The 72,089-nt window shown below is 39.3% G+C and overlaps 4 protein-coding genes and 1 long non-coding RNA gene across 5 annotated transcripts; 2 read left to right on the plus strand and 3 right to left on the minus strand.

Annotated features, from left to right (window-relative positions):
* Window positions 1-9,229: 9,229 nt before the first annotated feature.
* LOC107813537 (non-specific lipid-transfer protein 1-like) lies at window positions 9,230-10,007 on the minus strand. Its single transcript, XM_016638819.2, has 2 exons — window positions 9,568-10,007; window positions 9,230-9,459 (listed from the first exon to the last, which is right to left on the minus strand). Exons 1-2 carry the CDS (start codon window positions 9,900-9,902, stop codon window positions 9,450-9,452), a joined length of 345 nt encoding a protein of 114 aa, XP_016494305.1. The 5' UTR covers window positions 9,903-10,007; the 3' UTR covers window positions 9,230-9,449.
* Window positions 9,584-13,806, plus strand: LOC142173320 (uncharacterized). Its single transcript, XR_012703044.1, has 3 exons — window positions 9,584-10,050; window positions 10,171-10,343; window positions 12,750-13,806. It is a non-coding gene; the product is annotated as an uncharacterized LOC142173320 (long non-coding RNA).
* Window positions 12,818-13,561, minus strand: LOC107813535 (non-specific lipid-transfer protein 1-like). The gene is made up of 2 exons (XM_075238795.1): window positions 13,137-13,561; window positions 12,818-13,028 (listed from the first exon to the last, which is right to left on the minus strand). Exons 1-2 carry the CDS (start codon window positions 13,559-13,561, stop codon window positions 13,019-13,021), a joined length of 435 nt encoding a protein of 144 aa, XP_075094896.1. The 3' UTR covers window positions 12,818-13,018.
* Window positions 13,807-16,086: 2,280 nt separating the features above from the next.
* On the minus strand, window positions 16,087-16,728 carry LOC107813534 (non-specific lipid-transfer protein 1-like). Its single transcript, XM_075238796.1, has 2 exons — window positions 16,309-16,728; window positions 16,087-16,236 (listed from the first exon to the last, which is right to left on the minus strand). The coding sequence occupies exons 1-2, from the start codon at window positions 16,644-16,646 to the stop codon at window positions 16,227-16,229; spliced, it is 348 nt and encodes a 115-aa protein (XP_075094897.1). The 5' UTR covers window positions 16,647-16,728; the 3' UTR covers window positions 16,087-16,226.
* Window positions 16,729-18,418: 1,690 nt separating this feature from the next.
* On the plus strand, window positions 18,419-19,175 carry LOC107813536 (non-specific lipid-transfer protein 1-like). The gene is made up of 2 exons (XM_016638818.2): window positions 18,419-18,840; window positions 18,949-19,175. Exons 1-2 carry the CDS (start codon window positions 18,503-18,505, stop codon window positions 18,956-18,958), a joined length of 348 nt encoding a protein of 115 aa, XP_016494304.1. The 5' UTR covers window positions 18,419-18,502; the 3' UTR covers window positions 18,959-19,175.
* The last annotated feature ends 52,914 nt before the right edge of the window (window positions 19,176-72,089 follow it).

A 72,089-nucleotide genomic window follows, 5' to 3' on the forward strand; every position in this document is an offset into this window, starting at 1 on the left:
AGCGATATTAATGGTATTCTTGTTGTCTGTTGTGCATATCACTGGTTGTTTTATGTTGCCCCATTGTTATTTGTTTCCTATTATTTTGTATATTATATTGCACAGGTTATTAGACTAGTGAGTGTCTTGACTGTACCTCGTCTCTACTCCATTGATGTTAGTCTTGATACTTAATGGGTACCGACCGTTGCGTACTCATACTACACTTCTGCACATTTTTGTGCAGAGCCAGGTATTGAAGATAACAGACTTGAGCAGAGTTAAAGCGGGATCGTAAGGATTCAAGGTAGAGCTGCTTGGTCGTCGCAGTCCCTTGGAGTCCTTTCATTTCATTGTACTGTTAACTTGTAATCAAACAGTATTGTATATTCGATCCTCGTGATCATTCTATGTATTCAGGTAGAGTTTGTGACTCAATACTACCAGTCTTGGGAGGTTGTATATTGTAACTATTTCCGTTGTTAGTTTAAAAAAATCGCTTAAAAAATGTAATGGAAATTGGCTTTTCCTAGTCTTAGAGACTAGGTGTCATCACGACTCCTATGGTGCGATTTTGGGTCGTGACAAATATAATCACTTTTGGTTATAGAACACTTACCCACTTCAAAGTCGTGAAAATCCCCTTTGAAATCGCCCAAATCCGAGACTTAAAACTCAAAATGAGTAAAAATGGTGACATCCGAATTTATGGGCTCTGCCCAGTCATTTTTGCATCTGCGGATAAAAGTTCAGCATTTGCTAACTCGCATTTGTGAGACAAGGCTCGCATTTGCGATGCCAGGCTTCCAGGTGAAGTTCCGCATCTACGGACATTCCTGTCGCACCTACGACATCCGCTGCTGCACAAAATGGCCGCACCTGCGAAGCCCCCGGCCCTGTCTCGCATCTGCATGATTTCGCCGCACCTGCGGCCAAGACCCTCGCAGGTGCGATTACATCAGAGGCAGAAATTTCCAGAATTGTCTTAAGTTCACAATTCGATCCGATTTCGATCCGAATCACACTCGGGGTACTCGGGACCCCATCCGAATACACCAACAAGTCCCATAACATAATACACACTTACTCGGGGTCTCATATCATGTCAAACAACGCTGAAATTACAATTCACACCTCGATCCGAACTTTTGAGTTTTAAACTTTTCAATTTGCAAATCTCGTGCCAAAGGATGTTAAATAAATCCGGAATGACTTCAAAGTTGGCACACAAGTCATACATGACATTATGGAGCTATTCACATTTCCAGAATCGGAATCCGGCCCCGATATCAAAAAGTCAACTCCATGGTCAAACTTGGAAATCTTTAGCCTTTAAATTCCTAGTTTCCGTTAAATGGTCATAACTTGAGCTAGGGACCTCCAAATTAAATTACGGGCATACGCCCAAGTCCCAAATTATGATACGAACCTACCGGAACTGTCAAAACACTGATCCAGATCCGTTTGCTTAAAATGTTGACCAAATTCAACTCAGTTAAGTTTTAAGGCTCTATTTCACATTTTAATCAATTTTTCACATAAAAACTTTCCAAAAAATTATACGGACTGTGCACGCAAGTCGAGAAATGATAAATAGTGCTTTTCGAGATTTTAGAACACAGAATTAATTATTAAATTTAAAGATGACACTTTGGGTCATCATATTTTTCAACTTTGGATAGTTTTTCTTCTAGTTCCCCTTTTCTCGGCAAAAGGCACATTCATATTTGCTGGGTCTGGATCTTGACTTCGATCTTCCTTTCTTTGTTTTCATTTGGTCTTGAGAATGACCTCTCATGACCAGTGCTTCTCGTTCTCCACTCTTTTGCTTTTCTCTTTTTCTTTCTTCATAGCTGTATAAGGCAGAACAAACTTCGTTAAAAGATTCTTGATCATTCCAATGAAGTAGAGTAGTTTCGAGGTGCTCGTACTCATCGGGAAATAAACTTAATAACATTAAGGCCATATCTCCATCACTAAAATCACATCCATATTCTGTAATTTTGTCGTCAACTTATTAAAACTGGTGATATGATCATTCATTGTATTACCATGAACATATGTGAAACGTAACAATCTTTTTTTTTATGTAAATAATTGGTGTAAATAAATGATATAACAGACCTATTAAAATTTTCAGAATCGGATTTCGACCCCGATATCAAAAAGTCAACCCCCCGGTCAAACTTTCTAAAAATTCAACTTTCGGCATTTCAAGCCTAATTCCTCTACGGACCTCCAAATATTTTTCCGGATAAGCTCCTAAGTCCAAAATCACCATACGGAACTATTGGAATCATCAAAATTCAAATCCGAGGTCATTTACATATAGGTCCATATCCGGTCCACGTTTCTAACTTAATATTTTTCAATTATGAGAGTAAGTGTCTCATTTCATTCCGAATTCCTTCCGGACCCGAACCAACTAACTCGATACGTCATAAATCAATTGCAAGGCATAAATTGAGCAATAAATAGGGGAACGGGGTTATAATATTCAAAATAACCGGCCGGGTAGTTACACTTTGTTTCAAATATTTGGGTCTCCGCATTCCAATCTTGTATACCATATTCTCAAAAGTTGAAGTTGGCAAAGTGAACAAATCTACTGGATTATCACTTGAACGGATTTGTTGCACATCGATATCACTATTTTTCTGAGGATTATGTGTGTAAAATAATTTTGGTGAAATGTGCTTCGTTCTATCTCCTTTTATAAATCATCCCTTTAATTGGGCTATGCATGTAGCATTGTATTCGTATAATATTGTGAATTTTTTAGCACATTCCAACCCACATTTTTCTCGAATAAAATGAATCATTGATCTCAACCATACGCATTCCCTACTTGCTTCATGAAAAAACTATTATCTCAGCATGATTTGAAGAAGTAGCAATAACATATTGCTTTGTGAAGCACCATAATATGACAGTACCTCTACATGTAAATACATACCCGATTTGAGATCGAACTTTATGGGGATCGGATAAATAACCTGCATCTGCACAACCAATATGATATGCACCACCTTTGTTAGCATTAGCAAGATACATAAGTGCACCAATTGCACTGAGATAGAGTATTTCAGAACCAATGAATTCCTCATCCTTTTCTGGAGGTCGGAACGGATCCTTATTCACTTCATGTGATCGAATACCCATTTGGTATACTTAATGGGTGTGCTTTGTCCATGTAAAAGCGTTTTAATACCTTTTCTGTATAGACAGGTTGATGGATAAAGATCTGGTCTGCTAAATATTCAATTTGCAAACTAAGACAAAGTTTTTCCCTTTGGAGCTCTTCTAGAGTTCCTATGAGATTTATGTCATTAACATAAACAACAAGTATAATAAACTATGATGTTGTTTTCTTTGTAAAAACGCATGGACAAATGCCATCATTTATATAACCTTCATCCATCAATTCAGTGAGGCGATTATACCACATGCGCCCTGATTGTTTTAAATCATACAAAAAAAATTGTAATCTGATTGAGTACATTTCTCGAGATTTTGAATTATATGCTTTAAGCATTTTAAATCCTTCAGGGATCTTTATACAAATTTGATCAAATGAGTCATATAGGTTATGACTTTCATCTAAATGACATGACATCTTCAGGTGTCTGGACTACATGTCTGATCCTCACAATCTTTTATAATATTGTGCATCATATTATATCAAATATATCATCGACGATCATTTTGTATCGGTTCGCAAGTGCACATAATTTGTTGATATCTCATCACTTTCTTTATTTTCAGGTACCTGAACTTCTTATGGAGTTTCATGAAATGTTATGTAGTGGGCTCTTCTAGACCTCATTTCCTCCTTATTATGATCATTTTGATCATTTGCTCCTATCCTTTTTAAGGATTGTTACCTTTGGAACTGATCGGTTTACTACGCTTCATGCGTGCAGTAAACTTTATCTTTCAGGGACTTTAATTTTAATAGGAGCATTTGCAGCTGAATATGATATTTAATTTTGGATCAGCAAATGCTTCTGGCATTTGACTTGAATTATGTTCTAAGTAAGGATCATATTAATGATAATTCGATTCATATAACATATTTTTCAGTTGTTTATTCCATTCCCCAAATGTTAGAAAAACTAACTCATATCCTCAATCTTCTTTGGGAAACCTATCTTTGTGCATTGTGATAGAGAAATTAATCATATACCACACATCAAAAGTTATTAGACAGTAAAAATATTTGATTTCTGATCCTAAACCAATTTGAGGGGAGGACTTATCATATTTTGTTGGTCTGATGCATACAAGTGCTGCTGTATGCAATTTAGAAAATCTTAGACCAACACATGAGGCTTTGTTCTCATCAGCAATAATTTAGCTATTAATAGGAGGTATTCAATGCTAAACTAGCTTGGATATAAACCAACATCATTAAGATGAACTATCTTGATTTCATAATCTGAAAATTATGCTCTTAATTGAGAAATACAATTTCAAATGCCAAACTGCAAGTTGACAATAAATACACATGTAACCATCTTATATATGCATCTATAAGTGGTTCACATGCTAGGTGAATGGGCCCATATTCACCTTTTATATATTCCAGAATTCAGGGGTTTTAGTCCCAACTTTAGCTGGTATAATCAATTTATTATGAGAACAAGCAACACAAGAGTATTCTTGAAGAATCTTCTAGTTCTTCAGTATATGCTTATCTGAATTCTCAGATAGCTCATTTAAAAATGACAAATGAAAACTTCAAGTTTATCATGGCATGTGCTATCTCTAAGTAGACTTCTGGTTTACTATGGCATAAACTTTTGCATCAGTAAACTTTTGATTTACTATGGCTACTTTTGTATCAGTAAATTTCTGGTTTACAGTAGCTACTTTTGCCTTAGTAAAACTTCTGGTTTACTGTGACTGTTTTTGCATTAGTAAACTTATGGTTTATTGTGATACATGATATAGTACAAATTGAAGAATAAGGCGGGTAACTTCTTACATACATATTATTTTACTCCCTATGATTGTGGAAACATGAAGATTATCAATCTTCCAATCATTTGTGGTCTCAATATGATAGCCATTTGTATTAGTAAACTTCAGCTTTACTACAACATATGTTTTGACCATAATCATATAATATGAATGGCATATTTGTATATAAGCTCTTTGAGAGCCTTCATTTATTATCCACAATCTAATATTTATCAGACACTACTGGTGTCATATGTCTTTTAGACAAACAGTTAGCTCTTCAGGAGTTGTTGATACATTTTGTACTATCAAATATTGCTCAGACACTTCTGGTATCATGAGAGAAATTCATAATCAAATAAACAATATAAAATAATTATTTAAGCACAAGAAAACACCTCTTCATAATATTTTCCTACTTCAAGAGGAAATTTCAATTGTGTTACTTCTTTTGGAGCAAATTTAAAATACGAAATATCGAGTATATATTCTGTCAATCATATTAACTCTTCTGGAGGTAAATTGTAATATATTTACATCAAGAGCGCGTTCATATTTACGAGCTTTATTAATATTGTTACATTCACTTCAGGAAATGGATTAATATTTATCAAAAATTCTCATCCTTCAGGAAATCGAACATAATTATCTGAACGCGCATTAATCACATCAAATTATGATGCTTCAACCTCTTTTAAAATATTTACTACTTCAGGAGCAAATCGAGGCATGCATGTAATATAGAGAATATTTCTCTAGCTTATCTTCAATTGTAACCATAGAAAGCCAAAATTATCACTTTTGGTGGTCATAGGCATATACCACTTCTGGTGGTTAACAAAATTTAGTTACAATGAGATATACGAAACATAACCACTTCTAGTGGTTGTATATTTCTTGCAAACTCTGCTGGAGTTTAAGTGGATCTAACAATGTTATCCACTTTGTATTTCTTTATTAAGATAGTTAGGATGAAAATAAATACCAAAATAGGTAATGTATACGTAACATATAACCAAACAAACGATGATAAAGATATTAAAATATAAGTAAAAGGCTCAAATTAAATTACGCAAATTTGGCCACTCCAGATGTAAGTGATATCTGCATCACTACTGCCAAGAAGAAACACTCACCACCTCAAGGATATAATTTGTCTTATGATGCTCGGAATGAACAAGATCTAACCACGGACATAAGAGTGTCGCCTTACATTGGAGATGAACACGCCTCAAGGATATAATTTGCCTTATGATGCTCGGAAAGAACAAGATCTAACCACGGACATAAGAGTGTCGCCTTACATCGGAGATGAACACTAAAATAGAAATTAAATTCGAAGTAAGTGCTCAAAACGACAGAGTCTCGTACTGATAACGTGTTATAAAATAAAGACTATACAGTAAATAAATCGAAGACAAGTATAGAGAGAGATTGATATTTTTATTCAACTTCAAACTGATGTACATAATGAACTGAAAACTCCTTTATTTATAGATGAAAGGAAGCAGCTACGAGACTTTTCAGGAAGCAACTGCGAGGCTTTTCTTGAGCTGCTTGTAAGTTGTGTGCATGAGTTGCTTGCAACCTGCCTGTTTAATAAGAAACTGCTGCAAATCATTTCATTGAGTTGCTTGCAACCTGCCTGCATCAGCTGCTTGTAGATAAACTTCAATAGAGTGCCAAACGGATAATTTTCTTCAAGAAGATTATCTATAGCGGAGTAATAAATAGACATCCACATTATAATTATTTTCATAACACAAACAATATTTTCCGATAATTATTTTCCCACCCAAAAGATTTTCAAATCATTTTGAATAGTTGACAGAGGCGATAAATTTAGTAACGGCATATCTTGGATAATTCTTTATAGGCAGTTGGCATGGCCATATAGAGTGAAGGGTGTTCATTTCAAGTCCCTGATTGAAAAATAATATTGAGTATATAGAAAATCATATTATGCATATAAGTCAAAAGTTATTTTTTATAAATTTCTGTCTCCGTCACTATTTATATAAATTTATGAATTGTGTTCTTACATAATTACTTGATACTTATCAATACGTGATATATCATATTTTTCAAATGTGATTTACATGTTAGTAATAATTAAGACACTTCTTGGAATATGACGGAATAGGAAAAGAGAAATAATATTTACAACTAAAAGATAAAGTTAAAATTACAAATTTTCATAAAAATCTTTCATTTGATGTACCATATGAATAAGTTAATAGCAATTTGTAATTTTAAAATATAGGTGTGATCATACAATTATTATTTTATGGGACAATTTTGCTTAGAATGACGGTGAAATAAACAAATCCTTGGTTTTGTGATGTTAGAGTCCCAATTTACAAAATATTACGCCAACAAATTTATGTGCTTATATCATATTTTATGGCTAATTAGCATGACACAATTTTCTGTACATTTATGTTTTGTAATGACTAAATGTACAGGATTAATTAATATTTAATATTAGATTATGTCTACCGTAATGTGTCTTCTCATATGGCCAACTTTAAGTTGTACTTTTAAGTATATTAATTTCAACAACTAGACTTTTGGTCACAAGAAAGCAACCTAAACAGATGAAATAAAAACATCATTATTATCGTCTATAAAAAAAATATTATGTGACATACGTTTCATTACATATTTGTACTTTATAAAATCAAGATAAGTAAGATTATATGTATCTAATCAAATTATAATTATTCATTGCGTATGTTCAAACGATATCCAATCATGTTTACTTCGATAAATAAGTCACCGATGCACATTCACAGAATCTTGTATTTTTTTCTTTCAAGTATAATTAATTATTCTAAATTTTATTTTAACAATATATTGAGATTATTTTATACATCAAAGTTAGTATGACTTGTCATACACGTGCAGCGCACATGCTGAGAAACTAGTGCAATATAAATACATAAAAAATGAATCTATCAATTTCTTCCTTAAAGGAAGCTCACACTAGTTCACATGAATCTTGTCAAATTTAACAGTTACTAAATACTATAGGGTCGTTTGGTATGCAGGATAAGGTGAGATAATGTGGGATAAAGTGTGGTACTAAATTTATACTATGTTTGGTTGGTGGTATAAATTTATACCACCAACCAAACATAGTACTGTAAACTTTGTCCCAAACTTAATCCTGGATATCCCATTTTATCCCACCTTATCCCATCAAACCTGGTATTATTTTATCTCACCTTTTAGGTGGGATAAATTATTTCAGAAATTATAATCCGAGGATTATAATCAAGGAATACTTTAATTCGCGTACCAAACGACCCTGTATGTACAAGATTTATTAGAAGCAAAGTTATGTAGATTCATTCCAAAAAACAATATTCGACTATTTCCCTTTTAGCCAAAAAATAAATAAATAAAAGTAATACTCCTTCCGTTTTAAATTAGTTGATATTATTCTGTTTCAAAATAAATGACACACTTTTAAATTTAAAAATAATTCAATTATTTTTTATTAATTTTAGCCAAAAAAAATTTTATCCGTTAAACTACCACAAGTTTCTTAAACTCCGTCTCGAAACCAAAGTACTTAATTCACCACATTCTTAAAGTGACTAATACTCGAGTGCTATTCCCTGCATCTCGCCCTTGAAAATTTCTACGGATTTGCTAGAAAAACCGGCCGTTGCCCACCCAATTTGAGGGAATTCAGTAATTAATTAAGTACAACTTCCAGTTTTATTTTATTTTGATGTTTAGAGGACGCATAGTTTACCAAGGTCGCGAAGTAACCTCAGCAATGGCGACAAGTGCTTCTGTGCTTGGTAATCTTTCTCGCTTATTTATCGACTTGCAGTTGGTTATTTCAAACATATTAAATTTGCCAAATATAAAAATATCTGATATTCGACTCACAAAAAGTAGGGGCTTTCTGATAATTGAAGTTATTGATCATCAAGTTGTGATTTTTTCTACACCAGTTCTTTTTCAATTTGTTCATTGTGCTCCTTTGGGGATATGTTATCTGCTACAGAATAAAGGTTAAGATTATCTCTTACCTCTTGAGGTTCGACTAATGATTTCATCAGTTGGCCATGAGGAAATAGTTAGCGGTTGTTCATCACAAGTTGGACTCTGGTCTCTGTTTGTTTGTTGGGGATTTCTTTTAATTATATTTTCTTCTTCTTTTTGGTATATATCAAGATGTGCATTCTTAACGTTTTATATAAAAGGGTCATTAGTTTTCCATTTTTCCTCCTTTAAGTAATGAATTGGTCGGAAGGGAATCATAACAAGCATGTAAATGAAATTGCTTTCACTATACTTAGTGTTGGCATCAGAAAGCTTGATAAAGCTTGGAGTATTAAAAATGGTTCTCCGATGTTACGCAATCCAGAACCATTATTTCTTGCAGATACAAGAAAAGAAGTACAAGATAGGCAAACGAAATACATGAGTATTCAATAAGAAGTCATCCTTCTTTATTTTCTTGCAGATGCTCTTTGTTTTCCTCCTGTCTTTTAATTGATGCTGTCCACAGAAAGGAAAAGAAAAAGCGGAAAAAGATTTTAAGTCAGAAAAGAAATTTTTTAATAGTGAATTAAACTTTTGTCTAAATGCATAAAAAGAGTAACTTACATATCACAGTTAACAGTTCTGGAGACAGGGGTATCCATAGTGACACCACACTTGGTGGGAAGAGCTTGAGCTGCATCGTCTTTAAGGTTCGCGTACCTATTAGCAGCAGCCTTGACACAATTGCAAGCTGTCCTTTTGTCAGCTGTGGTTTGAGCCAATTCTTTTAGGCTTTTCACCCCACTGCAGCAAGCTGAACTTGGATCACCGCCCTGAGTAAGGTAAGGGATACATGGTGCTAAAGAAGCGTCCACTTGACCACAGGTAAGAGCTTGTCCTGGCTCAAACATGAGCTGAATCATGGCCAACACTGCAATGGCAATGATGATTCCCTTCATCTTTTCTTCAGTTTTTGTGTAAGAAAAAAGATAGTTTTAAGGTGGAAAGTGAGGCAGGTGTTTTTCTCTGGATTCTTGATTAGCCGTGTTGATGACTAGCCAGTGTCTTAGGAGGGTATATATAGGAATATGAAAAGTGCTAAGAAAAGTAAGTTGTTCTTTGCTGTGGTAATATCAGTTATCTCTTTTCGGATTTTTGTTTCCTTGTTATGTCATTTCCTGATTTGTTTCAGAAGAAAGGAACAAATAGTCTTACATGTTATGATAGTTCTTTGCAGGTATTGATGATGCTCACCTTTCTCTACTAGTGGTGCTTAGGGATAAAAGAACTCAACAAACCTTATCTCTTTTGCATCAGAAAACCACTTTCTTTCTTTTGCAGCCTTAATTGGCCATCTGCGAAATACATATCTCTGTTTTGTGTGCCAGTATGACAAAAAGGTAAACCATGCATGCTGTTTAGTATAACTTACAAATTGATGTATCGATTTATTCCCTATATTATTTACTGATTGCATCAAGTAGCTATTTTGATCATCATTTCCTTGTAAGCTTTTGGATTAGATGAACTCAAACTCATTTTTATGCATTTGAGTCTTAATTTAGTTAGCTTGGATCAGACTTCAAAGCGAACCAACGTATTCGTGGAATATATCCTCGAGCTTCATTAATTTGTGCATCACTTTGCTGGTTTTCTTAGCATATCATTTGTAAAGGAACAAGAAAGCCCCCAAAATGATTTGTACAAGAATATAAATGTTTTTTTCCCTAGCAGATGATCACACTTCGATGCATGAGTAGAACATTTAGCAGAGAACATTGGAGCAGAATTTAAGATAATGAACATTCGAGCAGAATTAAGACATCTAATGATAAAAACGACTAAATGATTATTTGATCAGCGATTGTTCTGATTCAAGGGGTCAGCATGGGAACTATTACCCCCTCGCTACACGCCGGTTGAATCAAAAGAATATTACTCCCTAAACAAAATGACAAAGAATGAGAAAAATTAGTCCCTTTCAAACAAATTCTCCCATACAACTTACAACCATTTAGCTATTCAACTTGGAAATTATGGAAGTGATGAGAACTGATGCAAGAGAGATGGTGTTTCAGTGCCACTGACAAAATGAACATGGATAATTGTCATCCCTCTTTGTGAATGATAATGTTTCTTTTCCTACTTTAAGCAAAACCAATCCCACTTGTACAAACAGATTGAGAAAGAAAACTGTATAAGTGGATATTTTTGAAAACTTATCTGGTGCTATTTGTGTTTTGACTAGTACTACATTGTTTCCTTAGTTTAGAACAAACAGTGCAAGTTTGCTGTTATCTGACTATAGGTCCTAGGGTGGATAGTTGTTTTTATTTATTTTCCTATCTTCTTTTGTCAACGTGTTTATTCAAACTCAACAAACTTATATATGCAAGTTCAGTCAATATTTCTTTACCCTCAGGAGTTGGTCGACTTGGACTAAAGTCTGAGCCAAATGAGTAAACTCTGCCTTGTGTGCTAATATCTCTGCATTATGTTGCTAGGTGTGAATTACATGAGGATATCCATAAGAGAGAAAAATTCAAGAATTTGATTATCACTCTAGGATGAGGGGAAAAAAGAGATCTTGATGATCACGCACACTGGCATTAGGACTTGACTACAATTGCTTTGGCATCACTAGCAAAATTCAGATTTTCAGAAATAAGTATCCATTATTACTATTAATCCTGAAGAGAAACTCGTAAAGATACCTAGTAATTAAATATATGATGCCAATGTCATCTTAATACATTTTATATCATCAAAATCTAATAGATGTTAAATAATAGAATCTACTGCTGGCATATACTGGTAATCTGCACTAATGTGTTTGAGTTCTTGGATTCGTTCTAGGGGAAATTCATGGGGCTAAGATAATCCAATCATCTGATGATATATCAGTTTATTTAACTAGGTGATTGTTAAGTATCGTGCTACAGATAAACCTTAATTGAAATCGAATTGAAATAATGTTTCTTTTTCATCCTTTACCAGTGATGAATTTTATGTCCTTTTATACTTATCCCCAAGAATTCTAAAAAGAGGCACAAGTAGTGTTCTCACAAGAATTCATTTCATCATTAATACTTGTCACTGCAGCTTGCAAATCCCTGGGAAAGGGAAGGGGAACAGAGAGTAATTTATGAATGATATAATGTTGCATCCCTACTACTTTCGTACTGTTAGTTTTCTCAGAAAAGATGGATGATGTAAAAGGAAAACGGAATACGGAGCCAGGCCTATTATAGAAGCTATGAATCATGGTGATCCAAGAAAATGAATGGTCCAACTGAAAGATGGTCCTGTCCATAGGATCCTGACAGTTCAGCTTTGGAAGCAAAATACAAGTTAGCATAGGAGGAATAAATAGGAGTTATCTTGATAAGAATATGGAGTGTAAGCTTAGTCTTTTTGCCACCCCTTCCATTAAAAAAGGCACTTAAGGTTCTGTAGATCCACTTTGACTGATATTCCTAGCATTGTACTCTTGATGATATTTAGCACCAGAATTATAGAGGAAAGAAGTTGCTAAAGTTAAAGGTATATTCCATAAATTGAACAGCGCTCTGTTGTTATTTGGACAAAATTGCAACTGATCTGGAGCTTTTTCTTTTTCTCCTTTTAACCAAAGTTAATGGACTATCTTGTTCTCAAATTTCTGCAAATGGAGTATGATTGTTACTAGCTTAACTAGGAGGAAGAAATCCATTCTGGCTTGAACAATTTTATGCTATTTGATTGCATGTACCAGAGTTCATGTTCCAATTTTACTAAATTTAACATTAGATTGTGCTTCCTTTTAGGGATGAATACTTCAGAGGATGAGGGACATAGTAAATGATCAATCTTTTGAAAGAGGATGAAGCCAAAATAAACTATCAAAGTGTCCATGTCACAGTTCAATAATCTTGGGAAATTGCAGAAACAATTTATGCTCGGTAAAGCTTTGATCATTACAAGCAGTTCTCTCATCACTTGGACTATTATTTGAAAAAAGATAGAACAAAATATGAAGTTGGTGAGTCTTCCTTTCTTTATTCCTTCCACACTGTCATCATCAATGATCTTAATCTCAGTTGATCCTGCAAATGGATGATAATAATATAACCAGTAAGAACTCAAAAGTGCATGTAGTTGAAGAATTACACGAAAAGTGAAAATCATCTTGAAAACCAGAAAATAAATCTTACATGTCACAGTTGACGCTCTTAGAGACAGTAATGTCCAGTGTTACACCACACTTGTTAGGGAGAGCCTGGGCAGCATCTTCCTTCAAGTTTGCATACCGGTTTGCAGCAGCCTTGACACAATTACATGCGGCCCTCTTGTCAGCAGTGTTTTGAGCCATACCTTTCAATGCCGTCACACCAATACAGCAAGCTGCACTTGGATCACCACCCTGAGTAAGGTAAGGGATACATGGTGCTAAAGAAGCATCCACTTGACCACAAGTAAGAGCCTGTCCTGGCTCAACCATGAACTGAATCATGGCCAACACTGCAATTGCTGAAATGATGATTCCCTTCATATTCGCTTTCTGTTGAAAACTTGAAGTTCTTGGATTACTAGTTTTCTTTTCTTGGTTCTCCCTGTGGACTGGTATAGTTGAAGGCATAGAAGGGGATATATATAGTATTCTCAAGATGGCTAATAAAAGAAAGGTCAGTTAATGGCTTATGTAAAATCTGTTACACGATTTTGGCCTTTTCCCTTTCTTATGTCATGGATAATCAATTAGAAGATGAAAGTGATGGGGTCAAAACTGTTTTCCTTGCAGCTGTGATGTTTCCTGCAGTTGTTGTACTGTGTTCTGGGCATGTATATGAACTGAAGAATCTTATCCTCATTGATTGCAGAAAATTACACTTCCAGGCATTTCCTTATTTTAAAAAATGTTAGGTTGATATTACTAAAATGCATCTGTCCTCCAAAATTTGACAATAGTTAAGATACCTATTTCAAATTGCCAGTCTCAACAGCTAGACATAAGGGATGTTGTCCTAACTCTGTACAGCAGTTGAAAGTAACATGGCCTGGATATGGTGTAATGTAATAATGATTACTGATTATGATGATCTTACTGAACAACTCTAATATGTTATTTATCTGCGGGGAGGGGACTATCTAATAAGGAATCTGAGCATCAGTGGCGGAGGCAGGATCACCGCTAAGGGGGTTCAAAAAGAAAAAAGTTAAAAAAGATTGTAGCTAGTAGGAATTGAACCTATGACCTTACAAAGGTTTTGAACCCGCTTGACCACTAAGCTACACTTTTGAGCTATGTCACGGGGATATATATAGAGGTAAAAAACAGATTTTGCCTTATATATACAGTGTAATTCGGCCCCCTTCTGCCCCTGCTGAGCATCTAACCCAAAACCTTAAGGCAATAGGGTGGAGCAGCCCAGGTCCTTTTAAACCACTTTGGAAACTATTACAACAACCGAGAGGATAGGTGTAACATTCTCTAATGTCTGAGTAGTACAAGGAGGTGCTGTTAGAGCTCCTCTCACCCTTTCTTATTGTTATTCTTTCTTCTTTTTTTTCCTGAGATTTTCCCAGTTCAAACATTTTGGTATAGTTTTGAGCTCCTTTACAAAATTGCTATATTTGGCCTTCTTGTAATGTGGATTTCTCTTTGAAGCTTTGTATTTCCAAGTCAACTTTGTGGACATGCGAAAACATGCTAGAATAACTTAGTCTTTATCATTTCCATTACAAATGTGCTAGTCATCTAACTTCGACGGATCCATGTTGTGCAAAGAGAGTTCAATTGAATTCGCTAAGTAAAAAAAAACTACTCTTTGCATAGATTATGTTTAGAAATACAAATATGTGAAATATATAATTTGACATTAGGGCGGTGTCTGTAGAGATGCTCTGGCAGGTTCAAGGTTTACTTTCAGGTTTCTTGTCAAATTCTTTTATATAAATATAGTTTTGAGGAGGAAATCATTTTAACCTTTGTGGATTAGATAGTTTGATATTGAAATAATAAAATTATTTAGGAAACTTAGCATTTGACTTTGTTTAGTTTATTATTAGGTTGAAACTGGAGTTCCTTATGGTTAGAGCCAGTAAGCATTACAAATTAGTGATGAGAACGAAAAAATTAGTAATGTTTATATAATAAATTATTAATTCGTGAAATAGTGCGATTTTAGAAAGAAATTGTTGTGAGATCATTTATCATGACTGATACCTCATTCTGTCCTTTTCCTCCTCTACATTTAATTGACGTTTATGAGAAAATAAGTGGAGGACTAAAGCAGTTGCATCTGAGGTTAGCTGTTAGCTCGGTGATGTTTTTGTGATTAAGGAAGACTTTTATATTAGTTTGGAATTTCCATTTCTTTTACATGTCAATCATATATATGTTTCCAGTGGCATTTGTCTATTTCTGAGTGATATAGACGAATTCCGGAACACCTTATCTTCTTTAGTTGCAGTTTGTCTGGCTGAGAGCCTTAGACTGCTTTGTCTACAAGTACAATGGACAAATTTAAAGGATGAGTATAGTGTCAAGCCAAATCTTGGTTATGGAAAAACAATATACTGTATGATTTAACTAACTGCATTAGATGAGATTTGCAGTAACTGCTGATAGATTTTGATCAAATTCAAGAATGCATCACTTGGCAAGTTGGCAAATATACATTCTTTAGCAACTGATCTTACTTGGAATATATTGGATTGGGTGGTCTTTAAAGACAGGAGCTTCTTGCAACTTAAAAGTTGATCAAATGATGTTTCCTTGATGTGCCAAATAGGATTGGAGAGCAGTTCGTAAATTCTTTAAGTTGGTTTAGTCGTTTTTTTGCTCATTAATGTCTTGAATCCCAACCTTTATGACCCACAAGAGAAAGAAGGCTAACGCATTGGCATTGAACTGGATGTTTCTCATAGCAAGTTACCTGCCTTATTTTTCAGGTTAATAATCCTATTTATTATGGACTGTCACCTGTAGTTATTTTTATACTGTAAGTGTATAGAAGTTAAACTTAAGGCATTGAACTAGATGCCTGTCGATATCGCAGAACAACTTTTGTCTTTCCAAAGTTATATATGTAGTTCATACAGCCGTGTATGCTTTTATTGACTCTGCAGTATGAAATGCGCATTGGCATAATTGTCCAGAGAGGACAAAAGAGAGTATTGTATTGTATTATTATAATATCTCAAAGATTCTTATACATCAAAATAAGTAGATAAGGTAAAACTTGGTTCCATGTATTTCTGGTATGATCAGCCTGGCACATTTCTGGCTGCAATGAATCACTTCAGTTGATTCTGCAAAAAGAAACAAGTCAGAATGTGCAATAACACTAATTGAGATGTATAATCATATGATAATAAGCTTACATGTCACAGTTGATAGTACGAGAGACGGGAATATCCATTGTAACACCACATTTGCTAGGGAGAGCCTGAGCAGCATCATCCTTCAGATTTGCATATCGGTTGGCAGCAGCCTTGACACAATTGCAGGCTGTCCTTCTATCAGCTATAGATTGAGCCATAACTTTCAAGTCTTTCACTCCGTTACAACACGCAGTTCCAGGTTCGCCACCCTGAGTAAGGTAAGGGACACAAGGTGCTAAAGAAGCATCCACTTGACCACAGGTAAGAGCCTGTCCTGGCTCAACCATGAGCTGAATCATGACTAACACTGTAATCACTGAAATGATGATACCCTTCATCTTTCTTGTGTGTGGAATATTTCAAGGTTAGGCTTGTTTGCTTCTTTAGCTCCTTTGTTGTTTTTGGGATGTTAGAAGGAAAGCACAGAGGGTGTATTTATTGTAGTAGTTATGATTGCTTCACTGTTTTGAGTGGTTTCTTGCTTAAGTAAGATCTGTTATTCTATTTTGGCTCCTTTTGTTTGTTTTGCTTTTTTCAATGCATTTCTGCCACACACTGTTTAGTGCAAGCCGTTGAAACCGTTACTGTTCCCGTCATTTATCAACTTGTTGGTGGTTCCATCAGTTCTGTTGATTTTTTGGTGAATCAAAACTCTTTACTTTCAGGACATACAAAGGGCAAAGAACTACTTCTGCAATGTGAGAATTTGTTCCTAAGTTGCTCCGACACCGCAGTTTAGGTGCCGCACCTATGTCGACACGACACTAGTATGGGTGTGGGTATTGGTATGAGATCCGTATCGGATTTGGTCAAACAATTTTGGGTACTTTGACCACGACGGACGAAAAAATTCGAGGCGAGATACAATTTGATTCCCGAAATCAGAACCAAAACTAGGGTACATTTGAAGAAAATAACATACCTTGACTAGGAAATCAATGCTTTACTTATCTACAACTTGAGAATAAAAGAAATCCACACTTTATTAGCTATACGTAAGTATTCCACAAAAATTTTCATAATTTAGAGATTTTTTTTTGAATTATTTTTAGCCGGATCCCTGCATCCGTACCCCCGAATCTTAGAATTTACATTTCGAAGTATCCGACCTCTAGATCCGCACCCATGTCGGATACCCACACCCCTGTCCGAGCAACTTAGATTTGTTCTACTCTGGTGGTGGACTGAAAGACTCAACTTGTGTTTGGAGTTCTAAAAAGCCTTTATCAAAACTGAACCTGTCAATTCTCTGCTTGTTCCACTAATATATCGAGTTCACGAACTGAACTTAGTGAATAAATCTCTCTTTCTTTTACTCGTACCAATTTTGGACTGATGAAATTGGTCAATAATAGGTGCCCTATCAGCTAAGAGATTTTTTTAAAGAAGGATTAACAGCAACAACAATTACAACTCATTCCCAAGCAAGTCTGGGGTCGGCCATGACAATAAAATGTAACAGAGACTGTTGAAATGTGCATAGATAACAAGATTTATGAATCAGTACAGAGATAAAAAGAGATGGTTTCGTTTCATCCCATCAATTCTTATATTACATGAACTGAAACACACAAGTAATTCTGAAGTATACTAAAAATTAATGTTTGCTTTATCAGTTAGGACATTATGCATGTTAGGAGATCCCAAAAAGATTGCACAGATTACCCTTCTCCTGCTTTAATTTATTTAAGGAATCAAAGCTATTTTACTAAGGTCATTGGCTATCAGTCTTCTATGTTACCAAGTTATATATATATGCAGTCTGTTAGAACTATGAAGCCCGTATGCTGAACTTCATCTCTTTCCATTTCATGAACAGGATCATATGTAGTGTCCTCAAATTCAAATAAGATATGGTTCTTAATTACCTTAGTTTCTCCAAGATATTGTCAGAAGCCGAAGACAATATGTCCCCCCACCATACAGATTTCCAGAAATTATAAAGGGAGAAAGAATCTGATTTGGATAATTTTTTCCCTATAAATGACATACCAAGATCAAGAAAAAGCCAAACTAGTGTAACAGTTCCGACCTATCCCCAAACAACATTCTGTTTACTTGTTTGTTTGCACTCATTAGGAGAGTCCTATATATACCTACCACAGCCTGCTTCAAACATCATAGCAATTCAGAGAGTTTAGGAAAACATACAACTTGAATTTATAACCCTATATATCTTCCACTAACAAGAAAGATGAAGGGAATCATTATTTCAGCAATTGCAGTGTTGGCCATGATTCAGTTCATGGTTGAGCCAGGACAGGCTCTTACTTGTGGTCAAGTAGATGCTTCTTTAGCACCATGTATCCCTTACCTTACTCAGGGCGGCAATCCAGGAGCAGCTTGCTGTAATGGCGTGAATGCATTGAAAGGTATGGCTCAAAACACCGCTGACAAGAGGGCGGCATGTAATTGTGTCAAGGCTGCTGCCAACAAATATGCAAACTTGAAGGAAGACGCTGCCCAGGCTCTCCCTAGCAAGTGTGGTGTAACATTGGACATTACTGTTTCTAAAAGCGTCAACTGTGACATGTAAGATTTATTATCTGCTTTTCAGGATAATTTTCACTTTTCATGTAATTCTTCAACTACATGAGCTTTTGAGTTCTGACTGGTTATATTATTATCAACCATTTGCAGGATCAACTGAGATTGAGGTTATTGATGATGACAGTGTGGAAGAAATAAAGAGAGGAAGACTCACCAAATTCATATTTTGTTCTATCTTTTTTTTTTCAAATAGTAGTCCAAATGATGAGAGAACTACTGCTTGTAATGATCAAATTAAAGCCTTACTAAGCTTGTAGCATTTCACTTCTATTTCAGCAGTTCCAAATTTAATGAACCGCGATATAGACATTTTGATATGTTTGCTTTTGCTTCATATTCTTTCCTAAGATTCATTATTTACTCTATTCATAATACTCTTCACCGTTCATTTTTAAAGGAATCACAAACTGGGATCTTTTATGCAATGTAGAGTTTTTTGGACAGGATCACTGGGTCAGTATCATGTATATAAACCTATGGTACATGCAATCAAACTGCATAAAATTGTTGAAGCCATTTCTTCCTCCTAGTTGAGCAAGTAACATATTATTATTAGTCTTATAACAGAAGGTTTAAAGTTTTTCTGGATCTTCACTAAGGTAGGCAAGCTAAAATGAGAAAACTGAGGAGAAAGCAACTTCTTGAAAAGATAAAATAAAATAGAGAACTTCAACTTCGTAATATTAATCACATCAGGTAGAAGTATAACTCTGTATTCTAATTCTCAATAAATATATCAAAATTGATGGCAGTACGTAACCAATAAGTTATCAGTTTCTTCCGTGTCAGTCTAAAATATAGTGAGGGAGTAATTTTAGCGATCATTTTTTGTGAGAAATTTGCGACTGATAGATCCCTCGGCATATGTTATTAGCCCAAATTGGAAAATCATACTTAAGTGAATTTCATGGTACAAAATTACTCTCTCTTTATTCTGCTATAATTAAGCTAACCAATTAATATAAACTTCTCAGAAAAAGTATAAAAAGAACACTGGGTTGCAGTTGGGTGGAACATTAACTTCCGAAGAGATGATCGGAGGAGAAAAAGAGCTGAGAGAGATGCTAAGCTACAAGAAGGTTCTTAAGCCTAGTAAATAGTAAATGAAAGTTACGTAATTAAGCTTTATGTAAACGATGACCTAAATTATGTGTGAAAAAGGATCACTCCTAACTAATCAATCAAGTGAAAGGAGTCTGCTTACATACTCACTTCGGCACTCCCCTTGTCACGACACAAAATTCAACTAGCCGTGATGACACCTAACTCAACCCTCTAGGTAGGCCAGTTAACATTAAACCAATTCAAATGCGATTCACTAAGAGAAGAAATGATAATATTGTAGGCATATAAATTTTATTGGAATTAAATCCGTAAAATAATTTGGACTATATTTTAAATTCAAGATATATTAGTTCAAACAAATTTATTGGGCTAATATAATTGGATTAGTTATATAAGTCCAATATATATGGATTAAATAAATAAGTCTTAATCCATTGGGCTAGCCCATCTCACTTAATTAGGCCCAATATGTCATATTCCTAGAGGCCCAGTTTGGTGCCACGTGTCAAATGACGTGGCATGCCAAGTCAAACGGAAGAGCTAATAGGATCATGCCACGTATCAAAATGTCAAGGCATGCCAAGTCACATTAAAAGGCTAGTGAAGTCGCGCCACATGTGCAAGTGACATGTTCTAGCCAATCAAATGCGGCCTTGTCACACTTCAATCTGATTGGTCGGAAAGAGTTTGTTCTTATCATAACTCTTCCCTCCCACAATTATAAATAGGGGTCTTCATAACCCAAAAAATACATCAGAAGTTATAACAAGAAGCAAGAAAGAGCTCGTAGATTAAACACTGCAAATTCCTCCACAAGTTTCAAGTTCAAGCAATCAAGTGAGTTCAAGCAATCAAGTTCAAGCTCAAGAACGAAGAACAAAGCAAATTCAAGCTCAAAAATGAAGAACAAATCAAGTTCAAGTTAAAAAAATCAAGCTCAAGCAAAAGAACAAGATCATCGTTCGTGGCAACAACTACATATTCAAGATCAAGCTCGAAGGCCCTTGAATCTTTTTACTATTGGAAAGAAGAATCAGAGGATTCATAGAGATTGTACGCTCAAATATTTGAAATCAAATACTACGATTGTTGCGATATTTTTCGGTCTTGATTTGATTTTCTCGACGCAATTTATTGTCTACAAATTCTGGCACGCCCAGTGGGACTGAAGGTGAAGAAAATGAACTCAAGCATCTTGTCGCCATTTCTGAAGTTGAGAAAGAAGAATGGCGACAACCCATTATCGACTACTTATGCTATGGGATACTTCCAAAAAATCCAAGGAGAAGGACTGAAATCCGTCGCCGTGCACCTCGCTTCCTTTACTACAAAGATACTCTATACAGAAGGTCATTCAAGAGAGTACTCTTGTGATGCTTAGGGGAAGAAGAAGCACTCCAAGCTTTGCAAGAGGCACATTCTGGGGTATGTGGGTCACACCAATCTAGATCAAAGCTCCACTTCCATATAAAAAGGATGGGATATTATTGGCCAACGATGGTAAAAGATTGCTTGGACTACACTCGAAGATGCAAGGCTTGTCAATTCCATGCAAATTTTATTCATCAACCTCCTGAAGTGTTGCACCCGACTGTGGCATCCTGGCCGTTTGACGCTTGGGGATTGGATGTTGTTGGACCACTGCCAAAGTCCTCTAGTGGGCACCTATACATCTTGACTACAACTGAATACTTCTCAAAATGGGTTAAAGATGTTGCTCTTAAGGAGGTAAATAAGGAAAATATTGCAAGTTTCATCCGAGTAAACATAATCTATCGCTTTGGCATTCCTCATTACATAATAACGGATAATGGAAAGCCATTCGATAATAGGTTGATGAACAAGATTTGTGATCTCTTTGGCTTCAAGCAATATAACTCTTCGATGTACAATGTTGCCGCCAATGGTCTAGCTGAGGCATTCAACAAAACTCTATGCAACTTGTTAAAGAAAGTCGTCTCCAAATCCAAATGAGATTGGAATGACCGTATGGAAGAAGCTCTATGGGCATATAGGATGACTCACCGCACGCCAACACAAGCGACTCCTTATTCACTCGTTTATGGAGTCGAAGCCGTCTTGTATGTTATCAAGATTGTCTCGCGCCTTCAATAAAAGAGTTTGCCCGAGATCCTTTCAAGTAAGAGATCAAGTCCTTGCCGTACGAAGACCCATAATTACTTCCCATAAACTATAGGGAAGTTCACTTCAAAATGGGATGGGACATATGTTGTACAGGAAGCTTATTCAAGTGGGGCTTACAAGCTAGTTGATGCAGATAGCATGAGAATCGGCCCTATCAATGGCAAGTTTTTGAAGAAGTATTATCCTTGAAGATGTAACGCTCCTTGACACATGAGCCTAAACTGCATGTTCCTACACTCCTGGCCCGCACGAGTCTAAACTATGTACGGCCCACCCAAAAAAGAAATGGCCCTCTAGGTTGAAAACCTCGAAAGGGGCGGCCTAGGGAAACATTAGGACATAAAAAAATAAAATAAAAAATAAGAAAATAAAAAAAAAATCACCCATTCTAAACTACGGTATGACTTGATACTCTTCACCAAGGTACGTAGGCAGCTTAGAGTTTTATTCTGAGTTCAGTCGCATAAGTTCAAAAGATACATATTGCCCTAGTCGTTGTCCAAATGAAGTATGATGGAAGTAATTCATTCAAACGACATGTGAAAATCAGACTGAAATTTCATTCTTCTTTTGAACTTTGGATCTCATATGACTTACAGGGGGCAAGCCTTCATGATAAATCAGTGTCTTCAATAGGGCGATTATAGTCTTTTAAGAGGCTACCAAGTATTTGCACTGAAGTTCAGGGATATTATATGTCTTCATGTTTACCAAATCTTTAAGTCCTCCGGTCTTCAAGTTTGCTGCTCTTCAAGTTGAAATGTTTAAACCCTCCAAGTCTCCAAGTTGAAGTCTTCAAGTCCGTTACTCTTCAAGTTGAAGTCTCCAAGTTGAAATATTCAAGTCTGCCGGTCTTCAAGTTGAAGTCTTCACGTTCGCCACTCTTCAAGTTGAAGTCTGCAAAATCCATCAAATCTTTAAAGTTTCCAAATATTCAAGTTAATGTCGTCAAGTCCACGAAGTCTTCGAGTTGAAGATTTATAATTTTCCAATCTTAAGGTGGACATATAAGTCCCTTTGCACCTTAAGTTGGCCTCTGCGTGGGTTTGTACTTAAAAGGAAACTATAACTTTCCAATCTTAAGGTGGACATATAAGTCCATTTACACCTTAAGTTGGCCTCTTCGTGGGTTTGTCCTTAAAAGTAAACTATAACTTTCCAATCTTAAGGTGGACATATAAATCCCTTTGCACCTTAAGTTGGACTCTTCGTGGGTTTGTCCTTAAAAGGAAACTATAACTTTCCAATCTTAAGGTGGACATATAAGTCCCTTTGCACCTTAAGTTGGCCTCTGTGTGGGTTTGTCCTTAAAAGGAAACTATATTTTTCAATCTTAAGGTGGACATGTAAGTCTCTTGAGAGTAATCTCTCGGATAGTCGGGGCACATTGAGAGTAATCACTCCGATAGTCGAGGCACATTGGGAGTAATCTCTCCGATAGTCGGGGCACATTGAGAGTAATCTCTCCAATAGTTGAGGCACATTGAGAGTAATCTCTCCGATAGTCGGGTCATTTTGAGAGTAATCTCTCTGATAGTCGAGCCACATTGAGAGTAATCTCTCCAATAGTCGGGTCATTTTGAGAGTAATATCTCCGATAGTCAAGCCACATTGAGAGTAATCTCTCCGATAGTCGGGTCATTTTGAGAGTAATCTCTCCGATAGGCAAGCCACATTGAGAGTAATCTTTCTAATAGTCGGGCAGGGATGAGTACCCATTCCTTCAGACCCTCAAATTGTGTTCTTCATGCATGGAGGAATATACTCTCACTTTCTTGACCTACAAAAAAAAAAGACAACAAAAGAAGAAAAGCACAAGAAAAGAAGAAGAAATTACCTTCGCGTTAATGCTTCCGAATCATCAAAGGTAGACTCGATGTGGACTATAAACACAACAATTGATGCCAACTGAATGAAAGGCATGACCTATTTATAGGTGCAGTGATGCTGCTCTTAAGATGACTAATAACGATATGGGTGTAGACAATAAATTTGCGTCAAGAAAATAAAATCAAGACCGAAAAATATCGCAACAATCGTAGTATTTTATTTTAAATATTTGAGTGTTACAATCTCTATGAATCCTCTGATTCTTCTTTCCAATAGTAAAAAGATTCAAGGGCCTTCGAGCTTGATCTTGAATATGTAGTTGTTGCCACGAACGATGATCTTGTTCTTTTGCTTGAGCTTGATTGTTTTAATTTGAACTTGATTTGTTCTTCGTTCTTGAGCTTGAACTTGCTTTGTTCTTCGTTCTTGAGCTTGAACTTGATTGCTTGAACTTGAACTTGAGCTTGATTGCTTGAACTTGAAACTTGTGGAGGAATTTGCAGTGTTTAATCCACGAGCTCTTTCTTGCTTCTTGTTATAACTTCTGATGTATTTTTTGGGTTATGAAGACCCCTATTTATAATTGTGGGAGGGAAGAGTTATGATAAGAACAAACTCTTTCCGACCAATCAGATTGAAGTGTGACAAGGCCGCATTTGATTGGCTAGAACATGTCACTTGCACATGTGGCGCGACTTCACTAGCCTTTTAATGTGACTTGGCATGCCTTGACATTTTGATACGTGGCATGATCCTATTAGCTCTTCCGTTTGACTTGGCATGCCACGTCATTTGACACGTGGCACCAAACTGGGCCTCTAGGAATATGACATATTGGGCCTAATTAAGTGAGCTCATCACTTTAGCCCAATTAAATGGCTAGTCCAATGGATTTAGACTTATTTATTTAATCCATATATGTTGGACTTATATAACTAATCCAATTATATTAGCCCAATAAATTTGTTTGAAATAATATATTTTGAATTTAAAATATAGTCCAAATTATTTATGCATTTGTAGGCATATAAATTTTATTGTAATTAAATCCGTATGTGAAAGGGTTCTTAAGTGTGTATACTTACCCTTTCACACTGGGTTCCGTCGATCCTGTCATAATCGTCTTCTGCCGCCAATATCGGGTAACCCTAGGCCAGATCTACCCCTCTTTTTGGCGCATTGTCATTTTGCTCAGATTCTTCTCGAGCAAGATCGAGTGGATGTCTTTCACCCTCGATGATCTCATTAGGCTATACAGCCCTCGTCTTTATCGGGGCGGACTGATAAGTCTTCAGCGCCGGGCCACGAAGGTGCTATGCTCGTGCATAGACGAGGACAAGGACCGAGGATGGATGTGCCGGTTTGTCCGAGTTAGGACCTCCAATTTAATCCCTGCCGAGTAGATGCCATTCCCCGAAGAATAGAACATGAAGCGTAAGTAGAACTTCACCGATAACGTTTGATTACTTGTTATGTTTCCTTTACCTCCTCATCTATATTCTTCTTTATGGTGCAGCTTCCCCCTGGTTTCATGGTGCAGTCCCGGACCTTGCAGATTGGGTTCGACAACTGGTTTCAACCTCTTCGTATGCTGAGCGCTCGTGGCGTGATTTGGCCAAGGGTCGATGGGAGGCCAAAAATCATGGTAAACTTGCAAGTGCATCGGCCAACTCTAGATAACTTGGACAACAAAATAAATCAAACCGGTCTGCAAGCATTGCCTCGACCTCGATTCGAGATGGTCTCGAAGTTAGTTAATAAGAACAGCAGAGGATGAAACAAACAATGATGAACAGTGATGAACAAAGAAAACAATGTATATGTATATTCTTATTAGCGAACAATGATGCCCTACAAATGATTGGAACTCCTCTTTATATAGTAGAGGAAACCTAATTATGGTATGTCTCTCATTATAGAAGGAAATTATATAAACAACTAGTTGTCCACTTCTGATTTGGTCCGTTCCGAGATTCATGCCATGATCCTCGACCAATCACGGATATCTGTTATGAGATTCACGCCGTGATCTTCGACCGGTTACTGATATCTCGCCATTCCGTTATTATGCTCCCCTCGAAGTCGGTCATACTTGATCTCGATTGTTGCTGGCCTCGGTCTCAACATATACTTCGATCTCTAGGTTTGATATCTCATCTTCGAGCTCGGGTATGATTTATTATGAGACTACCCCCGATGCAACTCCCTTGTCTCGATCGAACAACAAAATTGAGTAGGCCCGATTTTGACCGTATACAATATAAATCCTTAAATTTCCAGATACCTAATCAACTTCCATAAGTTAGACTATAGAGGAACAGGAAATCCCAGAAATGATTTCCCGAGTATACCTTTGTCAACCAATTAAAGAGAATGCAGCCTGGAATTTCATCAGAAATATTTGACCTAAGCAATATTCTATGCTACGATTCCATGGAACCTGACTTCTCTGAAAATTCTTCGTTTTCAGAAATAAGCAATGAAAAGGGAGATACTACTCCTACTTCATTACAACCGTGTCATGACCTAGGAAGTACGGAGCGTGGTGTACACGCTCCACCAACTGGAAGAGATACAGAGGCGTGAGGCGGCGCCCGTGGGGAACGTTCGCAACTGAGATAAGGGACCCTATAAGGAAAGGCGTTAGGCTTTGGCTTGGGACCTATGAGACGTCTGAGGATGTAGCATTGGCTTATGATCGATCAACGTATAAACTACGAGGGGCACGAGCCTTATTGAATTTCCCTCATTTGATTGGTTCAAATGTGGTTGAGCTTAATAGAGTGAAACCGAAGAAGCGTTTGCGCTCTCTTGAGCTGTCCTTTCCGTCCCAAACAACCACTGAGTGTACTACTCCAAGTCTAAAGAAGAGAAATGTTGCATTAATAAACAGCCTAACCAAAGCCAATTTTAATACTCATAGTATCTTGGAGAGAGGTTTGAGTTGGGAACTTTTGCCTAATACTTATTTTAGGTTGAACAATTAGGGGATAATCAAATAGAGGATTTGAGCTTCAACATACGCAAGCAGGAGTATTTACATATATGTAGCAAGGAATTACATGGTGTATTAAGTATTGTTTTACGACCTCAATTTTTGCCAATAGTTTTTGTATGTGGATAAATTACTTAGGGGTTGTTGCGATAAGTTAATGCGTAAGTATAGTATAACGATTGTAATAAAATAAATATATGATTAATATAAGGATTGTAATAATAAATGATAATAATTTATGTATTATTTAGTGCGAGTGTGTATATGGGTAAACCCGAGTCTAATGAGCACCCCGATTTCCCGGTGAGGCAAACGGAGCAAGGGCGTGACTGCAAGGAATCAGAATCAGAATCGGAACCAAGAGCCTCTCATCTCAGGGCCCGAGTAGAACATCTACCCTCGAAGCCATCGAGACCATGTCCCCCAGCCCGGTTAGGGTCCCAAGACCTCGGAGAGCATTACCAAACGATCGCACACGATTAACAAAGGGATGTGATATCCGTACCCAATCGGATATCACGACATGAATCTCGGCCCCATTTCGGCGAAAAATCAGTGACTAGCAAAATATTTTTACCTTTCTTAGAATTGTATCTAGGGTAAAACTCCCCTACTATATAAAGGGGAAGCTAATAATTCATTAGGGACACTGTAACACGAATACCAAGGCAATATACTTATGTTCTATCTGTTATTCAAAGTTCTTGTTTTCGTTCATAAGTTCTTCATAAGTGTTGGCTCGGAACCGAAGGCAATATTCTTGTTAAGCCTGTAACCGAGTTCAGACTCACTATCATCATTGAGTTGGCTATTTACTATATCTTTTATTCGCTTATCTAACGTCATTAATCATTTGTATTGAATTAGTCTACATATCCTTAAAACCGCATATAAATTCAATTGTTATCCATTTTTAAGGGTAAACAATTTGGCGCCCACCGTGGGGCTAAGGATAATAGTGGTAATTTGATATAAATTTCCATAACGCACTCTGTTTTACGCTTATTCTTTGAGATTTTAATTTCAGGTCAACTTTAGAATGTCAAACTCTCAATCTGCTCACTTGAACATTGATGCTGACTCTGGCCACATGGCGAATAAAACAATGTAGTGCCCAGCAACGAAGTACCCCCTATTGACCCCAACGGAGTCCCGATTGTGGACCCAATCTATGCCAACTCACATGTGGCCATCGATTCAAACCTGCTGACCAACCCCGAGAACAACGTTCGCAGAGGAGCCCGATCAATAGCTCGGGGTACGCACGACGCTGAAGGCGATGAGATCAATCTGCGAGTGGTCTTTGAAATGTTACAAGCTCAACATGCGGCGATAGCCCAGCTGTAGAACCAAAATCGCGCCCGCAGTAAAGTTGAGCCTAAACCATCCCGGAAAAATACATGAATGAATAAACAAACCATGGAAAGGCCGGGTGAAGTTGAACCTGGGACCAACCCCGAAATAATAAAGATGCTTGAGGAACTGACAAAGCGGGTGGAATCGGGGGAAAAGAAGATTGAAGCCAACGACAAAAAAATAGAGACCTATAACTCCAGAGTTGATCAAATCCCAGGAGCACCACCGATATTGAAAGACATGGATTCAAAGAAATCTTTCCAAAAGACTTTCCATCCGAGCGCGACACCGAAACCAATCCCGAAGAAGTTTCGTATGCCCGAAATTCCAAAGTATAACGGAACCACGAATAAAATGAACATGTGACCTCCTACACGTGTGCCATCAAAGGAAATGACTTGGAAGATGACGAAATCGAGTCGGTTTTGCTGAAAAGGTTTGGAGAAACCCTATCGAAAGGAACAATGATATGGTTTCATAACTTCCCCTCTAATTCCATTGATTTTTTTGCTATGCCTGTAGATGCCTTCGTAAAAGTTCACGCCGGGGCCATCAAGGTCGAGACCACAAAATCAGACCTTTTCAAAGTAAAACAAAGAGATAACAAAATACTCAGGGAATTTTTATCAAGGTTTCAAATGGAACTAATGGACCTGCCTCCGATTGCGGATGATTGGGCCGTTCAGGCGTTCACTCAAGGACTCAAACCCCAAAGCTTCTTGGCTTCACAGTAGCTGAAATAGAATTTGATTGAGTACCCAACGGTAACTTGGGTTGACGTCCATAATAGGTACCAATTGAAAATCAGAGTCGAGGATGATCAGCTCGGAGCCCCCCGGGTCCATTTATCCCATCAGAACTAATGACAGGCCTAAAAGAGTCACCGATCATGAACCAAGACCGAACAAAGATCGATATCAACCATATAGCGGAGATTGAATGGGTAGCGGATCCGGGCATAACCCTGCGAGGAATGAAAAAGGGGAAATCGAGGCCATTATTTCCGGGGACACATGAGTAAAAACGGTCTCGACATGCCACTCGGGTCCAGGGAGGCATCGAGATTATCGGAATATAACTTCAGTGTCGATGCTACGAGTATCGTATCTGCTATCAGGCACATCAAATACTAAGTAGTCTCGGCCATTGCAGTCCGACCCTGTCCAAAGAGACCCTAACATGATATGTAAGTATCATGGCACTTACGACCACAGGACCGAGGACTGCCGACAACTAAGACAAGAAGTGGCCCAGTTATTCATTAACGGGAACCTTCGGGAATTTCTGAGTGATCGAGCCAAAAATCACTTCAGGAATAGAAACTCCAACAAATAGACCGAACAAGAGGAACCTCAGCACGCCATTAACATGATCATTGGTGGAGTCGACGTCCCCCAGGGACTAATGCTTAAGCGCACTAAGGTGTCCGTTACAAGGGAAAAGCGAACCCGAGATTATATACCGGAGGGGACCATCTATTTCAACGATGAGGATGCTGAAGGCATCATGAAACCGCATGATGATGCACTGATAATATTTGTACTCATAAATAAATATCGAGTTAAGCGTTTGTTAATTGATCCAGGTAGCTCGGCTAATATCATCAGATCGAGGGTCGTAGAGCAGCTGGGTCTACAAGACCAAATAGTGACTGCAGTCCGGGTTTTAAACAGATTCAACATAGCATGCGAAACTACTAAATGGGAGATAACCTTGCCCGTGAACACCGCTAGGACCATCCAGGAAATGAAGTTCTATGTGATTGAAGGGGATATAAGATATAATGCTCTATTCGGAAGGCCATGGATTCACAAAATGAGGGCAATACCCTCGACACTACACCAGGCACTGAATTTCCCCACACCGGGTGGGATCAAGACAGTTTACGGGGATCAGCCAGCCGCAAAAGAAATGTTCACGGTCGATGAGGTGATCCCGATGTCCGCACTCTCGACATCAAAGAACTCAGAGTCGGTTAGGAAGAAAGAAACTAAATAGCAATCACCGACACTGGCCCAGACCGAACTAGAGAAGCAAGAAGCAGGCGAGGATGATGATTACGGAGTTTCTAGGTTGTTCATCACCCCTGACAATTTCGACGCCACCAAATCAATGGTCGAGGAGATGGAGCAAGTCATATTGATCGAACACTTGCCCGATCGGAAGGTATACCTGGGCGCGAGGTTAACACCCGAGATTAGGAAAAAACTCATTGAATTTTTATAGCTAACATAAATTGTTTCGCTTGATCCCACCTTGATATGACAAGGATGCCGCTAGAAATAACCACTCATAAGCTAAGCTTGGATCCGAAGTTCCACCCGGTAAACAGAAGAGGAGGCCTTAGTCCGAACTCAAGCATGCATTCATCAAAGACGAGGTAGCCAAACTCCTTAAAATAGGATCCATTCGGGAAGTTAAGTACCCGGATTTGTTGGCTAACGTAGTGGTAGTGCCTAAAAAGAGAAAACAAATTAAGAATGTGCGTAGATTACAAAGACTTGAACAGGGCGTGCCCCAAGTACCCTTTTCCTTTGCCTATCATCGATCGCATGATCGATGCGAAAATCAGGCATGAGATACTTAGTTTTTCTTGACTCCTATTCCGGGTACAACCAAATTCGGATGGTCGGTCAACAAATCAGGAAAAAATCGACCAAGCCATACCGACCAACATTGGTTGGTCAAGAAAAGCAACCAAAAAACCGTCCAACACGAAAGGAAACTACAAAAAAATATTTTACTATTTTCTTAAATTACATACCGACCAAAGTTGGTCGGTACATTGGTCAAACATTTGACCGAAGTAGTCAGACTTGCTTAGTCAAGCAGCGTTTTGATTACCGACTAACTTTGGTCGGTAATGTGGACTCACTTTTTAAAATTTTAATAATTATATTATTATTTAAAATAATTTTTAAAATTTATAGAATTTATATTTAAGTTTACCGACCAAAGTTGGTCGGTTATTGCAGGGGAAGCATTTACCGACCAACTTTGGTCGGTATATTTTATTTCCCGAAAAATAACCAACCAAAGTTGGTCGGTTATTAGGTCAAACATGGTCAAACTTTTGAATCACTTTAATATTTACTATCTAAATAATATAAATATAATCCGTTAACACTTTATTTTGTAATACAAATAATGAATACACTAACATATACTATAACAAGCTATATATAGTTAAAGTAGTACAACGAAGTGTGTATGTGTGTGTGTGTGTGTGTATATATATATATATATATATATATATAGGTATAGCCACATATATATAAGAACACGAAGCGCTAGGGCCACAGGGTCGGGTACTTTTGGGGATAGACTTGTGAAGAAGCAATAATCTAATTAGTATATATAATTGATCATCATCAAATATAACTATTTGTAAATTGATTCATCGACTTATAACTTAGATGCATCGATGAATATTAAAAACAAAATGTTTTGACCTATATCGATGAATATTAAAAATAAAATATCTCGACCTATATCGATTAATCTATGTCATGCATTATTAGTGATGAATGAATGAAATATAGAATGATTAATACTATGTGTGTGTGTGTGTGTATATATATATATATATATATATATATATATATATATATATATATATATATATATATATATATATATATATATATATATATATATATATATATATATATGGATCACAAATTAAATAAACGAAAGAAGCTATTAGTATTAAGTAAACGAGTTAAATTAATAGGTCAAACATGGTCAAACTTTAACAAGCTATATATATACACACTAACATATACTATAACAAGCTATATATATAGTTAAAGTATTACAGTGAAGTGTATGTGTGTGTGTGAAATTACTCATATACTTAATTATAACTTAGAAAATTAACTTAGATAATTGCTATTATAATTTATTAAAAGTAATTAGTTAATATAATTATTTATAAAGATTATGCTTATCGTTTATAATTATTTATAATAAATATATATGTGAATAAAATAAATGCTTATAGTTTATAATAATATTTTTATAGTTTATAATATTTTAAGAAATAAAAACACAAAAAGTTTTTTTTTTATTTTTTAAAATAACCGACCAAAGTTGGTCGGTTAATAGTCAAACAGTCAAACACTTAGTGTACTGACCAAAATTACCGACCAACTTTGGTCGGTAATTCTAATTTTAGATGTGAAAACAGGATTTTCCCCTCATTTCTCTTACTCTCTTCTCAAAATTTTCATACTCCTCACTCTCTTCTTCCTCACACACACAACATCCTTCCCCCTCTCCTTCTCTATTTCGCTCACACAAATCCCATTCTCCACCCCACGTAGCCACTGCCCCGTGTCGCCACTCCCCCGTCGTCGCCGCTGCTACTGACTCCGCCACTGCCGCCCCTCCTTCTCAACCTCCTAAAAATTCTAGGTTTGAATTACAACTTATATCTTTTTGTATAAATTTAATGTTTTGTTAATTATTTATGAACTAGTTTATTAGTGTTTAAATTAATTGTTTTAACTTTGCATTTTATTGAAATCTAGGGTTTAGGTCTTATTTTAATTGAATTGAATTGAATTGATTACATATGGTGTAAATTGAATATTTAAGTTTATATTGTCTTGAATGGTTTAGTTAGAATTGAATTATTAACTTTCAATTGAATTGAGTTTTTAGGATTTATTTTTGTGAATTGAAATTTTAGGGTATGGGTTAAACTTTTAGGATATGAATTGAACCTTTTGGATATGAATTGAACTTTTAGGATATAAATTGAACTTTTAGTTTATGTTTAAACTCTTAGGATATGAATTGAATTGGGTTTTTAGGATTTGTTCTTGTGAATTGAACTTTTAGGGTATGGGTTGAACTTTTAGGATATGAATTGAACTTTTTGGATATGAATTGAACTTTTAGGATATTAGATTGAACTTTTAGTTCATGTTTAAACTCTTAGAATATGAATTGAACTTATATTTTATAATTAATTATATTTACTGTAATTTAATTTTGGTGTAATTACTAAAAATTAATTATCTTAATTAACGATATCTCCAGTGTTCACCAAATAGTGGACGATCAGTTAGAAAATGATTTGGAATATCCTGAACGTATATTAGAAGAAGTTGATATAAATGACATAACAATTATAGAAAATGAGGACGAAAAATCAACTGATGAAATTCAAACAAGTGAGGACGAGGAATTCTCGGACGAGGAACAATACGTCGACGAGGATTAAAAAGTTGGGTTTTTAAAGCACTCTCATTTTATAACTAGTTTCTTATATGTTTCAATCTAAATATGTATTATATTATGCAGATGGCAAGCAAGGGTCAAGGTAACAATGACCCTACTAGTTCTCGGGGTCGAGAAAAGGCTAGGAAGGGAAAGAGGAGGGTAGATAATAATACTCCCTCTTTTTCACCCTCTTCAGAGATGCCTATGTCTTATCCTCCACCACACGGCTATACTGAGCTGCCATAGCATCACGAGGACTATACCTTCATCTAGACACCAGGTCTTCTATAACAGGGCCATAGGACTATACGTCTGACATACTGTCCAGCTGCCTCACAGGCATGTGGATCGCAACCATCTACATCACAACCACATGGATCGCAGCCATCTGCATCACAACCACGTGGATCACATCCATACATATCACAGCCACATGAATCGCATCCATCCATATCCAGCCACTTGGGTCACAACCATTAGTATCACAGCCACATGGGTCGCATCCAGCTATGTCACAGTCACACGGATTGCAGCCATCTTCTTCATCGACTCCATCTATTTCAGGCCTTCGCCTGCGAGACAGTAGCTCTGAGCCCCCTACACCGGCTATACATGCCTCTGATATACATGCTGGGGATGACGATCCAGAGGTAGTGCATTATGATCGCTATTGCAGGATCATCATAGTCCCTGAGGGTGACGGGTAAAACTTATTTGTTATTTTTGCGTCTGTTGTTTTGTAATGTTTTTACCAATATATTCATGTATTTTTATTGTTAAATTGCATGTTCAAGATGGGTAAGTAGACTACGAAGATAATCATCAATGCCATCAAAAAGCTTTATGATGGCCCTTATGCGACTTGGACTGATTTCCCATTCTTGTTGAAGGAGCAAATTTTCAATCAGTTTAAGGTATAAATGTTCTTTTACGCAGTTTAATAATTTATATGTATGATATTTTCATCTAATATTTAACTTTTGAAATGCAGAGGAAGTGTGTTTGGGAAGACTGTTATAACGTGGAAGTGGCTGCAAATTTTCATCATAAAGCTCGATAGAGATTGACGGATCATTTCTCGGATGCTAGAAAGAAGAACAAGAGGCCTGGCTGGTGTCTTGAGCATTTATGGAATGATTTGTTAAGGCAATGACATACCGCAAATTTCTTAGAGCGGAGCGAAAAAGGAAAGAAAGCTCGCTCATCCGAGAAGGGAGGCTCCTTGCACACTGGTGGTGCTATCAGCCCGGGGACAATAAAAAAAAGATTGTTAACTGCTTAAATTATTTTACTTTTCTAAGTATATCAATTCTATTTATTAACTAAATTACTTTTTTTTCTTGAAAAGAAGTATGGGCGTCCAATGAGCCATGATGAGCTATTCAAGGAGATGCATATTGTAAAGAAGAAGAAAGAGGGGGATGGAGATAGGTGGGTCGAGGATCGGGCAGAGATTGCACATGTAAGCTTTCAATTTTCTATAAGTGTTATAATTTACTTTTATAAGAATTTTTAAATACTAATTTAATTTAAAATAATATAGGGTCGCTACCAAAGTAACGTGGAGGAATTCATTTGTAGTCAGCCATCTGGTGAATCAGACGAGCCAACCCAACCTTCGGATGAGGATGCTGAAAGAATATGGTTAGAGATTGCCGGTCCAAAATGGGGGAAGGTATACGAACATCCTACGAAAAAATTCCATCGCTATAGGTGTGAAATGCAAGGAATGGGGACTTCCTCGCAAAGCAAGGAACTTAATAGGGAGAGCCTCTCGGCTATGCAGGAGATAGTGACAAAGCTTACATTCGAGCTAGAAGCGGCCAAGGAAAGAGAAAGGCTTAGAAATGCTCAATTCCTTGGCATGCAAGCTCAGATCAGAAATCTCTTATCTACCGGAGATTTTCCATTGCTCCGGTCTCATGAGTCATCACCAAAGGCTCGACCTCCACGTGATCGTTCCTCCCGTCCTCCTCGTGATCATTCCTCCCGTCCTCCCCGTGATTGTTCTTCCCGTCCTCCACAAGACCGTTCTCTATACCGTCTTGTAGATGAAAGTTTATCATACGGTGATGATGATGTTGTAGAAAACACCCCTTGACCCATACTTTGATATAATTTGAACTAGACTAATAGAACTAGTTTTCAATTACATTGAAGAATTTTTAACTTGTTGTAATTAGTTTTTGCAACATCATCATCCGGCCGGTCGGTCGTTTCGAGAGTTATAGCCCCGTTCCCTCATCTATTACTTTTTTTGGTACTATTCAGCTATATTATGATATAACGGGTTAGTTGGTTCGGGTTTGAAGTGAATTGAGACACATAGTCTCTTAATTGAAAGCTTAAGTTGGAAAAGTTGATCGGAAGTTGACTTATGTGTAAACGACCTCGGATTTGAATTTTGATGGTTCCATTAGATCTATTAGGTGATATCGGACTTAGGAGTGCCTCCGGAATGTGATTTGGAGGTCCGTGGTAGAATTATGCTTGAATTGGCGAAAGTTAGAATTTTAGCGATTTTGGCCGGCAGTGAAAATTTTGATATCGGGGTCGGATTGGATTTTTGAAAACTGGAGTAGGTTAGTGGTGTCATTTATGACTTGTGAGAAAAATTTGAGATCATTCGTACGTGGTTTGGTAGGTTTCGGCATCGTTGGTGGAATTCGAAAATTTCTAAGTTAATTAGGCTTGAATCCGTGTGTAATTCATGTTTTTGGTGTTGTTGAAGGTGATTTGAAGGTTCGACTAAGTTTGTATGATGTTATGGGATGCGTTGGTATGTTTGGGTGAGGTCCCGAGGGCCTCGAGTGAGTTTCGGGTGGTTAACGGATCATTTTTGGCCTTGGTGAGATTGCTGATATTTGCTGCTACATTCTTCCGGTTTCCTCTTTCGCGATCACGAGTGGGCCCTTGCGTTCGCGAAGAGTGTTTTCGGAGTGGTGAGATTTTTGTTTTTCGCGTTCGCGAACACGAAAGTGTGGTCTGCGTGTTCATCGTGAACGCAGGAGACGGGTCGCGTTCGCGAAGAGGAGTGAAGCAGTTGGGGACCCCATGTCCTTGTTCTACGCGTTTGCGAGGTGGTAGTCGCATTCGCGAAGGTCTAAGCTAGTAAATCATCGCGTTCGTGAGGCATGTGTCATGTTCACGAAGAGTAAAGTGGAGAGGTAGTCAAGTTGGTCTACGCGAACGCGAGAAGACGATCGCGTTCGCAAAGAGGGAAATCTGGGCACACAATGTTAAATTCCAAATCGAGGGTTTGAGCTCATTTTTTATATTTTGAGCTAGAGATCACGGATTTGGGAGATTCGTGAAGGGATTTTCGTGGAGTTGATTGGGGTAAGTGTTTCTCACTTGGTTTTGGTTAAATTCCATGATTATATCTTGATTTTTATCAACCAAATTGTGATTTGGGCTGAAAAATTGGGGGAAAAGTGTAAGAGTTCTTGAGATGGAAATGTGAGGTTTTGAAGGGGATTTTGTTGTCGGATTCGAGTAAATTTGGTATGGTTAGACTCGTGAGTGAATGGCCTTTTGGGTTTTGTGACTTTTGTTGGATTCCGAGACGTGGGCCCGGGGGGCCGGGTTTGAGCCGATTTCGGATTTTTGGCTATAATTTGGTATTTCTTTCTTATCGAATTAGTTCCTTTAGCTTATTGTGATCGTATTGTATTTCTTGTGGCAAGATTCAGGACGTTTGGAGTCCGATTTGAGAGGAAAGGGCACCGCGGAGTGGTTTTCGCTTGGTTTGAGGTAAGTAACATTTTCAAACATGGTTCTGAGGGTTCGAGACCCCAAATTATATGCTATGTGATTGGCATTGAGGTGACGCACATGCCAAGTGACGGGCGTGTGGGCGTGCACCATGAGAATTGTGACCTGGGTGATTCCATGGCACCGTTTAGTGACTCGATCCTATTGATATCCATGTTTTCATCATGTGATAAAGTAGTTGAGCTATAAATCATGCTAGAAATCATGTTTAGGCTTTGTGCCGGTATTGTTTGAACCCTTAGCGGTCATTGCTTGCTGTCATCTCACTAGTGAAATTTACTATTTCATACTCAGTCATGATCATATATTTTTATATCATATCTCAGTCTCAGTTATTTATTGATTCATCATATCATTGTTTCGGGTTGTTTTCATGACATTGTGAGCCCGTGGTAAGACTAGAGGGGTTGATGACTGAGTGAGGCCGAGTGCCTGGTTATGAGTGATAGTTATGGGATTTGGCTACATGTCGTAGTGATTATATTGATGATTATGGGCTGTAGGAGCCCCCCCGGAGTCTATAACAAACCCTAGTGAGCGCGAATGATATTATTGAGGGATGGATTTCCCTGGACATGGATTTCTCCGAAGTACTTGATACCTGGAGATAGATTTCTCCTCAGGGTTGGATTGCCCTTTTTCCTCGGTGCTGGTGATGTATAGTCAGAGTTTTATATGTTCTGGGATGGATTTCCCAGGACCGGATGGCCATATACAGTACCGAGTGGTTGAATACTTGAGAGTGGAGCACATGGTGCATTTCATACAGTTTGTGCATTGGCATATAGATATAGCCGTGTTGTATACCTTATACTGTTCAGATATGTATTTCCTTTACTGTTTGAGCTATATATTTGACTTGAAAGCATGCCTACATTTTCGTACATTTATTTCTCTTATATCTGTTAAGGTTGAGTTCGTCACTACCTTTCAGTCCAAAGTTTGGACTTCTTACTTACTGAGTTGGTGAACTCACGTTACTCCCTGCACCTTGTGTGCAGATCCAGGCGATACCGATCGTAGTGGCGGTTGCTGATTGAGGATCCTAGAGTCTTGGAGACTATCAAGGTAGCTGCACTTCGTTCGCGGGCCTTGACTCTCATTCTTTATCTTTGTCGTACTTTCAGTTTATATCTCTAGACACTGTAGTAGACTATATTTCTGATCTAGATGCTCATGTACTTAGTAACACCCCGGTTTTGGGCTGGATTGTATCACTTTGGGATTTTCATATGTTTTAAACAATTTTTATTTAATGTTAAATTCTTCCATTAACATTCTTAAACTTATTGTTGTTGGTATTGAGTTGTTGAGTTGAGGCTGGCCTAGTTCCACGATAGGCGTCATCACGACAGTTGATTTTGGGTCGTGACAGATTGTGATGTTCAATTGAATTTTAATTTATTAGTTTTAAAGTAATAATTGGATGTTTGGTTGTTGTTGTTGGATATTTGGTTGGATTTATGGTGAATTAGGGGTTTTATGAGATGAGTTAGTGATTATTAGATGTGAATTGGGGGTATTGATATGCTGTTTTTATTTGGCAGGTGGTGTAGCTACTGAGAAAACCGACCAACTTTGGTCAGTAAATAATATAAAAAACAATTAAATTGCACATTACCGACCAATCTTGGCCGGTTAATGTACAATGAATTCCCAGAATTCAACATTACCGACCAACTTTGGTCGGTTTTTTGCCTGCACTGTTCAGTTTACCGACCATCGTTGGTCGATATTTTTAAATTTTAATTATTTATAAAAAAATATATTTTACATTACCGACCAAAGTTGGTCGTTTTTTTTAAATTTTAATAATTAATAAAAAATCTTATTTTCCAATACCGACCAAAGTTGTTCGTTATAAAAAATTAATAAATTTAATACACCGACCAACTTTGGTAGGTAAAATTAAATTAATAAAATAATATTCCGACCAATATTTGTCGGTAAACCAATTACATTGTCAGAAGGTCGTTTAAAGCATACCGACCAATTCTGGTCGGTAATTTCTGATCAACTTTGGTCGGTATGCCCTTCCGACCTTCAAAATATCATCCACACGTAAATGATCGCATTTTGGATGGTTATTGGCCATTACCGACCGACTTTGGTCAGTTTTCTTGGACGGTTTTTCCCGGATTTTTAGTAGTGTTCAATATATGCAAGTAGGAGTATTTACATACACGTAGCAAGGAATTACATGGTGTATTAAGTGTTGTTTTACGACCTCAATATTTGCCGATGGTTTTGGTATGTGGATAAATTACTTGGGGGTCGTTTCAATAAGTTAATGCGTAAGTATAGTATAACGATTGTAATAAAATAAATACATGATTAATATAAGGATTGTAATAATAAATGACAGTAATTTCTGTATTATTTATAAAGTTGTATACGGGTAAAACCGAGTCTAATGAGCACCCCGATTTTTCGACGAGGCAAACGGAGGAAGGGCGTGACTGCAAGGAATCAGAATCAGAACCAAGAGCCTCTCGTATCAGGGCCCGAGCAAAACACCTGCCCTCGGAGCCATCGAGACCACGTCCCCGGGCCCGATTCAGGTCCCAACTTCTCGGAGAGAATTACCAAATGATCGCACACGATTAATAAAGGGCTGTGATATCCGTTCCCAACCGGATAGCACGACGTGAATCTCGGCCCGTATTGGCAGAAAATCAGTGACTGGCGAAATATTTTTACCTTTATTAGAATTGTATCTAGGGTAAAACTCCCCTATTATATAAAGGGGAAGTTAATTATTCATTAAAGACACTGTAACACCAATATGTCACGACCCAAAATTCTCACCTTCGAGACCGTGATGGCGCCTAACATTTTACTTGCTAGGCAAGCCAATGTTAGAATAATATTAGCCATTTTAAAATAATTTTAAATTAATTAATAACAAAGAACAAATGCGGAACTAAAGTCTGAAATATAGTGAATATTCCATAATAATAGTGATGTCTAAAACCATCCCAGAACTGGTGTGACAAGTGCACGAGCTACTAGAAAAATACAAATAAAGGTCTAAATAAAAATAAAGCTATCTGAAAGAAAGCACACAACTAACACTAAAGTAGAAGGGGACTTCAGAACTGCGAACACCAGGCAGTTATACCTCAAGTCTCTTGCGAATAGCTGAATCCGAGCAAATCTACTATACACCACTAGGACCAACTTCGGTATCTGCACAAGAAGTGCAGAGTGTAGTATGAGTACAACCGACCCCATGTACCTAGTAAGTGCCGAGCCTAACCTCGACGAAGTAGTGATGAGGCTAAGGCAGGTCACTTACATTAACCTGTACGCAATAATAATAATAACAACGGTAATAAAAATAAAAAAGGTAACTCAATTTCAATAGTTGAAGCCAACTTGGCATTCATAACCAATTATTATTTCAATCAGTTTCTGTTGCAGCGTGCAACCCGAACTCATAATATATTCACATTCAATTCCGTTGCGGCGTGCAGCTCGATCTTACAATATAATCATTTTCATTTAAACCCGTTGCGGTATGCAACCCGATCCTCAATATATCTTTCAATCAATTCTGTTGCGGCGTGCAACCCGCTCCTCCAATATATTCATTTCAATAAATTCTGTTGCGGCGCGCAACCCGCTCCTCCAATATATTCATTTCAATCAATTTTGTTGCTGCATGCAACCCGCTTCTCCAATATATCTTTTCATTCAATTATATTGCGGCGTGCAACCCGCTTCTGAATTAATATAATTTACCAATTCTTATAAAAGAAATTACTCCAATAAATGTAACAATTAATATGAAATTATACGACAACAAGCATACAATAATTATGATTTATTTAGAAATAAGTGATGACATGTACTCCCTCCGGTCACTTTTACTTGGCATGTATACTGTCACGACCCAAAATCTCACTTGTTGTGATGGCGCCTATCTCAATACTAGGCAAGCCAACAACCTCAATAAACCACATCTCTTTTAAATTTGAAAACATAATGATTCAATTCAGTGGAAGAAATCTCACAAGTACAAATATAAATACTCCCAAACCTGGTGTCACTGAGTACATGAGCATCTAATCTAAATACAAGTCTGGAAAATATGGTCTATAATAGTCTGAGACCAAATACATTAAAAAAGAAGACAGGGAAGGAGAGACAAGGTCTGTGAAACACTACAGCTACCTCTGAATCTCCGAAAAAGTCAACTGTGCAAGAGAATCAACACCCTCTATGTCTGGGAGTACCTGGACCTGCACACGAAGTGCATGGTGTAGTATGAGTACAACCAACTCAGCAAGTAGCAATAATAAATAAAGAACTGAAGATATTGACGATCTACACAGTTATAGTTCATTTTCAGTAATTCTAGCAAACAATAGACATGCTTTCAAATTCGGCAGTTTAAGTCAAGTCAATTTTGTACAGTTCAATTTCATGTACTTCAGATAGAGAATCTTTCAGGAATTCACAACAATAACAAATAGCAACTAAGTGCATCAATAAATGAAAAGCAAGTATAGCTTCTCACGATAACAATCACTCACTGGGCTCCCAGCCCTCAACACTCACACTCAATGGGTACCCGCGCTCACTGGGGGTGTACAGACTCTGGAGGGCTCATACAGTCCAAGCGTTATAATCTGCACGGACAACTCACGTGCTGCACAGACAACTCACCTATATCCGCACGGACAACTCACGTGCTATAATATCAATATTTAAATCCGCACGGACAACTCACGTGCTATAGTATAATCTAAGAATCCGCACGGATAACTCACGTGCTGCACGGACAACTCACGTGCTATAGTATAATATCTCACAATCAGGCCCTCGGCCTCACTCAGTCATAAATCTCTCCAGTCTCTCGGGCTCTCAATAGTCATGATAATAAGCCCAAACAACAATAATATGATGCATCAATTATGAACAATAGAGACTGAAATAAAATAAACAAGTAAACTGTGACTTAGTACAAAACAACAATTTAGCAGATAATTCAACATGTACACGACCTCTGTGGTCTTTACAACACCAACACATAGCCAAAGCATGATTCACTGTCAAATTTCTATAGCACGAAAAGGGCACATAGCTAACAACAAGCTTATTCACTTTCCAGTTTCACGGAACGGACCAAGTCCTAATTCCCATGGTGCACGCCCACACTCCCGTCACCTAGCATGTGCGTCACCTCCAAAATACTCGCATAATACAATAATTCGGGGTTTCATACCCTCAGGACTAGATTTAAAACTGTTACTTACCTCAAACCGTAAAATTCTTATTCTGATAAGCCTTTGTCTCGTGAATTGGCCTCCAAACGCCTCGAATCTAGCCACGAAAAATTCGATTCAATAAATAATATTTTTTGGAATTAATTCCATACGAAAATGAATTATTTTCCATAAAAATCCGAAATTTAACTCAAAAATTGCCCGTGGGGCCCACATCCTGGAACCCGACAAAAGTTACAAAATTCGGCAACCCATTCAATTACGAGTTCAACCATACTAATTTCACTCAAATTCGACTCCGAATCGGTGTTCAAATCCAAAAAATTCATTTTATGAAATTTTTACAATTTCCCCCAAATTTTCATCTCAAAATACTGATTACATGATGAAAACAACGATATATTCATGTATGTTAACCAAATCTGAGTTAGAATCACTTACCTCGATGAATTTCTTGAAAACCCACGAAACATCGTCTCAAACCGAGCTCCCAAGATCCAAAAATGAAATAATAACCTAAGCCTCGGTTATATAGTACATTCTCTGAACTCACCATGTGCGGTCTGCACAATTCCAAGTGTGGCCGCACATCCCAGCTCCTGCGGTCGCACAAAAATGGTGCGGCCGCACTTTTTGGTGACTGCATATCGGCCATAATTGCTCTACAAATATCCAAATAATGACTTCTTTACCTTTCTGGAAACTAGACCCGAAGGGCAACAACTTTTGTTTTTGAATCCTCTCAAAATTTCTTGTATATCAAATGATATAAGCTTCCGAAGCCGGACCCAGCGAATCTGCAGAACTCCCTGGAGTGCGGCCGCAGACAGAATTGTGCGGTCTGCACTCCTCCTTTGAGGTCCGCACTTTTCTGCTGCGGTCCGCACTCTTATGTGCGGTCCACACCTCTCCTTTGTCTCAGCACCCCAAAATGTGTGGTCCGCACCCCCAAAAGTGCCAGAACAATATGAGAGTGCCGAAAAGCCCATACTCGCTCAAAGCTCGCCCGAAACTCACCCGAGGCCCACTGACCTCAACCAAACATAGCAACCAATCCTAAAATACCATACGAACTTAGTCAAGCCCTCAAATCACATCAAACAACGATAAATCACGAATCATCCTCCGATTCTAACTTAAAGAACTTGAAACTTCCAAATTCGACAACCGATGCCGAAACCAACCAAACCACATCCGATTGATCCCAAATTTTGCACAGGTCAAAATCAAGATTACGGACCTACTCCAACTTTTGTAATCGGAATCCGACCCCGATAGCAAAAATTCCACTACCGGTCCAAAACTCTAAAAATTTGTCTTTCGCCATTTCAAGCCTAATTGAGCTACGGACCTCCAAATAATTTTCCGGACACGCTCCTAAGTCCAAAATCACCATACAGAGCTATTAAAATCATCAGAATTTAAATCCAAGGACGTTTATACATAAGTCCACATCCAATCAACTTTTTCAACTTATTTTCAATTATGAGACTAAGTGTCTCATTTCACTCGAATTCCTTCCGGACCCGAACCAACTAACCCGGTAAGTCATAAAACAACTATAAAGCATAATTGAGTAGTAAATGGGGGAACGGTGTTATAATACGCGAAATGACCGGCCGGGTCGTTACATTTTCCCCCTCTTAAATAAACGTTCGTCCTCGAACAGGTTTAGAATCATACCTGGAGTCTCAAATAGGTGTGGATATTTGCTCCGCATCTCCTGCTCAATCTCCCAAGTAGATTCTCCGACTGGCTGGCCTCTCCATTGTACCTTCACTGATGCTATGTTCTTTGATCTCAGCTTTCAAACCTACCGGTCTAAAATAGCCACCGGCTCCACATCATAAGTCAAATTACCGTCGAGCTGCACTGTATTGAAATCCAGAATATGAGACAGATCTCCGACATATTTTCGGAGCATGGATACATGGAACACTGGATGAACACCTGATAGACTAGGTGGCAAAGAAAGTTCATAAGCCACATCTCCAATTTTCTTAAGTATCTCAAAAGGCCCAATGTACCGAGAGCTCAACTTGCCCTTCTTCCCGAACCTCAGCACCCTTCATGGGTGAAATCTTGAGTAGAACCTTCTCCCTAACTATGTAAACAACATCACGAACCTTCCTGTCGGCATAACTCTTCTGTCTAGACTGTGCCGTGCGAAGCCGTTCCTTAATCACTTTGACCTTCTCTAAAGCATCCTGAACCAAGTCAGTACCCAATAGCCTAGACTTACCCGGCTCAAACCAACCCACTGGAGACCGGCACCGTCTCCCATATAAAGCCTCATACTGAGCCATCTGAATACTCGACTGGTAGCTGTTATTGTAAGCAAACTCTGCGAGTGGCAGAAATTGATCCCAAGAACCCCCAAAATCGATGACACAAGCACGTAACATATCCTCCAATATCTGAATAGTGCGCTCGGACTTTCCGTCTATCTGAGGGTAAAATGATGAACTCAACTGAACCTGTGTGCCCAATTCTCGCTGCACTGCACTCCAAAACTGTGAGGTAAACTGCGTACCCCGATTTGAGATGATGGACACCGGCACACCGTGTAGGCGAACAATCTCGCGAATATAAATTCCAGCCAACCGCTCCGAAGAATAATTAGTACCAAATGGAATAAAATGTGCGGACTTGGTCAACCGATCTAAAATCACCTAAATAGCATCAAACTTTCTCAAGGTCCGTGGGATCCCAACTACGAAGTCCATGGTAATACGCTCCCACTTCCACTCCGGAATTTCAAGTCTCTGTAGTAATCCGCCCGGTCTCTGATACTCGTACTTTACCTGTTGACAATTTAAACACCAAGCTACACATCCAATTACATCTTTCTTCATTCGCCTCCACCAATAGTGCTGCCTCAAATCCTGATACATCTTCGCGGTACCTGGATGAATGGAGTACCGCGAACTGTGAGCCTCCTGGAGAATCAACTAATGCAAACCATCTATATTAGGCACACATAGCCTGCCCTACATCCGTAATACACCGTCATCTACAATAGTGACTTCCTTGGCATCACTGTGCTGAACCGTGTCCTTAAGGACAAGCAGATGTGGGTCATCATACTGACGTTCTCTAATACAATCATACAGATAAGACTGGGAAACCACACAAACCAAAACTCGATTCGCCTCCGAAACATCCAATCTAATGAACTGGTTAGCCAAGGCCTGAACATCAAAGGCTAAAGGCCTCTCAGCTACTGGAAAGTATGCTAAGCTGCCCAAACTCTCCGCCTTATGACTCAAGGCATCGGCCACCACATTGGCCTTTCCGGGATGATAGAGAATGGTGATATCATAATCCTTAAGCAACTCTAACCACCTCGGCTGCCGCAAATTAAGATCTTTCTGTTTGAATAAATGCTGTAGACTCTGGTGATCGGTATAAACCTGACAATGGACACCGTACAAGTAATGCCGCCAGATTTTCAAGGCATGAACAATAGCTGCTAACTCAAGACCGTGGACTGGATAATTCTTCTCATGTACCTTTAACTGTCTGGATGCATAGGCAATCACCCTACCGTCTTGCATAAACATTGCACCGAGACCAATACGCGATGCATCACAATACACAGTATAAGACTCTGAACCTGTAGGGCAACACCAATACTAGAGCTGTAGTTAAAGCTGTCTTGAGCTTCTGAAAGCTCTTTTCACATTCATCCGAACGGAGCACCTCTCTGGGTCAATTTAGTCATAGGTGATGCAATAGACGAGAATCCCTCCATGAAGCGATGATAATAACCGGCCAAGCCAAGAAAACTCTGAATCTCAGTAACTGAAGAGGGACTGGGCCAATTCTAAACTGCCTCTATTTTCTTCTGATCCACCTTAATTCCTTCACTGGACACTATATGTCCCAAGAATGCCACCGAACTAAGCCAGAACTCACACTTAGAGAATTTGGCATAAAGTCTCTCGTCTCTCAATCTCTATAATACAATACCCAAATGTTGTGCATGCTCCTCCTGGCTACGTGAATACATCAAAATAACATCAATAAATACCACTACAAATAAATCAAGATATGGCTGGAATACACTATTCATCAAATGCATAAATGCTGCTGGGGCATTGGTTAGCCCAAAAGACATCAAAAGAAATTCGTAGTGTCCATAACGAGTTTTGAATGTCGTCTTTAGAATATCCGAATCCTGAATTTTCAACTGGTGATACCCAGACCTCAAATCAATTTTGGAGAACACCCTCGCTCCCTGAAGCTGGTCAAATAAGTCATCAATACGCGAAAATGGATATTTATTCTTGATTCTAACTTTGTTCAACTGCCTATAATCAATGTACATCTGTATAGTACCATATTTCTTTTTCACAAATAGAACCGGTGCACCCCAAGGTGACACACTAGGCCTAATAAACCCCTTTTCAAGGAGCTCCTGAAGTTGCTCTTTCAATTCTTTTAACTCAGTTGGTGTCGTACGATACGGAGGAATAGAAATGGGTTGAGTGCCCTGCGCCAAGTCGATACCGAAATCAATATCCCTGTCGGGCGGCATACCCGGCAGGTCTATAGGAAATACATCCGAAATGTCTCGCACGATCGGTACTGAATCAATAATGGGAGTATTTGCATCAACATTTCTCACAAAGGCCAAATATGAGAAGCATCCCTTTCCAACCATACGTTAGGCCTTCAAATAGGAAATTACCCTACTAGGAACAAAATCTAGAGAACCCTTCCATTCAACCTTTGGCAACCCCGGCATCGTCAACTTCACGAATTTTGCATGATAGTCCAAAATAGCATGACATGGAGACAACCAATACATACCCAGGATTACATCGAAATCAACCATACCGAGTAATAAGAGATCAACTCTAGTCTCCGGTTCCCCAATAGTTACCACACATGACCGATACACTCGGTCCACAACAATAATATCGCCCACCATTATAGATACACAAATAGGTGAAACTAAGAACTCACAGGGAATATCCAGATAATGAGCAAAATACGATGATACATATGAATAAGTGGAACCAGGGTCAAATAATATAGAAGCCTTCCTGTGGCACACTGAAACAATACCTGTGATCATTGCATCTGAGGCAACATCATCTGTCCTGAGTGAGCACTGTAAGAACCATGGCTAGATGATGCACCACGATGAGCTGGACAACCCGTCTGTAAGAACGATCCCTACCGCAGTAAAACTAACGCCCCTGAAGGAACACCGCTATAATCACCTGGAGCACGAGGCCTCTTAGCCTCCCTCTCTCCACGTTCCTGGCTACAAACCATCTTTATCTGCCTAGAAATATCAACTACCTCATCAAATGTAGCACCAGATACCCTCTCCCTAGTCCTACGTAACCACAGCTGATATGTGAGGCCATCAATGAACCTCCTAATCCTCTCCCTATCAGTGGGAACCAACCATACTGCGTGAAGATCCAACTTAGAAAATCTCATCTTGTATTGCTTCACAGACATACCATCTTGACGTAGCTTCTCGAACTGTCTGCGCAGCTCCTCTCTGTAAGACTGCGGCACAAACTTCTCCAAAAAGAGAATGGAGAACTCCTGCCAGGTAAGGGGTGCTGCGCCGACCGGCCTATGCCTCTCGTAAGCCTCCCACCATCTGAGGGAAGCCTTAAAAAACTAAAATATAGTGAACGAGACCCCACTGCTCTCCAGAATACCTGCTCTCCACAACATCCATTGACACTTGTCCAGAAAACCCCGAGCATCCTCTGACTCAGTACCGCTAAAAGGTGGAGGTCGAAGCCTCTCAAATCTCTCAAATCATCATCTGCCATAAAGGAACTACCGGGGCCTGGGCAGCTACAACCGACTGGGTTGGTAGTGTTCCCGGTATATGAAGTTCCTATACTACCTGGTCTGGAGTACGGGCAACAGGGGTATAGGTACCTCCCCCGGCCTGAGAAGTGGCAGGTGCGCCCCGAGCCGAAACCACCTGAGCAAGACTAGTGCAAATTGTCAATATCTGGGCCAAAGTCTCCTGAAGGCCTGGAATCTCAATAGGCACAGCTGGTGCCTGAGCTGGTCCTATCGGCTTAGCTATATCTGGGATCTGCTCCTGAGCTGGAGCAGTTGGTGGTACTACAGGTGCTGGTCCAGTTGTGGTACGAGTTACACCTCGACCTCTACCTCGGCCTCGGCCCCGGCCCCGGCCGTGAGTAACAATAATAAATAAAGAACTGAAGATAGTGACGAGCTACACAGTTATAGTTCATTTTCAGTAATTCCAGTAAATAATAGACATGCTTTAAAATCCAGCAGTTTAAGTCAAATCAATTTTATACAATTCAAGTTAATGTAATCCGGATATAGAATCTTTCAGGAATTCACAACAATAACAGATAACAACTAAATGCATCAACAAATGATAATCAAGTACAGCCTCTCAGGATAACAATCACTCACTGGGCTCCCAGCCTCAACACTCACACTCAATGGGTACCCGCGCTCACTGGGGGTGTACAGACTCCAGAGGGGCTCCTACAGCCCAAGCGCTATAATCTGCTCGGACAACTCACGTGCAATAGTATAACTATCTAGATCCGCACAGAAAACTCACGTGTTGCACGGACAACTCACGTGCAATAGTATAACTATCTGGATCAGCACGGACAACTCACGTGCTGCACGGACAACTCACGTACTATAGTAGAATATCTCACAATCAGGCCCTCGGCCTAACTCAGTCATAAATCTCTCTAGTCTCTCGGGCTCTCAATAGTCATGATAATTCAACTGTGACTTAGTACAAAACAACAATTTAGCAGATAATTCAACATGTACACGACCTCTGTGGTCTTTACAACACCAACACATAGCCTAAGCATGATTCACTGTCAAATTTCTATAGCGCGGAAAGGGCACATAGCTAACAACAAGCTTATTCACTTTCCATTTTCACGGAACGGACCAAGTCCCAATTCCCACGGTGCACGTCCACACTCCCGTCACCTAGCATGTGCGTCACCTCCAAAATACTCGCATAATACAATAATTCAGGGTTTCATACCCTCAGGACCAGATTTAAAACTGTTACTTACCTCAAACCGTAAAATTCTTATTTTGATAAGCCTTTTTCTCGTGAATTGGCCTCCAAACGCCTCGAATCTAGCCACGAAAAATTTGATTCAATAAATAATATTTATTGGAATTAATTCCATACAAAAATGATTTTTTTCCATAAAAATCCAAAATTTAACTCAAAAATTGCCCGTGGGGCCCATATCCCGGAACCCGACAAAAGTTACAAAATTCGGCAACCCCATTCAATTATGAGTTCAACCATACTAATTTCACTCAAATTCAACTCCGAATCGGTGTTCAAATCCAAAAAATTCGTTTTATGAAATTTCTACAATTTCCCCCAAATTTTCATCTCAAAATACTGATTACATGATGAAAACAACGATATATTCATGTATGTTAACCAAATCTGAGTTAGAATCACTTACCTCGATGAATTTCTTGAAAACCCACGAAACATCGTCTCAAACCGAGCTCCCAAGGTCCAAAAATGAAATAATAACCTAAGCCTCGGTTATATAGTACATTCTCTGAACTCACCATGTGCGGTCTGCACAATTCCAAGTGTGGCCGCACATCCCAGCTCCTGCGGTCGCACCAAAATAGTGCGGCCGCACCTTTTGGTGACTGCACTGCCACGACATAGTATTTTGGCCATAATTGCTCTACAAATATCCAAATAATGACTTCTTTACCTTTCTGGAAATTAGACACGAAGGGATACAACTTTCGTTTTCGAATCCTCTCAAGGTTCCTTGTATATTAAAAGATATAAGCTTCCGAAGTCAGACCGACGAATCTGCACAACTCCCTGGAGTGCGACCGCAGACAGAATTGTGCGGTTCACACTCCCCCTCTGAGGTCCACAGTTTTCTGCTGCGGTCCGCACTCTTATGTGCGATCCACACCTCTCCTTCTCCTCAGCACCCCAAAATGTGCGGTGCGCACCCCCAAAAGTGCCAGAACAATATCAGAGTGTCGAAAAGCCTGTACTCGCTCAAAACTCGCCCTGAAACTTACCCGAGGCCCGCGGGACCTCAACCAAACATACCAACCAATCCTAAAATACCATACGAACTTAGTCGAGCCCTCAAATCACATCAAACAATGCTAAAATCATGAATCATCCTCCGATTCAAACTTAAAGAACTTGAAACTTCCAAATTTGATAACCGATGCCGAAACCAACCAAACCACATCTGATTGACCCAAATTTTGCACACAAGTCAACATCAACATTACGGACATACTCCAACTTTCAAAATCGAAATCTTACCCCGATAGCAAAAATTCCACTACCGGTCCAAAACTCCAAAAATTCGACTTTCGCCATTTCAAGCCTAATTGAGCTACATACCTTTAAATATTTTTCCGGACACGCTCCTAAGTCCAAAATCACCATACAGAGCTATTGAAATCATCATAATTTAAATCCGAGGTCGTTTACACATAAGTCCACATCCGGTCAACTTTTCCAACTTAAATTTTCAATTATGAGACTAAGTGTTTCATTTCACTCTGAATTCCTTCCGGACCCGAACCAACTAACCCGATAAGTCATAAAACAACTTTAAAGCATAAATTGAGTAGTAAATGGGGGAACATGGTTATAATACTCAAAACGACCGGCCGGGTTGGTATATATACTAAATATAGATGTTCACTTTTACTTGGCACTTTACGCATATCAAAGGAAGACAACAATTATTTTCCTGTTTTACCCACAATATTTATTACCATTTCAAATCATTTTCTCAAATCCAATAAAATATGCATCAACTAATATGGGTAACATGGTAAATTATGCACTTTATTTATTATTTATTAAGGGGCGTAAAAAGTCAAAACGTGCCAAGTAAAAATGACCGGAGGGAGTAGCAATTAATTGTAAAAATTAAGGAGGAATAGGCAATTTAATAATTAGTATGCTAAATGTCAAGTAACAATTAAGTCACATAAATCAATTAAGCATGTAGCAATTATAACATGGATTCAAGGCATAACATTGAGCAAGAAATGTGAGAGAAACAATTAATATGATAATTAATTCATCATTTAAAATAATTTATGATTTTCAAATAATTATGCAACCAATTAATTTGACGATGTGTAGACACTCATCACTTCGCCTATACGTCATTTACATAAATTTCACATAACAAATAATTCAAGGGTTCTATTCACTCAAGTCGAGGTTAACCACGACACTTACCTCGCTTCGCAACCAATTTCAAGATTTCAATAAACCTTTGCCTCGCGAATTCATGTCCGAAAGCTTCAAATCTAGTCACAAACAATTCAATAGACTCAACACGAATCATAGGAATTAATTCCATATGACTTTACTAATTTTTCGGATTAAAATCCGAAATTCATTTTTAAAATCGATAGTGGGACCCACGCCTCAAATCCCAGAAAAACTCATGAAATACAAACACCTATTCTGATACGTGTTCAACCATATAAAAATTATCGAATTCTAACATCAGATTGACCTTAAAATCTTCATTTTATATTTTTGGAAGATTTTATAAAAATTTGATTTTTCTTCCATAAATTCACGGATTCATGATGTAGATGAGTATGGAATCATAAAATATAATCAATATAGGATAAAGAAGACTTATACCAATGTTTTCCCATGAAAATTACCCAAAAGCGTCTTACCCGAGCTCCCCAACTCTATTGTTTTTGTCAAAAATGGCAAAAACCCAGTTTACAGAGCCACTGCTGTTTTCGAGCGCCACAGGTGGCGTGGGTCTCTGCTGCATGTGGCATAGTTTTCAGAACCCCAACAATTCCCAGTGCCAGGGCTAGCGCCCCACGCTACCCTGGGCGCTGGCGGTGACGGGAAATCTTTTCTTACACGGAAATGGGCATAACTCTCTCATACGATGTACGAAGTCGATGATTCTTTTTGCTATGACTCTGAAATTTCAATACGGATCTAATGCTTCAATCAAAACTTAATTTTGAGCTCATTTTCATAATGTAATATTACTTACGTCAAAACATTCTAGAATATCCAAATTAAATTCCGTTAACCATCTGAAATTCACCCAAGGCCCTGGGACCTCAACCAAACATACCAACAAGTCCTAAAATATCATACGAACTTACTCAGGTTCTCAAATAACATCAAATAATGTCAAAATTACAATTCACACCTCAATTCAGACTTATGAGTTTCAAACTTTTTCCCATTACAAAACTCGTGCCGAAACGTATTAAATGAACCCGGAATGATTTCAAATTTGGCGCACAAGTCATAAATGACATAACAGAGATATTCTAACTCGAAATCTCAATACGAGTTTGATAACAATAAATTCAAATCCACGGTTAAACTTTGGAAATCTTTAGCCTTTAGATATCTAGTTTCCGTTAAATTGCGATCATTTGAGCTAGGGACTTCTGAATCCAATTTCGGGCATACGCCCAAGTGGTAAACCACTATACGGACCTTGTAACTGTCAAACCACTGATCCGAGTCCGTTTGCTCAAAATGTTGACCAAAGTCAACTTAGTTGAGTTTTAAAGCTCTATTTCACATTTTAATCCATTTTTCACATAAAAACTTTCTGGAACAATTTACGGATTGCCATACAAGTCGAGAAAAGCTGAATGGTGCTATTCGAGGTCTCAGATCACAGAAATGAATATTAAATTTAAAGATGACCTTTTGGCTCATTACATTCTCCACCTCTAAAACAAACGTTCGTCCTTGAACGGAATTAGAAAAAGTACCTGGGCTGGTGAAAAGGTGTGGATATCTACTCCTAATGTCCGACTCGGACTCCCAGGTAGATGCTTCTACCAGGTGACCTCTCCATTGTACTCGAACTGATGGATAACTCTTAGACCTTAACTGCCGGACCTGCTGGGCTAGAATAGCTACCGGCTCCTCCTCATAAGTCAAATCCTTGTCCAATTAGACTGAGCTGAAATCTAACACATAGGACAAATCACCATGATATTTCCGGAGCATAGACACATGGAATACCGGATGAACTGTTGATAAACTAGGTGGTAGTGCAAACCTTTAGGCTACTTCACCCACCCTTTCAAGAATTTCCAATGGTCCGATATACCTAGGGCTCAATTTGCCCTTCTTTCCAAATCTCATTACACCTTTTATAGGTGAAACCCGAAACAATACTCTTTCTCCTGCCATAAATGCAACATCATGAACTTTACGATCGAAATAACTCTTTTGTCTAGACTGAGCTGTGCGAAGTCGATCCTAAATAATTTTGACCTTATCAAAGGCATCTTGTACCAAATCAGTACCCAACAACCGAGCCTCTCCATATTCAAACCAGCCAACTGGCGAATGACATCGCCTCTCATATAATGCTTCATACGGAGCCATCTGAATGCTCGACCGATAGCTATTCTTTTAGACAAACTCCGCAAGTGGCAAGAACTGATCCCAAGAACCTCCAAAGTCTATAACACAAGCGCGAAGCGTATCTTTCAATATCTTAATAGTGTGCTCTGACTATCCGTCTGTCTGTGGATGAAATGCTGTACTCAACTCAACCCGCGTGCCTAACTCATGCTATACAGCCCTCCAAAAGTGTGAGGTGAACTGCGTACCTCGATCAGAAATGATAGACACGGGCACACAGTGAAGGCGGACAATCTCACTAATGTAAATCTCCGCTAACCGCTCTGAAGAATATGTAACTATTACTGGAATGAAATGTGTTGACTTGGTCAACTTGTCCATAATGACCCATACTGCATCGAACTTCCGCCGAGTCCATGGAAGCCCAACAATAAAATCCATAGTGATACGTTCCCACTTTCACTAAGGAATTTCTAACTTCTGAAGCAGACCACCAAGTCTCTGATACTTGTACTTGACTTGATGACAATTTAAACACCAAGCTACATATGCAACTATATCCTTATTCTATCTCGTCCACCAATAGTATTGCCGCAAATCTTGATACATTTTGGCGGCACCCGGATGAATAGAATACCGGGAGCTGTGGGCCTCTTCAAGAATTAATTCATGAAGCCCATCCACATTAGGAACACATATACGACTCTGTATCCGCAAAACTCCATAATCTCCCACAACAACCTGTTTGGCACCACCGTGCCATACCGTGCCTTTAAGGACACGCAAATGAGGATCATCATACTGTCGCTCTCTAATACGTTCATACAACGAAGACCGAGCGACTGTGCAAGCTAGAATCTGACTGGACTCTAAAATATCTAACCTCATGAACTGATTAGCCAAAGTCTACAGCTAACAACCTTTCACCAACCGGAATATATACAAGACTGCCCATACTCACAGCCTTTATACTCAAAGCATCGGCCACCACATTGGCCTTTTTGGGGTGATACAAAATGGTGATATCATAGTATTTCAACAACTCCAACCATCTTCTCTGCCTCAAATTGAGATATTTTTGTTTGAATAGATACTGTAGACTATGATGATCTGTGAATACTTCACATGACACACCGTAAAGGTAGTGTCTCCAAATTTTCAGCGCATGAACAATGGCTGCCAATTCTAAGTCATGAACAAGGTAATTTTTCTCATGAACTTTCAACTATCGCGATGTATATGCAGTCACTCTACCATCTTGCATTAATACTGCACCAAGCCCAATGTGAGATGCATCACACTACACCATATAAGATCTTGAACCTGTGGGTAATACCAACATTGGAGCCGTAGTCAAAGCAGTCTGGAGCTTCTGAAATCTCAACTCACACTCATATGGCCATCTGAATGGGGCACCATTCTGGGTCAATTTAGTCATTGGGGATTCTATAGATAAAACCCATCCACAAACCGATGATAATAACCTGCCAAACCCAGGAAACTCCGAATCTCTGTAGCTAAAGTAGGTCTAGGCCAATGCTGAACTGCCTCAATCTTCTTAGGATCCACTTTTATGCCTTCAGGTGATGCTACATGCCCCCAAAAGGCAACAGAGTCTAACCAAAATACACATTTTGAAAATTTGGCATATAACTGATTATTCTTCAAAGTCTAAAGCACAATCCGAAGATGCTGCTCAAATTCCTCTCGACTGCTGGAGTAAATCAAGATATCATCAATGAATATAATCACAAAAGAATCCAAATAGGGCTTGAATAACCGGTTCATCAAATCCATAAATGTTGCTGAGGCATTTGTCAGCCTAAATGACATCATTAGGAATTCGTAATGCCCATACCGAGTCTGAAAAGCTGTCTTAGGAACATCGGATACCCTAATCTTCAACTGATGGTAACCAGACCTCAAATTGATCTTTGAAAACACCTTAGCACCATGAAGCTGATCGAATAAGTCATAAATTCTTGGCAATGGATACATGTTCTTGATAGTAGCCTTGTTCAACTGCCGATAATCTTTACACATCCACATTGAACCATATTTCTTCTTTGCAAATAACACTGGTACACCCCCGGGCAAGATGCTAGGTCTAATGAATCCCTGGTCAAGAAAGTCTTGTAACTGCTCCTTCAATTCCTTTAGTTTCGGCGGGGCCATACGGTATGGTGGGATAGAAATGGGCTGGGTGCCCGGAGCCAAATCAATACAGAAGTCAATATCTTTGTCGGGTATCATCCCCGACAAATCCGTAAGAAATAAATCTAGAAACTCACGGACAACTGGTACTGAATCTATAGAAGTAATATCTGTAATAGAATCGCGAATATGAGCCAAATAAGCTAGACACCCCTTCTCGACCATAAGCATAGCTTTCACGTAAGAGATAACCCTGCTGGTGGAATGGCCAAGAGTCCCTTTCCACTCTATTCGAGGTAACCCTGGCATGGCTAAGGTCACCGTCTTGGCGTGACAATCCAATATAGCATGATAAGGTGACATCCAATCCATATCGAAAATGACATCAAAATCTACCATATCAAGAAGTAAAAGATATATGTTAGTCTCAAGACTCCCGATAGTAACCATACACGAATGATAGACATGATTTACGATAATAGAATCTCCCACTGGTGTGGACACACACATACCGAAGCACTAAGAGAATCACGAGGCACAACCAAAAATGAAGCAAAGTAGGAGGACACATAGGAATAAGCAGATCCTGGATCAAATAAAACTGAAACATCTCTATGGCAAACTGGAACAATACCTGTGATCACGACATCAGATGATTCGACTTCAAGCCTAGCTGGAAAAGCATAAAATCAAGGTTGGGCCCCGCCACTCGGAGCTGTATCTCTGGGACAGCCCCTGACTGGTTGTCCTCCACCTCTAACAACCTGACCTCCACCTCGAGCTGTCTGACCCCTGTCCCTAGCTGGCCGGGCGGGCGGTGGAGCAACCGGTGCCGGTATAATAGCGCGAGAATCCTGCTGAGATCTGTTGCTCGACAACCTAGGGAATTACCTCCTGATGTGACCAATGTTCCCACACTCATAACACCCATCCTGCTGTCGTGGCTGCTAAAGCTGAAGCTGATCCGAATGGGTCGGATAGCCGCCGTAGTGACTTTGGAGTGGTGGTGCACTAATATGAGCTGAATGTGCACTGAATACTGGCTGTCCAAGATAAGGAACATAAGGACCTTGACTCCCTAAAGCACCGTGAGAAGTCTGAAGTGCTAAATAAAATGGCCTAGGAGGATGACCCCTACCATAAGTACCCCTGCCTCCAGATGAGGCACATCTGAAATTACCGGAAAGATGAGGCCTTTTATCTGACACTAGCTCTCTCTCCTATGAAAGAACCATCTCGATCCTCCTGGCGACACTAGAAGCCGTCTGAAAAGAAATCGCACTCTCGTCCTCCTTGGCCATCTGTAGCTTGATAGGTTGAATGAGTCCATCAATGAATCTGCTCACTCTCTCCCTTTCAGTAGGAAGCAAGATGATGGTATGTCGTGCTAAGTCCTCAAACCGAGTCTCATACTGGGTGACGGTCATGCTACCCTGCTGAAGGCGCTCAAATACCCTATGGTACTCCTGTCTTAGAGTAATAGAAACTAACTTCTCCAGAAATTATTGTGAGAACTGCTCCCAAGTAAGTGCAGGCAAACCAACTGGTCTAGTAAATACATAATGTTTCCACCACCTCTTGGCGGAACCAGTAATCTGAAACACAGCAAAATCAACCCCATTGCGTTCGACTATCCCCATGTTCTGCAATACTTCGTAGCAGCGGTCAAGAAAATTTTGTGGGCCCTCAGAAGGTGTACCACTGAAATGGATTGGAAATAGCTTGGTAAACTTGTCCAACCTCAACAAAGCCTCAAAAGACAAAGCAGGCCTATCACCTGCCTGTGCTACAACAACTGGTTAAACTACCCCAACTGGATAGGCTACTGGAGCCTGATACTGGGTAGTTGTCTGCCCCACAGCGGGAGTAGTGGGAGTTTGTGCTCCTCCCCCAGCCTGTGAGACTGGTGCCACCGGAAATATACCATTTTGGGACACACCCTCCATAAGACTCACCAAACGGACTAGAGTGTCCTGAAGCACTGGAGTAGCTATGAACCCTTCCAGGACCTGAACTGGTCCAACAGGTACAGTTTTAGCTAGAATATCCACTCCCAAATCCACATGAGGTTCTACAACAGGTGCTACCGCTCGAGCTCTAGACTGAGCCATGCCTCGCCTCGGCCTCTGGCACGACCTCGGCCTCGACCTCTACCCCTGGTCATAGTTTCTACTGGAGGCTCTGGCTCCTGTCCGGTGGTAGATGTAGTGCATGTTCTCTCCATCCACGAGAGAACAAGAATATAATGGTTCAATCATCTATGATTGAATGAAACCGCACCACGGAATAAGAAAGAAGTGATATTGTTCCTAAAATTCATAGCCTCTGGAAGATAAGTACAGACGTCTCTGTACCGATCCTTCAGATTCTACTAAGCTTGCTCGTGACTCGTGAAACCTATGTAACCTAGTTCTCTGATACCATCTTGTCATGACCCAAAATTCTCACCTTCTGGACCGTGATGGCACCTAACATTTCACTTGCTAGGCAAGACAACGTTAGAATAATATTAGCCATTTTAAAACAATTTTCAATTAATTAATAATAAAGAACAAATGCGGAAATAAAGTCTGAAATAGAGTGAATAATCCATAATAATAGTGATGTCTAAATACTATCCCAGAACTGGTGTCATGAGTGCACGAGTTACTAAGCTGTCTGAAAGAAAGCACACAGCTAAAAATAAAGTAAAATGGGACTTCAGAACTCCGAACGCCAGGCAGTTATACCTCAAGTTTCCTGCGAATAGCTGAATCCAAGCAAATCTACTATACGCCGCTGGGACCAACTCCGGTATCTGCACAAGAAGTGCAGAGTGTAGTATGAGTACAACAGACCCCATGTACATAGTAAGTGTCGAGCCTAACCTCAACGAAGTAGTGACGAGGCTAAGGCAGGTCACTTACATTAACCTGTACGCAATAATAATAATAACAATAATAATAGAAATAAAATAGGTATCTCATTACAACAGTTAAAGCCAACTCGGCAGTCATAACCAATTATTATTTCAATCAGTTTCCATTGCGGTGTGCAACCTGATCCCACAATATATTCACATTCAATTTCGTTGCGGCGTGCAGCCCGATCCCACAATATATTCATTTTCATTTAATCCTGTTGTGGCATGCAACCCGATCCTCAATATATCTTTCAATCAATTCTAATGTGGCATGCAACCCGCTCTTCCAATATATTCATTTCAATCAATTCTGTTGCGGCGTGCAACTCGCTCCTCTAATATATTCATTTCAATCAATTCTGTTGCGGCGTGAAACCCGCTCCTCCAATGTATCTTTTCATTCAATTCTGTTTCGGTGTGCAGCCACTCCTCAATTAATATTATTTACCAATTCTTATAAAAGCAATTACTCCAATAAATTCAACAATTAATATAAAATTATAAGACAACAAGCATACAATAATTATGATTTATTTAGAAATAAGTGATGACAAGTAGCAACTAATTATGGAAATTAAGGAGGAAATAGGCAATTTAATAATTAGTATGCTAAATGTCAAGTAGCAATTAAGTCACATAAATCAATTAAGCATGTAGCAATTATAGTATGGATTCAAGGCATAATATTGAGCAAGGAATATGAGAGAAATAATTAATATAATAATTAATTCATCATTTAAAATAATTTATGATTTTCAAATAATTAGGCAACCAATTAGTTTGACGATGTATAGACACTTGTCACCTCGCCTATACGTCATTCATATGAATTTTACATAACAAATAATTCAAGGGTTCTATTCCCTCAAGTCAAGGTTAACCACGACACTTACCTCGCTTCACAACCAATTTTAAGATTCCAATAAACCTTTGCCTCGCAAATTCGTGTCCGAAAGCTTCAAATCTAGTCACAAACAATTCAATATACTCAACACGAATCGTAGGAATTAATTCCATATGAATTTACTAATTTTTCGGATTAAAATCTGAAATTCATTTTAAAAATCAATAGTGGGACCCACGTATCGAATCCCGGAAAAACTCAAGAAATCCGAACACCTGTTCCGATACGAGTTCAACCATACAAAAATTATTAAATTCCGACATCGGATTGACCTTAAAATCTTCATTTTACATTTTTGGAAGATTTTATAAAAAAATAATTTTTCTTCCATAAATTCACGGATTCATGATGTAAATGAGTATGAAATCATGAAATATAATCAATATAGGATAAGGAATACTTATCCCAATATTTTTCCATGAAAATCTCCCAAACATCGTCTTACCCGAGCTCCCCAACTCTTTTTTTTGTCAAACATGGCAAAAAACACAGTTTACAGAGCCTCTGCTGTTTTCGAGCGCCACATGTAGCGTGGGGCACTGCTTCCTGTGGCATAGTTTCCAGAACCCCAACAATTCCCAGCGCCAGGGCTAGCGCCCCATGCTACCCTGGGCGCTGGCGGTGACGGGAAATCTTCTCTGACACGGAAATTGGCATAACTCTCTCATACGATGCCCGAATTCGATGATTCTTTTTGCTATGACTCCGAAATTTCAATACGGATCTAATGATTCAATCAAAACTGAATTTTGAGATCATTGTATTAATGTAATACCACTTATTATTGAAGAAAAGACGTCAAAACATTCTAGAATATCCAAATTAAATTTCGTTAGCCATCCGAAATCCAACCGAGGCACACAGGACCTCAACCAAACATACCAACAAGTCCTAAAACATCATACAAAGTTACTCAGGTTCTCAAATCACGTCAAATAATATCAAAATTACAATTCACACCTCAATTCGGACTTTTGAGTTTCAAACTTTTTCACATTACAAAACCCTTGCCGAAACGTATTAAATTAATCCGGAATGATTTCAAATTTGGCGCACAAGTGATAAATGACATAATGGAGCTATTCCAACTCTCGGAATCTCAATCCGAGTTCGATATCAATCAAGTCAAATCCGAGGTCAAATTTGGAAATATTTAGCCTTTAGATTTCTAGTTTTCATTAAATGGTGATATTTTGTGCTAGGGACTTCCGTATACAATTTCGGGCATAAGCCCATGTCCTAAATCACTATACATACCTACCATAACTGTCAAAACACTGATCCGAGTCCGTTTGCTCAAAATGTTGACCAAAGTCAACTCAGTTGAGTTTTAAAGCTCTATTTCACATTTTAATCGTTTTTTTACATAAAAACTTTCTGGAATAATTTACGGACTGTGCATGCAAGTTGAGGAAAGCTGAATGGTGCTATTTGAGGTCTCAGATCATAGAAATGAATATTAAATTTAAAGATGACCTTTCGGGTCATTACAGAATACTAATGCAATATACCTATGTTCTCTCTGTTATTCAAAGTTCTTGTTTTCGTTCATAAGTTCTTCATAAGTGTTAGCTCGGAACCGAAGGCAGTTTTCTTGTTAAGCCTGTAACCGAGTTCAGACTCACTATCATCATTGGTTTGGCTATTTACTATATCTTTTATTCGCTTATCTAACGTCATTAATCACTTGTATTGAATTAGTTCACATATCCTTAAAATCGTGTATAAATTCAATTGTTATTCATTTTTAAGGGCAAACAGTTTGGCGCCCACATGGTGCTAAGGATAATAGTGGTAATTTGATATAAATTTCCATAACGCACTCTGTTTTACGCTTGTTCTTTGAGATTTTAATTTCAGGTCAACTTAAGAATGTCAAAATCTCAATCTGCTCACTTGAACGTTGATGTTGACTCTGGCCACCACGGCGAATACAACAATACAGTGCCCAACAACAAAGTGCCCCCTATTGACCCCAACAGAGTCCCAGTTGCCGATCCAATAGATGGCAACTCACATGTGGCCATCGATGGAAATCTGCCGATCGACCCCTAGAACAGCGTTCGTGGAGGAGCCCGATCATTAGCCCGGGGTACGCACGACCTGAAGGAGATGGAACCAATCTGTGGGTAATCTTTGAAATGTTACAAGCTCAACATGCGGCGATAGCCCAGCTGCAGAACCAAAGCCGCACCCCCATCAAGGTTGAGCCTGAACCATCCTGGAAAAATACCCGAAGGAAAGAACAAACCACGGAAAGGCCGGGTGAAGTTGAACCCGTGACCAACCGCGAAATAATAAAGATGCTTGAGGAACTAACAAAGCAGGTGAAATCGGGGGACTCTAGAGTTGATAAAATCCCAGGAGCACCACCGATATTGAAAGGCATAAATTCCAAGAAATTTTTACAAAATCCTTTCCATCCGAGCACGGCACCGAAACCAATCCCAAAGAAGTTTTGTATGCCCGAAATTCCAAAGTATAACGGAACCACGAATAGAATGAATGACCTCCTACACGTGTGCCATCAAGGGAAATGACTTAGAAGATGACAAAATCGAGTCGGTTTTGCTGAAAATGTTTGGAGAAACCCTATCAAAAGGAACAATGATATGGTATCACAACTTACCTCCTAACTTCATTGATTTGCTTACTATACTTGTATATGGCTTTGTAAAAGTTCACGTCGGGGCCATCAAGGTCGAGACCAGAAAATCAGACCTTTTCAAAGTAAAACAAAGAGATAACGAAAAGCTCAGGGAATTTGTATCATGGTTTCAAATGGAAAGAATGGACCTACCTCCGATTGCGGACTATTGGGCCATTCAGGCGTTCACTCAGGGACTCAACCCCCAAAGCTCCTTGGCTTCACAGTAGCTAAAACTGAATTTAATAGAGTACCCGGCGGTAACTTGGACTGGCGTCTATAACAGGTACCAATCAAAAATCAGAGTCGACCATGATCAGCTCAGATCCCCCACCGGGTTCGTTTATCCCATCAAAACTAATGACAGGTCTAAAAGAGCCACCGATCATGAACCAAGACCGAACAAAGATCGATATCAACCTTATAGCGGAGAACGATGGGGTAGCGGATCCGGGCGTAACCTTGCGAGGAATGAAAAAAAGGAAAAATTGAGGCCACAATAGCCGGGGAATCATGAGTAAAAACGGTTTCGACATGCCACTTGGGTCCAGGAAGGCATCGAGATTATCGGAATATAACTTCAGTGTCGATGCTACCAGCATCGTATATGCCATCAGGCACATCAAATACCAAGTAGTCTTTGCCATTACAGTCCAACCCTGACCAAAGAGACCCTAACATGATGTGTAAGTATCATCGTACTTACGACCACAAGACCAAGGACTACCGATAACTAAGACAAGAAGTGGCCCGGTTATTCAATAACTGGCACCACCGAGACTTTCTGAGCGATCGATCCAAAAATCACTTCAGGAATAGGGACTCCAACAAATAGACCGAACAAGAGGAACCTCAACACGCCATTAACTTGATCATTGGTGGAGTAGACATCCCCTAGGGACCAATGCTAAAGCACACTAAGGTGTACGTTACAAGGGAAAAATGAACCCGAGATTATATACCAGAGGGGACCATCTCTTTTAACGATGAGGACGCTGAAGGCATCGTGCAACCGCATAATGATGCACTGGTAATATCTGTAATCATAAATAAATCTCGAGTTAAGCGTGTGTTAAATTATCCAGGTAGCTCGGCCAATATCATCATATCGAGGGTCGCAGAGCAGCTGGGTCTACAAGACCAAAAAGTGCATGCAGTCCGGGTTTTAAACAGATTCAACATGGCATGCCAAACTACTAAAAGGGAGATAACCCTGCCGGTGAACACCACCAGGACCATTCAGTAAATGAAGTTCCATGTGATTGAGGGGGATATGAGATATAATGCTCTATTCGGAAGGCCATGGATTCACAACATGAGGGAAATACCCTCGACACTACACCAATCACTGAAGTTACCCACACCGGGTGGGATCAAGATAGTTTACGGGGAGCAGCCAGCCACAAAAGAAATATCTGCGATCGATGAGGAAATCCAGATGTCTGCACTCTCGACATCAAAGAACTCAGAGTCGGTTAGGAAGGAAGAAACTAAATAACAATCACCAACACAGGCCCCGACCAAACCAGAGAAGCAAGAAGCAGGCAAGGATGATGATTACGGAGTTCCTAGGTCGTTCATCACCCCTGATGATTCCGACGCCACCAAATCAACGGTCGAGGGGCTGGAGCAAGTCATATTGATCGAACACATGCCCGATCGGAAGGTATACCCAGGCACGAGGTTAACACACGAGCTCAGCAAAAAACTCATTGAATTTTTATAGCTAACATAGATTGTTTCACTTGGTCCCACCTTGATATGACAGGGATCCCGCCAGAAATAGCCACTCATAATCTAAGCTTGGATCCGAAGTTCCACCCGGTTAAACAGAAGAGGGGCCTTAGTCCTAAGTCAAGCATGCATTCATCAAAGACGAGGTATCCAAACTCATTAAAATATGATCCATTCGGGAATTTAAGTACCCATATTGGCTGGCTAACGTAGTGGTAGTGCCTAAAAAGGGAAACAAATTAAGAATGTGCGTAGATTACAAAGACTTGAACTGGGCGTTCCCCAAGGACTCTTTTCCTTTGCCTAACATCGATTGCATGATTGATGCGACAACTAGGCACGATATACTTAGTTTTCTTGACGCCTATTCTGGGTACAACCAAATTCGGATGGACCTAGGCGATCAAGAAAAAACTTCATTTATCACTAAATTCGACACCTATTATTATAACATAATGTCGTTCAGACTGAAAAGGCTGGTGCCACTTATCAACGTCTAGTAAATAGGATGTTCGATGAACAAATAGGAAAATCAATGGAAGTTTATATTGACAACATATTAGTTAAGTCCCTGCGAGCAGAGGACCATTTGAAACATTTGCAAGAAAACTTCAACATACTAAAGAAATACAATATGAATTTGAACCCAGAGAAATGCGCATTCGGGGTCGAATCCGGGAAATTCCTTGGATTCATGGTGTCCAACCAAGGGATTGAGATCCATCCCGATAAAATCAAAGCTATAGAAGACATCACCGTGGTGGACATTGTCAAGGCCGTTCAGAGGCTAACCAGGGGGAATAGCCGCCCTGGGCCGGTTCATATCGAGGTCTTCCGATAAGAGCAACCGGTTCTTCTCATTATTGAAGAAGAAGAATAACTTTTCTTGGACCCAGGAATGACAACAAGCCTTGGAAGAACTCAAAGTACCTTTCGAGTCCACTCTTGCTCCATACTCCGAAGGCAGACGAGCAGTTGTACCTATACTTAGCGGTATCCGAGGTAGCGGTAAATGGAGTCTTAGTCCAGGAAGACGAAGGTATACAATTTCATATCTATTATGTTAGTAGAACTCTAGGCGAGGCCGAAAGAAGGTATCCTCATCTGAAAAAATTGGAGCTCGCTTTGCTATGCGCCTCTAGAAAGTTAAAGCTGTATTTTCAATGCCACCCCATATGTGTCATAACTTCTTACCCACTAAGGAACTTGCAAAAACCTGAGATCTCGGACCGATTGGCCAAATGGGCCGTAGAAATTAGCGGGTACGATATTGAATATAGACCCTGGACCTCCATCAAATCACAAATTTTGGCAGACTTCGTGGCCGAATTAACGGCGGCCTTAATACCCGAAGTCAAAAGGGAATTTTTGTTAACCTCGGGAATCTGGACCCTCTTTACGGATGGTGCCTCGTATTCAAAGGGGTCTGGACTAGGCATCGTGTTGAAGTCGCCTACGGGTACTGTAGTTAGGCAATCTATTAGAATTGTGAAATTGACTAAAATTGAGGCCGAGTATGAGGCCATGATTGCAGGTCTCGAATTGGATAAAAGCCTAGGGGATGAGGTGGTCTAATATAAGTGCGACTTCCACCTTATGGCAAATCAAGTCAATGGGATGTTTAAAGTATAACAAGAATGAATGTGAAGGTATTTAGACAAATTACAGGTAACGTTGCATCAATTCAAGGAATGGACCCTACAACGCGTACCCTGATATCAAAATAGCGAGGACGATGCTCTGGCTAAATTGGGTTCATCGGTTGATGACGATGAATTCAGCTTAGGAACAGTCGTACAACTCATGAAATCAATAGTGGAGGAAGGCCATGCCGAAATAAACTCAACAAGTTTAACTTGGTATTGGAGAAACAAGTATATAGACTACTTGAAGACTGGGAAGTTGCCCTAGGATCCTAAAGAATCTAGATCTCTACGCATGAAGGCAGCCAGATACAACCTGTTCGAAGGTACTCTATTCAAAAGAATGTTCGATGGTCCGCTCGCCAAATGCTAGGGGCCGAAAGACACCGAATTTGTTTTGAGGGAAGTTCACGAAGGCACATGCGAAAACCGTTCAGGGGCAGAGTCTTTGGTTCGTAAGATACTCAGAGCCGGCTATTATTGGATTGACATAGAGAAAGATGCAAAGGACTTTGTACGAAGATGCGACGGCTGTCAGAGGCATGCACCGATGATCCATTAGCTCGAAGAGCTACTACATTTGGTCATGTCACCTTGGCCGTTCATGAAGTAGGGAATGGACATTGTCGGTCCCCTACCATGGGCACTCGATAAGGCTCAATTCATGTTACTTATGACCGATTATTTTTCTTAGTGGGTCGAAACGCAAACGTTCGAGAAGGTCCGGGAAAAAGAAGTCGTCGACTTAATTTGGGACCATATAATATGCTGGTTCAGAATACCGGCCAAAATAGTATGTGATAACGAGAATCAGTTCATCAGCAGCAATGTAAACAAATCTTTCAAAGACCATAAGATCAAAAAGGTCTTGTGAACACCCTATCACCCTAGTAGGAAGGGACAAGCATAATCAGCAAACAAGACCATACTTCAAAACCTAAAGAAAAGGTTGACTGATGCCAAAGGGAAATGGAAGGAAATTTTGGCCCAAGACTTGTGGGCATACCGTACAACCTCTAAATCTAGTACCGGGGCCACTCTGTTTTCATTGGTCTACGGTGCCGGAGCACTAATACCGGTCGAAGTAGAAGAATCGAGCCTCAGGTTCCGATATACAACCGAAGAATCAAATGATTAGGCCATCAGCACGAGCCTGGAACTATTGGATGAAAGGCGCAAGGCCGCCTTAGTCCTGTTGGCCGCCCAAAAATAACAGATAGCAAGGTATTGCAACCGAAGAGCCAATCTTTGACACATGAATACTCTAGACTTGGTGTTAAGGAAAGTAACACTACACACCCGGAACCCGAACGAAGGGAAGCTGGGGCCGAATTGGGAAGGATCATATTGAGTCATCTGGATTACTGGTAAAGGCTCGTACAAACTCAAAGCAGGAAACGGTGCACAACTAGCGAACAACTGGAACATGACATAATTAAAGCACTACTACTGCTAACGTATGATCTCATTCGCCTTTTTATAATATTTTGAATCGGATTAACACTTCCAGGGAACAACCAAAGGAGAATGTGACTATTAGGTCTGAAAGCACGTGTTGCATTTCTTTTCCCTTGAACCGGTTTTGTCCCAAATGGGTTTTCCGATAAGGTTTTTAACAAGGCAACAATAAATCATGCTTACTTAGAATCGAAGACCGGTTTTTAATCGGAGGCAATGGTCTCATCAACAGTATCTGAGCCCTCTCAAAATTGACCTCGAATACTGAGGGCCATCACCCTCGGGTCAAGCTTCTTAGCAAGTAAAGAAGGAAACTTTGTGCTTAACGGCCTAGGCTCGGTGGTTAGGATTTATTGTAAGGTCCAAATAGTCAAGTGAACCATGCCTGCATAGGCCACCTTAGACATAATACATGCTTTTACACACTTTCAATCTTGTACTTTACACACAAAAATGAAAGAACGTTTCTACCGTGATACTATATATTTTTGCCTCTTAAAGCATTGAGCCTAAGAGCTATCCCTACCAGAGGACTATCAAGCCCAAGGGATACCCCTATCTGATCCCAAGGACTACCCCCACTCAGGGACTGTCGTCCAAAATAAGTGGGCAACTCGGATTATCAAAACCCGGAAGAACAAAACCTATTAGGTAGTGCCTAAACCTAAAAGGCTACGACCACCATAAAAAATGGCTCGGAGACATCCGAAGCCCGTAATAAAAACGTAAGGCCTTCAATAAATATTCAAACCCTGCCGAAAGGTTACCCTTGGCAAAATCATCGTCAAAGAACACTCAAGTGTTTTTGGAAAACTTCCGGTAACTCCGAGGTTTCAAAGCTTTGAGCAAACAAAAATTTTCATTGAGGTCGTGTTCTATTTGGACCTCTGGAAAAGAGACGACCTATTACTACATTTGATTCTATGCTAAGGCATCAAAAATATTTGCAAAAATGGAAATTGTGAAAAGATGCTAAACAAGTTAAAATTCCCAAAAGGGGAATTTTTTATGTATTCTAGAATATCTTTACAAAAGCCCAACATGAACGTCCTCAAAATGAACAAAAAATATGTACACAACACAAAGATTAAAAAATCATAAGGCATCCATGCCTGATCTTCACTGGAGCCCGATTCGTCACCAGAACCATCGGGGCCTTCGGATTCTTCGGAGCCCTCCTCACCTTCGGGATCAGCTAGCTTCTTCGCTTTGGCCTCAAGTCTTTTTGCCTCATCGAACTAGGCAGACAAGTCGAAACCTCGGGCATGGATCTCTTTGAGGACCTCTCTTCAAAATTTCGTCGGCATCGACTGAGGTTATCTCTAGACTATATCTCTTTGCCTCGAGCTCTTTACCAAGGGCATCCCGTTCTGTGGCGGCCGAGCTCAGCTTTGCTCAGAGATGCTCATTTAGCTGAGCCCGTTTTTCATCTTTCTCCTTCGTCACCCGTAGCTGAACCTCTGCCAGCTTTGCCTGGGCAGTTTCCTTCTCCGAGGCTAGCAGATCCATCTTGCTTTTCCACCTATCGGCCATGACTTGGATTTCGTCCATCTCCTTTCATAGTTGGTCGATCTAATCAATCTTCTGCTTGTCCTGTGGGGTATTATCATTAGCCTCTATGACCGGTTCATCATTTCTAACTTCAAAGACCTTTACCTTTTCAACCAAGTCGGCGTGCTCCCACCTTAGGATCGATGCTTCTTTCTATGTCCCATCCAGCTCGCCCTAAAGATTCTTAATTACCCATTCTTGTTGCTCGCTGAGAACCTTGCACATCTCCCTTTTCTGGGCAAGCTCCTTGACCTCGACCCGGAATAAAATGAAGCTCTCGTGATGAAGTACCTAGGCATGTAAAAAGATGAGAAAAGGGAGAAATATCAAAACCTAAGTAAAGTTCAAAGGAATGTAATTATGCCTCACCCGGTTCAGCGCTTGCAACACCTCTTTGAAAAGGCATGGCACGTTCACCTCATTCATTTTTGCATGGTTCTCCTCGGTCACCAGGCAATAGAGGTAGCTAGCTATCCCCACGGGAGTAGACAGGAACCGGTCATCCTCCGGGACTGTCATAATAATCGATCTTTTGAGACCGGGGTCTACAATCAGAGAAGGGAACTAGTTGATCAATTTCGAGCTCGAACTCGGCCCGCCAGCTTCTGAGGATGTGTCCTTCTTGGAACTTCTAGGTCGCTTAGCCAGGAGAAATATTCCAAAGCGGTCGAGTCCACATCGTAAAAAGAGGAATGAAAGGGATCGTCCATGCCATGGACCCCTTCATTGGACTTCTCCTTTCCCACTTGGACCTCCTCGAGCATGGACTCGGTGTAGGAGGGCATCCCCGAAATCTCTATTATACTAGGTGCTTCCTTCGGAGCAGAGCCGGCATCTTGGAGAGTCCCACACCGGGTCTCCATATCGATCTCTCGAGTCTGAGGAAGGTCTCTCCCTCAGAGGCCTCCTGCCCCACGAGAAGGGTCATTTTGTGGGTGACAAAAATAAGATCTTCCTCCGATTCATCTCTGAGCTGGAGAAGAGAATCAGCGTTTGGGACCCGGGAGCTAGAGCTCATCCTGGGCTTGTGAGCCACCCTCTTCTTTGGTTTCTTTGCCTCAGGGCCCGGGGAGCCTGAAGGTTTCCTCTTCCTTTTCTTCTTTTCCTCCATGGCAGCCCCGGGCTTCCCTACAACAGAGGGATCAACGGATTAGCACACATCCTCGTCCCCTTCCAAAGGCCTAAGTTCGGTGGTATTAGGCAAACGTGCAACAACAAAGTGGAAGGAAATCTAGTATGCTAAAAGTTAGAAGCATGGTATTAATTATTCAGAGAGAGGCCTTACCATGAGAACGCGCTTCTCATCGGCCCTTCGAACGACCGTCCCATGTGCGTTCGGAGTACGTCATCAGTGTACAAATGCCCTTGACCCATTCTTTTAGCCGAGGGACTGCATTTGGGACTCGAGCGACGACTGCACAACCACAATAATGAATGAGACGGGACAAATACTTAAAAAATAAGATAAATTAAAAAAGGAGAGACTGCACTTATGAGATGCGTTCTACTTCTCAGGGAAAGGCATGAACTCGGGGGGAATCAAGTCTTTGGTCTTCACCCGAATGAAGTGTCCCTTCCAGCCTCTGTTTCGGTCTTCATCAATGCTTGAAAAGAGGGCCTTGCCGGCCCGGAGAGTGAGCTTGATTAGCCCCCCTTGGAAAGTTTGGGGACTGTATAGACGAAGTAAATGATCGATTGTGAACAGACGAGACTCGATCTTGTTCAAGAAGTAGCGAAGGAGGATCACGATCCTCCATAGAGATGGATGGATTTGCTCGAGGCACACCTCGTACCTCTTGTAAAGATCTAGAACAATCGGGTCCATTAGGCCTAGTGTGAAGGGGTAAGTTTAAATACTTAAGTACCCCTCCACGTGGGTAGTAATGGCGTCCTCGGGCCGGGGGAGTTCCACATCCTTGCCTTCCCAATTACAGTCCTTTAGGACCACGGAAAGAATGTCTTCGGTTACGGAGCATATGTGCCTTGATGCTTCTTCACCCTGGTCTTGTTTGCGTGAGAGTTTCTCGACCTTAAAATCGCCTGCAATTGAGCAGCCCCTAGGAATAAACTCTTTCAAGGGAGGTTTGCGGCCCAATTCATTGGAATCCACCTCGGGAGAAGACGTTTCGAGGGCAACTACTTCATGAGCAGCCGCCTCAGTACCGACGGCCGGTTAGGAAGATGAATAGATGACTTGTTGAGGAACAAATTTGGATGTTTTAGCCATTGTTATCTAAGGAAGTTTGAAAATTTAAAGAAAGAAGACGAAGGTTTGAAAAGACAAGTTTGAAAGATAAAGAATAGAGTATGAAGATTTGAAGGAAATCTGGGTAAAAACCTGCAAATCACTATGAAAGTTGAAGAATAAGGATGGAGATATGAAGATTATGTAGAAGTTTGGTGATAACTGAAACACTCGGAGGTATAATCTTGGTTGAAAAGTAGAAAAAAAACCAAGGATGGAAGCTTTTATAGGGAAACAGGCGACGCTTCGCATTCGAGGGCAACCAACAGATGAGCGACACGTATCCGAAGTCAGAACAGCACGACTGATTGGACGTTTCGGCTATGTGACGACCCAAAAATGTCATCTTTAATTCAAACATTAATTTATGTGTCCTATGAAGATGTTGAGATCTTACCTGCTATGAGTTACATAACACCCTAATAGATGATATTAATGGCATTCCTTTTCTAGAAATATATTGCTATCAGGCCACTGTTAGTATTGTTTTCATGTTATGTTACATTGATTGGATTATGTATGTGTTGTTAGGATTAGTTTATGGGATTCTTTGGCAGGTGGATAGGCCCAGCTACAAAGGAAACTCTGGCAATATTTTTGAAAAATTTGGTAGTTAGTAAAATTCAGGAAATTGAAATGTACGTAAGAAGAGATAAGTTATGTTATGTGTTTGGGGGAGGACTTTACTTCTCATTCGAGGACTATTAATATGATCGATATCAATTAGATATGATAATAAGTGTACGAGGCATATTATGAGTGATGTGGGGTCTAAGGAGAGGCCTAAGTCTATGTCAAGTTGGAAAGTTTCATAATAGACTAAAGTTCCAAATGAGTACGCACAAGACCAATTTTGGACGAGCATATCTACGTATATATAAGGATTTGTATGATGGACAACCTATCAAATGAAATATCTTTGAGTCTAGTTTCTAACGCTTCAAAACGTTTGTCCTTTGGACACTCC

Source organism: Nicotiana tabacum, chromosome 19 (genome assembly GCF_000715075.1).
Source record: "Nicotiana tabacum cultivar K326 chromosome 19, ASM71507v2, whole genome shotgun sequence".
Classification (NCBI taxonomy): Eukaryota; Viridiplantae; Streptophyta; class Magnoliopsida; order Solanales; family Solanaceae; genus Nicotiana; species Nicotiana tabacum.

Coding starts and splice junctions, on each gene's coding strand:
- LOC107813537 (XM_016638819.2), bottom strand. CDS start 9,902: ATGAAGGGAATCATCATTGCCATTGCAGTGTTGGCCATGATTCAGCTC.
- LOC107813535 (XM_075238795.1), bottom strand. CDS start 13,561: ATGCCTTCAACTATACCAGTCCACAGGGAGAACCAAGAAAAGAAAACT.
- LOC107813534 (XM_075238796.1), bottom strand. CDS start 16,646: ATGAAGGGTATCATCATTTCAGTGATTACAGTGTTAGTCATGATTCAG.
- LOC107813536 (XM_016638818.2), top strand. CDS start 18,503: ATGAAGGGAATCATTATTTCAGCAATTGCAGTGTTGGCCATGATTCAG.